The sequence below is a fragment of the Cololabis saira genome, chromosome 1 (assembly GCF_033807715.1).
Source record: "Cololabis saira isolate AMF1-May2022 chromosome 1, fColSai1.1, whole genome shotgun sequence".
Taxonomy (NCBI): domain Eukaryota; kingdom Metazoa; phylum Chordata; class Actinopteri; order Beloniformes; family Belonidae; genus Cololabis; species Cololabis saira.
In genome coordinates this window covers 21,440,787-21,511,822 of record NC_084587.1, presented here as the reverse complement: position 1 = coordinate 21,511,822, position 71,036 = coordinate 21,440,787, and the positions used below count along the sequence as shown (strand labels likewise).

The 71,036-nt window shown below is 38.5% G+C and overlaps 4 protein-coding genes across 13 annotated transcripts in view; 3 read left to right on the top strand and 1 right to left on the bottom strand.

Moving 5' to 3' along the window:
• Positions 1-4,768, top strand: part of abcg2d (ATP binding cassette subfamily G member 2 (JR blood group)) — a 14,988-nt gene extending 10,220 nt beyond the window's left edge. Inside the window, exons 10-16 of the mRNA XM_061717982.1 lie at positions 1,234-1,316; positions 2,279-2,368; positions 2,474-2,595; positions 2,692-2,846; positions 3,457-3,546; positions 4,101-4,213; positions 4,304-4,768. Of these exons, the coding sequence (XP_061573966.1) occupies positions 1,234-1,316; positions 2,279-2,368; positions 2,474-2,595; positions 2,692-2,846; positions 3,457-3,546; positions 4,101-4,213; positions 4,304-4,451 (801 nt within the window). The 3' untranslated portion in view covers positions 4,452-4,768. The remainder of the gene's footprint in view (positions 1-1,233; positions 1,317-2,278; positions 2,369-2,473; positions 2,596-2,691; positions 2,847-3,456; positions 3,547-4,100; positions 4,214-4,303) is intronic.
• Positions 4,769-5,677: 909 nt separating this feature from the next.
• pkd2 (polycystic kidney disease 2) lies at positions 5,678-16,847 on the bottom strand. Of its 2 annotated transcripts, none has more exons than XM_061717973.1 (15): positions 16,132-16,847; positions 13,548-13,661; positions 12,261-12,394; positions 11,747-11,997; positions 11,397-11,621; positions 10,345-10,573; positions 10,080-10,250; positions 9,803-9,984; positions 9,573-9,693; positions 9,371-9,469; positions 8,404-8,525; positions 8,151-8,268; positions 7,874-8,034; positions 7,170-7,317; positions 5,678-6,659 (listed from the first exon to the last, which is right to left on the bottom strand). In XM_061717973.1, the coding sequence occupies exons 1-15, from the start codon at positions 16,529-16,531 to the stop codon at positions 6,450-6,452; spliced, it is 2,685 nt and encodes an 894-aa protein (XP_061573957.1). In that variant the 5' UTR covers positions 16,532-16,847; the 3' UTR covers positions 5,678-6,449. The 2 variants fall into 2 exon arrangements, with proteins under 2 accessions (XP_061573957.1, XP_061573950.1); XM_061717966.1 differs by having other exon boundaries at positions 7,874-8,037; positions 16,132-16,845.
• A 6,495-nt stretch (positions 16,848-23,342) lies between these two features.
• Positions 23,343-37,054, top strand: g3bp2a (G3BP stress granule assembly factor 2a). Of its 4 annotated transcripts, none has more exons than XM_061717939.1 (13): positions 23,343-23,502; positions 25,355-25,473; positions 25,554-25,635; positions 28,528-28,701; positions 28,995-29,085; positions 29,170-29,272; positions 30,487-30,667; positions 31,067-31,168; positions 31,844-31,946; positions 32,031-32,090; positions 32,214-32,342; positions 32,431-32,549; positions 33,971-37,054. In XM_061717939.1, exons 2-13 carry the CDS (start codon positions 25,379-25,381, stop codon positions 34,247-34,249), a joined length of 1,518 nt encoding a protein of 505 aa, XP_061573923.1. In that variant the 5' UTR covers positions 23,343-23,502; positions 25,355-25,378; the 3' UTR covers positions 34,250-37,054. The 4 variants fall into 4 exon arrangements, with proteins under 4 accessions (XP_061573923.1, XP_061573918.1, XP_061573939.1 ...); XM_061717934.1 differs by having other exon boundaries at positions 32,431-32,558; XM_061717955.1 differs by lacking the exon at positions 31,067-31,168.
• A 7,653-nt stretch (positions 37,055-44,707) lies between these two features.
• On the top strand, positions 44,708-70,788 carry uso1 (USO1 vesicle transport factor). 6 transcript variants are annotated; one of them, XM_061717889.1, is made up of 26 exons: positions 44,708-44,924; positions 46,230-46,316; positions 47,502-47,566; positions 47,717-47,793; positions 48,420-48,473; positions 49,162-49,262; positions 49,340-49,442; positions 49,616-49,671; positions 49,768-49,888; positions 49,987-50,165; positions 50,557-50,697; positions 50,821-50,909; positions 51,000-51,154; positions 51,244-51,449; positions 51,607-51,627; positions 57,395-57,505; positions 58,564-58,682; positions 58,862-59,043; positions 59,133-59,254; positions 59,367-59,505; positions 62,092-62,252; positions 65,489-65,551; positions 67,395-67,493; positions 67,590-67,694; positions 67,877-68,071; positions 69,845-70,788. In XM_061717889.1, exons 1-26 carry the CDS (start codon positions 44,856-44,858, stop codon positions 69,935-69,937), a joined length of 2,913 nt encoding a protein of 970 aa, XP_061573873.1. In that variant the 5' UTR covers positions 44,708-44,855; the 3' UTR covers positions 69,938-70,788. The 6 variants fall into 6 exon arrangements, with proteins under 6 accessions (XP_061573873.1, XP_061573881.1, XP_061573894.1 ...); XM_061717897.1 differs by having other exon boundaries at positions 44,709-44,924; positions 69,866-70,788; XM_061717910.1 differs by lacking the exon at positions 48,420-48,473 and having other exon boundaries at positions 44,709-44,924.
• Positions 70,789-71,036: the final 248 nt, after the last annotated feature.

Below are 71,036 nucleotides of genomic sequence, written 5' to 3'. Positions count from 1 at the left end.
ATTTAAAAAACGTTTAGTCTAATTTAATGTCAGACAATGATAAAAAATGGATTATGTATATTTTTATAGTGTATGAAAATGTCAGGTTTAAGCTGTTCATAACGCAGTAATTTATTAAATACACTGACTGACCTTTTGAGAGTTTTTAGATGCCAGTTTGCAAACTTTGTCTGTATAAAACCTGTTGATATTAGTAGCAGCTTAAAAAGTAAGTCTACATAAAAAAAAACTGCAACAATCCCAGTTCCAACAATGTTGGGGCACAGTGTATAATGTATGAAAACAAAACAAAAAACAATGATTTGCAAAACTTGCAAAGCTTATAAAATGTTCATAGTGAGGAAATGTAAAATCTTAATAAAAAAAAGAAAGGTAATGTTGAATTTGATGGGAGCAACACATGTAAAACAAAGTTGAGACAGAACAATGTTTACCACCATGCAGCACCCTCTCTTGCAGTGCATCTGGAAACTGAGGAGATCTTTTGCTGGATTATAATGCCTCATTCCTGCTGGTACAAGAGTCAAACAGCCAACAGACCTGGGTCTTCTCACATATTTGTTTCATGTTGCACCAGATGTTTTCAACTTTGGTCAAATGTCTGAACTGTAGAACTGCCAGTTCAGGACTGTTGTACCAAAAAGCCGTCCTTCTGTTATGGATGCACAATGCAGTTCAGCATTGTCTTGCTGAAAGATGCAAGGCCTTCCCGAACAAAATCTGCCCATCCCTTGGGAAATAATCCATCCCAAAAATGTTGGATGTGGATTTTAATACAAACTTTAAAAAAAGACTCTTAAGGCAGAAATTAGATGTCTTCTTTAATTGCTTATTTAGCTCATATATGCTGACAGTGATGAAATAGATATGGACACACTAAATGATTAAGAGGATTTCTACCTTATTTCTTCTTCTGTTTGTCATTTTCAGCAGTTCTTAGCGTGCAAACACAAACATAGTAGTACTTAAGATACTGCCTATGTTTTTTTTGTTTTTGGTTTTTTGTTTTGCTGAAACTAAGCCTACTTCCAAATTATATGAAGAAGGACAACATTTCAAAGATTTCAAAACACTTCTGAGAACTGAAAACAACTTTACACTGGCTTGTTTCACCTCACCAGAACTGCACCAGTTATAGGGATGTCCCTTCTAGTTCAGTGCAGAAGAGCATTTATTGAGAAAGATGTCCACCCTGCTTGAGTTGTCTAAAATTGGTTTGTTTCACCCGTGCAGGTAGGAGTCAACATTTTCCTCGCTCTCATCGTAGGAGCCATTTTCTTTGGGGTCAAAGACGACCAGAGTGGCATCCAGAACCGGTGGGTGCTACCTTTGTCCTTCGAACTGAAACAATTTATTAAATAAGTAAATATTGTCAACATCTCCTTCCAAACTTTCCTTGTCCCTGGTTTTAACTTCAAATATAAGTGCCTATTAGAACACGATTACTGTCATGCAATTAAGTTGACTGTTACATTAACACGGACAAACTGATAAAGGGATGTTTTGTAAAAACTTTGCATGGACTTTAGTTTAAATATCTCACTTCATGTACAGCCTTGCACAAAAGCAAATGCTGTGGAACCACGGAGCACTGAGCATCAGAAATGTCTGATGAACGTGATCAAGAAGGGCTTAAGACTACATATCTGATTAAATATTGTGACAGTTGTGCTGTGGGCAATCTTTCATGACTTTTTTTCTAATAAACATTGTTCTTTTGTCGAGCAGCCATCTGTTGAGTTTAAATTGGTGGCTGCTTCATAAGTAGTGTCAAAAGTAGACTAATTCCTGCACTGCTAATCCTCTTACTTCATGTTATCGGGCACAACCTGGTACTCAGAAGTCAAGTGAGACACATCAGATAACTTAGTGGTCTTTCTTTGTTTCTTGGCATCGCTCAGTGAAATATTAAGACCTAATGCTCTTATATTCGAGGTCAACGCATAGAGTGCATGGAGGACTGCACTGCATGCGGCTTAATGGTCTCAAGTTATTGCTCTTTCTTTTATCTCTCGGTGCAGGGTCAGATTTTTGAACCACACATGAGTCGGCCCATTTTTTATGCATGGACTGTCTGCATGATAGTTGAAGCCCAAGTTTATGAAGCCCATATTTATGACCAGGATACTCGTTTTCTTTGTTTTCATTTTCTCTGCGTAATACTACCTCAAATTAAAATTGTTCTTGAATTAGAGTTACTCTGTTTGTATCTTTGCTCTAGAAAATATGTGTTTTTTTTTCAAATAGAGAATAACAATTGGTTTGTTGCTCCCTGCAGGATGGGAGCCCTCTTTTTCATCACCACCAACCAGTGTTTCAGTACTGTGTCTGCAGCTGAGCTCTTCATCGCTGAGAGGAAGCTGTTTGTGTATGTACTCTGGCTGGAAGTCGTCTGCAATACTGCAACATCTTTGTGCATAGTGTAGCGATTTTGAAGGCACAAGTTAAGACATGCTGTGTAATCTTGTGACAGGCATGAGTACATCAGCGGCTACTACAGGGTATCAGTCTACTTCCTCTCTAAAATCCTATCTGACATCACTATGCGCACCGTCACCTCTGTTATCTTCAGTTTCATTGTATATTTTTTGATCGGTAAGCAATATAGATTTATGAAATCTTTCCTTTTTTTTTTTAAATCTATATAAATGATCTCATTGTGCAGTCGCTTATACTTGTGTGTCCACTCAGGGCTGAAGTCCACAGTCGCAGGCTTTCTTATCTTCACACTGACCGTGACTCTTGTGGCCTACACAGCCACGGCCCTGACCATGGCCATCTCAGCCGACCAGAGCGTCGTCGGTCTCGCCAACATCTTCATGACCATCACCTTTGTATTCATGATGGTGAGAGACGCATCCGTTTAGAAAAACATGTTGGAGATGCACAAGTATGAGTTTGAGGGCAGAGGTTCCTCATGTCTGATTGATATTAAATTCCTCTTTAACAATCTTTTCTTGGATTTTGGTCAGTCTAGTAAATTCTGTAATGAAAAATAAATAAGAATTTGTCAAAATAAATATGGAAAAAGGGAATCCCAACAGGGCCCAGATGGAAGTTCATTTTAAATAGCTCAGACACATAATAATGTCAAGTGTCAAACCTTCTTGCAGTCACTTTAAATATCTACAATTAAACTTTATGGATTTGAAAAATATTGGAACTGAGTGGTCAAACACTGACAACTGTAATAAATGTTATTAAATTATAATTATGCATAAAATATAATGTCTCTTAAAACTATGCGCAGCACCTCAAGAAACCAAAATACATGACACTAACACATAAAAATGTCTATTGAAATTTTAAATCTGCAGCGCTTTTTAATGAACCAAGTGACTATTTTACGACAACAAATTAAAAAAAAAACACAAGTTGTAATAAAGTCTTTACCCCATATAAGTGTGTCTGTGAGTCATGTCAGTCCTCCGCCCGTTGAAGCAAGTTTTGTTTCAGATTTTTTCAGGTCTCCTGGTGAACCTCCCCAGCATCATGGACTGGCTGGCTTGGCTGAAGTACCTCAGTATTCCTCGCTATGGTCTCGCAGTAAGTCAAAAAAGACTTTTGAAGAAAAACATCAATGAGCTGAAATAATGTTGCTTTGAAGTTTTATTTATTGCTGTTAACAACAGCATTTTTCATATTGGTCACATGTAACATATACAGTAATTCTAGTGTTATATTATATTGTGTCAAGCACAGCAGAGGAGCAATACGTACTTTGTACACTAGAGTATGAATGAATGCCCTAAAACCTCAATGAATCAGAGTAAAGGTCTGTAACAAATGTGCCAGAAATCCCTCCCCCTGATAAAACCACTACTTCACAATGTTGCTGCTGAATTTTAATCTAAAAGCTTATGATCTTATGGATGCTAAATACTGCCCAATAGATTTTTTTCTTTTTTTTTTTGGCTTTGTGTCTATTGAATGAATTAAGGCAAAATGAGAAAAATTATACTAAGACCCATTAAAATCTGATGATTTTTATTCTGTTTTTGAGCGCACAAACAAAACAGCATTGAAGGAGGAGGTGATCACTTTCGCACATGACTGTGTTTAGCATATTCATCTCTTCTTTGTGTGGTGTGTACATTTAGGCTTTGAAGATCAATGAGTTTGTAGGTTTGAAGTTCTGCGAGGCGAGTGTAATCCAGCATCCTACTGCATCAGCGGTAATGACCAACTGCACTGTGAGCACAGCTGGACAGATGTGAGTTCACTTGCACACAAGTTACAGCAACATTTTGATGATCCTCAACATCCTCTAACAGCTGACCAGTTTGGATGCGATTCATTTCAGATGTACAGGCGAGCAGTATCTGGAATACTTGGGAATAAACTACAGCTCCTGGGGATTGTGGGAGAATCACATGGCTTTGACGGTTATGATGATCATATTCCTCGTCATTGCCTATCTGAAGCTCCGCTACATCAAGAAGTTTACATAATGTCTTACTCTTAATTCCTCTTCTTGTTTGGTTTTAATGGTCTCCAAAAGTGTCTCTTCATATTCGTAAATAGAAATGTTTTTGAATACACATTTACCTGCCTTCATATAAAATCGCAAAAGAGACTACTGTCGTATCTATAGCATCTATAACATTAAATAAATAAATGAAAGACTGGAAGGTAAACAAACAGTTTCAAAAGTTCATGCACCATTTATCAAGTTCCTTTTCTGAAGTGTGTCATTTAACTATTTATAATCAAAATGTATAAATTACAAAAACCAAAAAAATTATTGATTTGTGGGACTTATTAACAGTAATGACCAAAAAAAAACAAAAGTTTTTTCATTTTTAATCTTAAATTCATCTTTAGAGCACATTTCTTCAGTGATGAAGAATGATGTATCATGTATCATGTTCACAAACTGGTCAGTTAGAATTCAGTTTCATCATCTTTATATGGTAAAATGTGTCTATGTCTATGGAAGTGCAATCTTTTCACACTTACATTCATATAAGACTAACCCAAGACAGAATACCTGCTCAGAGATTCATTCACCACAACATATGGTTACTATATGGTTACAGTAAATTAGAGGGTTCAGCTCATCAAAGATTTAAGTTTTAGTGAAGTAAAATGTATTTATCCTTTTTATTATAAGCCCAGATTTGATTGTATGACAGTATAGGTTTTAATATAATTATGTTACAGTAATTTGAAGTGTTTTATGGTTCATGTTTTAATCAGCAGTAACTCATACCAATGTAAAGCAAGATTAACAATTATCTGTATTTGTCTTACACTATATACCAGATAATATGATTTTGGAATTACATACATAATCATTCTTAACAATTTATGTTAGGATTATTAACCAGAAAGATTCAGACGTGTTTTTGTTCCCGTCTCCCCCTGCATACTGCAATGTTTTTTTGTTCTAGTCATATACTGTACTAAAATATTGAAGTTGCAGCTCTTGTGCTTGGGCTTTACGTGAAAACGTTCAGTTGAGGGTATTCACATCCACACCTTTTTTTGGGAGGGGGTGGGGGGTATTTAGCAGCAGGTGCTTGATAACTGTGCCATGGACACGCCAGATCTAACTATTCCACTCATGCTCCAGTTTAAATGCGAATACGTTCAAATTAAAGTTGAGTCTGCACTGGATATTACAGTTTTTTCCCTTTCTCAAGTCAGAAACCCCGAACCAAAATAAATCACAGTGTACTTCATAACATTTTATTTGGCACAACAGATTAAAAAAAAGATTGCAAAGACTGTAAAAAATTAAGTACAGGGGAAAAATATAATAATAGATGCATGGGTTTCCCATGAACACTAAATGCACTCCAAATCGAAGTTTGTTTCAAGTTACAATATGTATCAATAAATCATAAGCTAATTAATCTCAAGCTTAATTGATGTATGGAAGCTGAGTAAATATGACAGAAGTATGTACCATGCATGTACCTACTGTTTATTAAAAGGATGATAAAAAGTAATCAGCAAAATTAATGTTGATTAAAATGCCTCAAGTATTCCTGTAAATGATAGGATGTGTGGATGCACTTAACAAGCAGGTGAGCGTTTTCACTTTTTTCTTGTATAGAGTAAAATTTGTACACTGGATTCTTTATAAAACATTGAATGTGCTTGCTGGTATACGTGTTTCTTATTGTGATGTAGTAAAAGTCTGTTATTCTTCATTTTATACATATTCTTCTGTTTAAAATCAAACATATTTCTTGGATGGGAAAGAATAAAAAAATGATTTACCCTTATTTCCACTCACTTTCGGCGCATTAAAGTAATCAAAACAAGATGATGAATTTTGTCTTTTCCTTTCTAATATGGCAAGTAGTGTGGACATCTTCAAAAAGGTTTTTTTTGTTTGTTTTGCTTTATGTAAAAAATTCCAACATCTCAAGTTTCCTGTCCTGTCCAGTCCTGTCCGGCTGAGGTGAATTTTCCAAAAGTTTCTTTACAGAGTGGACTCTTCACACGTGGCTTCCTCCATTTGTGGTTGTGTCGAGGCCGTCGGTGGAGAGAGAGGAGGGGGGGCGGGGCCGCGGGCCGACGGGAGTGGTCGGCTGAGGATGGCTGACCTGCGAGACCATGTCATCAGACTCCCAGCGCTCCAGCTCCTCCCTCACAAGCCTCTCCATCTGCTCCCTGTGGACGTCCGGGTCCCGTCCCATACGCTCATCCTGACAAACACATACATACGGTTACCATGCAAACAAGACACACTCACATTCATTTGCATGCACATTTTCATATTTAACCTTTGTTTAATCAGGAATTTAATCCCATTAAGAGTCAAAATCTCCTTTTCAAGGGAACCCTGGCCAAAGCAGGCAGTAGCAAGTGCAAAAGACATTTTCTAAATGACACCGTTAAAACACAAGCAAGACTATCAAAAACAAAAGAATCAATTTACAAGCATGTTTGCTGTCAATGGACAGTATAGACAGAAAACAAAAGTGAATTTAGCTGATATAAAACAGAAAAACGTTGATCTGCTTAACCAAGTTAGCCAATAATCATCCAGAGGACGGCACTGTGAAGTAAAATGAATTAATCCAGATAGTAATGTAACCACATTTTTGTCTGCTTTTTGAGTAAATAAGAGCCAGACAGATGATCCATTGATAATAAAGCCACAGACTTGAACATCCCTGTATGGATGCACTGAATGTGTGTTTGATGCGTCTTACCTCCATGACTCCGTCCAGCAGCCGGACCAGCACGTCTCTCCTTTTAAGTTTTGCTCTCTCCATGCCTTCCAGCTTCACAATCACTGCGTCTATTTTGGACACAATACTGCCGATAGAGTGCTCCATCCTGTCCACACGCCTCACCAGGCTGGTAAAGAGAAAACAATAAAACCTCACGTCGCGTTACGAGTCAAATGTGGCGTACCAGAATGCCTAAAGTAATAAAAATAAGACACAGCTGAATGATATTGTCCTGTAAATGCCGAAACTTGGCATCTGATGCTTTACCCAAGCTGAAAATTGGGTTTTGGAAAAGAGGATTTAGATTACTCTGCCACTTTCAGACATATTTTTTTCATATTTTAGTTTGAATCAATATCATGGCAATTAATAGAGGATATAGATCACTTGGCTGCATGTTGTAAGCAACTTGACTCTTTTATAATATTTAATTGCTGGCTGAATGTGTTGATTCAACATTGAATAAACATCTCATACAAACAGAAATTAGCTTATATAAATGTTTACTATGACTAAAACATTCAGAGTAAAAAAAAAATAAATAAGTAATATGTAAGCTGAATGATAAATAAAACATACATATATAAAATATACATATATATATATATATATATAACTTGGCTGACTAATAAAATAGTTTTAATTGAAGAGATATCGTGACATTAGGCTTAAAAGGTGCATACACTTGAAACTCCTCATATGAGACACCCCCTGAGCTGCTGCCACGGCGTCGGGAACTATGACCGGAATCCTCATCATCATCCTCTTCCGAGTCGTCCTGCGTACGAGGAAAGCTTCGCCCGCTGTTGGGTCGAGTCAGCGAATTGCGTTCCAGATCCAAGTCCTCCTAGCATACGAGGAGAAAGACACTGAGTGCCTGCAAGTGTTGCGTTCGTGCGCGCTTCCACATCCTAGCATTTGTTGGACAAATCAAACAAGCGTTTGGCTTCTTTCACTCACTCTTTCTCTTTCTAGGTCGTCTCGCATTTGCTGGTGCTCATGCTCTGTCAGTTCTGGATCGCCATCTTGATCGTACTTGGCAAAGATGGCCTGAATCTCTGCATCCGTGTGGCCCTTTCTGAGAAAAGACAGAAACAGAAATACTGAAGAGCCGCTGTATGATCTAAATCTGTTTCCTCAAATCAAGCACAAAATCTGAATGTGCATCTGAAAGAAATGCATGGCTTTTAGTATGATCTTAGGTTTTAGTCACCCTTTGAGATCCTGACGGAGTTCATCAAAGTTCATTTTCCCTCCTGCTTGACGCAAACTGTCTGAGATGTCATCTACTGCCGTTTTCTTCAGTCTTAACTTCATTAAAGCTTTGTTACAACCCTGAGGGATTGAAATAAAAGAAAAACATTTGCTCTTATCCAACAGCCTCTGTTATATTAGTAAGGACAGACTGTAACAACAGATCCCTCAAACCTAATAACGCCCTGATATTTCTTCTCAATTAAAAAAACAAAAAGTTTATTGTCTCAAAAAAAATGGAAAACACATTACACAGGACACCAGTTGAGGTTAAGATTTAGAAAACACCATGTGTTTTTGTAAATATTAAAAAGCAGTTTTTGGGGGGTTATTCCATACAGTATACTCATACTGTATCTAAATCCCCTGCAACAGATATGTATTTAAGAGTCTGAAACTAAAACGTGATGGCATATTATGACATGTAAAGGTTATACATGAACTGTAAACGGGAAAAATAAACTATCAAGGATATTATGAGACGCATGTTCTACACTTCCTCTGTCATTAAGATGAACTATACACCTTACAGTATTTTGAAACAAAAATACTTTTTAATCACAATGATAACATAATTAACATATTTTCTGAAGAAAACATCATTTTTTAAATATTGTTTTTAAATGTGGTTCACGTGTCAGATTTCAAAAGTTTGTATCCTTAAGTGGAGTTAATCACATCCTGATTCAGGGGTACACGTGGATACAGATATACTTCTTTCACTTGTTATTTCAGCAGATAGATTGAATTAAATGTCTTGTGTACAATGGGGTGACAGGTGGCAGGATGAACTGCAATTTGAAATCCCACTGCCTTATTTTTGCATGACTCTGTAAATTGAAATGCAGTTACAGATGTTATCTTCCAACCTGACAATAGATCACCAGAAATATTATGGACTGTGACTTTACAATGCAGTTTCATACCTTCTTAATAAGATCGGTCATTTCCATCTCAGATCTGTGCTGGGACATGTCAGCCTTCACCTCGGAGTACGTGTCATTGATGATAGCCAGGAACATGTTCTAGAAAGACAAAGACATATTGTATTACTGTTTTAGCGAAGAGCATTTTGAGCAACAGGAGCAAACATACTTCTGTGGCATAAAACATGAATCCCCTACTCACCATAAGAATAAAGAAAATGAAGAATACAAATGTAGTAAAGTAAATAGGTCCAAGCACTGGATTCGCTTCCTCGATCTCTGAGAAGTTAAAGTCTCCCAAGATGATACGGAACTGGGTAAATCTACAGAAACAACAGAGCATTTAAGGGTTGGTTTTTCTTTTCCACACAACAAAAAATGCTATTTGTCAAAAGTATAACTAAATGTGTGTTACAAGCTCACGGGTCTTACATGCTGGCTTGGAAAGTGCTGAAATCGTTAACTTGCGTTCCAAATACCAAGTAGGCCAGCTGAGCATATGCCAGGAAGATGATGAAGAACATGATGGCAAAACCCACAAGGTCCTTGGCACAGCGAGACATAGTGCTGGACAACTGACTCATGGTTTTATTGAAATTGATAAACTTGAAAAGCTGGTGGAAGAGAGAAATCATAGTATTATCCAACTGCTCATTCCTATAAGGGTCCGCTGTGGGGTAATTGTGGACCACAGATGAAGGAATCATACCTTGACCCAGGAAAAGAAGACAATAACCGCAGCCATGTTGTTAAACTGGACCTGCAGGTTGGCCAAAGGCTCAAAACTAGGGTGGGAAGTGTAGTTCTCCAACAGTCCTGAGAGCAAGTTTCTGGCCATGGCTGTTCTGGCTATGCTCATGATAATGGCAACGATACTCAACTGTTAAAAAGATTTTTTTTTTTTAAAAGAAATATCATTAAAATATAGTTTAAATAAACTAACCTAAGCAGGACCCTTTATTTTGTATACCTACCACAAGGATGAGAACATCAAGGCAGTTCCACAAGCTCTTGAAGTAGTGCAGTCGGTGGACGTGGATTTCCAGCACCTCCTCCACCACGTAGTAGAGGATGAAGAGGCAGAAGGCCACTTCACACACGGCAACAAAGTAGTCCCAGCTGGACACATATCTGATCAGGCGCACCGTTTGGAACTGCCAAGAAGTTACCACCCCACCAGTAGCGGGGAATTCCACCAACAACCTGACAAATCCATTAGATTATACTAATTAGAACATTTATACAATAGCATCAAAAAAACTGGTACTAATATTTTGCCTAAACATACTGCAATAAAGTGTATAAATCTGGAATCCTAATATTATGGAAGGGTTTCCACTTTTACATGTCATTTTACATTCTTGACTTTTTGTGTTAAAGGGGACCTATTATGGCATCTAATATCTATTTTAAACAGGCCTTGAATGTCTTAAAAACAAGCTTTGATTGTCTTTCCTAAATAAATTAGAAATTCAGCCTATGAGCCATGTCTTTATCGTCCCATCCTCTAACCTCATTCTCCATGTGGATTCTGAGTGGGCGGGGAGGCTATGATAATGAGGCACTGTGCTGATTGGCTGCCTGAATGACGCGATACACCGCTACGAAAAAATGGCGGAAGCTCCGGCCGGCGGAGTTAGTTGTGGGCGTGGTTTCACGCATCGGAGGCCAACCTATGTAAATTGAATCAGAATCTGAACGGCTCGTAGAAGCCACATCACACTGGACGGCTCATCCGGGCGGCTGTACAGACACTGCAGAATTTGGTTGCTTTCCTCCTTCTCTGAGTTGGCAGGGTGAGGGGAGACCACTTTATATATGTTAAAGCAAGAAAAAATGTGTTTTTCATAATAGGTCCCCTTTAAGTGCCATATCAAACACGGTGGTCTTCGATATACATGGATGCCAGTGTTCTGTAGTGACAATGACAACAAGTTTTTGTACTCTGCATGATCCCACATTAAAATATGTGTTTGCTGCTGCTCCAAGTAATACAAATGGACATAAGGAAACTGATCGTTCTTACCTGGCGATGCAGAAAAGATTTATGTTTCCATTGTACACAGAGAAGTCGAGGAAAACTGCTCGCGTGCCTCTGTCCAGCCACAAGTGATCTTTGAGAAACTGCAATTGGAAGGCTGATTCCTCCTTGGTACGAGATAAGTCTTGGTAGTATCCCCCACCTCCATATTTTGACACCTGACCCCAGTGACTGCTGCCGTTCATCTCACTCTCTGTGGTGTACATCCACCTGTCAAACATCAAAAGAAAAGGGTTTACTATGAAACTATGTAATAAAAGATCTCAACAATCCTACATTCTCAACAAACAAAAAAAAGTTCATGTAATGCAGCTGCTTCAAAAGCAATAACTTACGCTGTTCTATTCTTTGGGCCAAAGGAGGTGGTATCCTCGTTGCTTGGCGTGTATATGTTATAGCAGTCCTGGACCTCATCCCTTAAATCCTCGTGGATGGAGCAGGACTCATTGCGGACTTTTATTTGCCGGAGCCGTGGCACACCGAGTAGGAGGTTTTCATAGTAGATGAAACTCTGATTCTCTGGCAGGCTCTTATTGTTGTACCACACCTCCCAGTACATGCCACTGAGAAAGGGCCCTTGTGTAAACTGAAAGTGTAAAATAGTTGAATTGTAGCACAAAGAGAAAAATCCAAAAACTGATAAATATGAAATGGGTCAATTATTCCGATATATAAATCTGTTTGCTTGCTGTTTTCTGTTTCCAGTCTTGATAAGTGAATATTCACAGTTTTCAGCATAGACAGCAAGCCAGCACAGATGCAAAAGTTCTTCTCACAAGATGTAAAGCCATTTAATACAAACTGCAAAAAAACGAATAAATAAATTAAATAAGAGATGAATGATTTTACCTTCCAGAAATCCTCCATGGTTGACAGGCTCCTGAAAGTAGTGGGGTCCCCAGCAGATAGCGGTGTGTCGAGGAAAAGCTGAGACATGACTTTGGTGTAGTAGTACATATTGGTACTCACCATCCCATAAGTCACTGCAGAGGAGATCACAGGATATGAAAGTTATTACCGAAAAATATGTTGAAAATAAAGCAAGGATCCCACGTGACCCAGCGGCAAGGGGTCTGACTGATTGATGCATCAATAAATATTTGGTATACATCTACCGTGATAAGCTTAAACTCTAATCTCATAGCCAAATTGAAATAACTTATGGTTTCACCTATGCATTATAAGTATCTCTTGCTTTCGCAGCAGTTTTCACAGTGAAGGGAAACTTCATCATAGTAAAACTGTGCCTGGCAAAATATGCCTTAATTGTGCCTGGCAGAAAACTCATGTCCTGACCCACCCTAAACCACAGCATGGCATTTTGCATTGCAGTTAGAAAAAACTGAAAAGAAGAGAAATGTATTACACTTACACTTTGAGTGTGGAAACTAAATTTCCAGCAACAGGGCCACATTTTAAAAGGCTTTCTCCAACTCGCTTAGATCAACTGTTCCTTCAGTTCAGCCCAAGACTACTTTATTTTCCTTAGACCATATAACCATCCACTCGCTAAGAGCATGCTTACATCACATTTCCATGCTCGTAAATGGGTGCAGTTTCAGGAGGTGGTCGTACCTCCTGTGCTTTGTTTGTGTGCTATAAAGTGATATAGAACATATATTTTGTACAATAATAGTTACGAGTGCCTTTCACTGTGTTGAATTAGTCAAATAATAAGAACTAAGCAGATAACAATTGATAATGACTTTAGAATACCACAGACAACTAAATTTGAAAGAAAGCTATTTATTCAATTTGTTGATTTATTAATTGGTTGCTTTACACAATAACAGGTCACTCAGAATTCTGATTAAATACTCACAATCCTTTTTCCAAGTGTAAATGCACTACTAACTTCAAAACTTATTAGTTAGTATCACCAAACTACAACCTAATTCATACCGTTAAATGAGCTCAGTAGTAGCATAATACTGTTGTAATACTTAGGTATTACTCATTTGGTATGTGTGTAGTCCTCCAATTGTCATTATTCCCACAACATGAAAATGATTTTGAAGTAATTCTACTACTTCAGGTTTACCTGACAATGCCAAGGCAACAAAGCAATATATTGGAGATGTTTTCTATTAAAAAAAGAAAACAAAATGTCACTGTGTTTTGTGTGCACTCACTTACAGATACTAATGGTGATGAGAAAGGCAATATACGTGAGCATCTCTCTCAGGATGTTCCTGAGGTACATTTCTCGGCTGCTGTCGCCATCCTCCATCAGCTCTGTGCCCCACAGAACTGCGAGAGACAGTTCAAAAGGGCATGAATATATTTAATTCAAAGTTATTTAATTCAGTAAAACTCTTAGTACATTCTGCTTTATTTAGATTATATAACTATAAACAGTAAACCAACATTTAAAGTTCCCAAACAGCCATTCACAAATAAAGTATACACTGTTTTTATGATTTTTGCTTAATACACCATCACAAGAGATTTGAAATAAAACAATCAACATATGATCAGTGCAGATTTTCAGCTTTACTATATTTCACTAAAAACATTTAATATTTAGAAATTTCAAGCATTTTATGCAAAGTATCTCCATTTTCAGAGGCTCAGGGGTCTCTGGACAATTGGCTCAAAAGACATTGCTTGGATAGATGTGCTCCATTCCCTTATTACTTCAAGACATATTACGCAAACAAAAGATCTGGAATTGATATCTTATTTTGGCAGCTGTTTGACTAGAGCTACGAATATGAAAGCAGTGACATCTGTCAAACATGGTGGAGGCAGTGTTATTGTATGAGTATGTCCATAAAGCTGTAAATAGACAATTATTCACAATACAGATGAATAATGACTTCAAGCAAAGTGAGAAAGCAATTCAAGATTTTTTTGAAGGTAAAGAAATAGAACATTCCTAAACTGCCTAATCTCAACCCAATAGACTATGCTTTTTACAAACACCAGGAAACTGGACCATATTACACCGGTCATGAAATCACTACACTGGCTTCCAGTGAGTCAAAGGATAGAGTTTCAAATCTTACTGCTGGTCTAAAAAGCACTGAATGGTCTTGGACCAAAATACATGGTTGATCTGTTAGTTCCTATGAAGCTCCCAGACCCCTGAGGTTCATCTGGATCTGGTTTGTTGTGTGTCCCAAGAACAAGAACCAAGCAAGGTGAGGCAGCGTTCAGTTATTCTGCTCCTCACCGGTGGAACAAACTTCCTGTAGACCTGAGGTCTGCTCCAACTGTCAGCTCCTTTAAATCAGGCCTAAAAACATTACTGTTTACTGAAGCGTACTCCTAAATTAAATACTTACCTGCTGTACTCTACTGCCCTTACTTTTTAACAACTTGTGCTTTTTATTATTTTACCTCTTTTCTTATCATTTTATTTCATTTTATTTGTTATTTAGGGTTTAATTGTGTCTTGCAGCTTTTAATGTTGATGTAAAGCACTTTGAATTACCTTGTGTTGAATTGTGCTATACAAATAAACTTGTCTTGCCTTTCCTTGCCTTTCAGAAGACAACTGAAGGCAAAACTGAAGAAAGAAATGCCCACAAACAAGCAGCAACAGAAGGTGGCTGCAGAGAAAGTCCAGATAGGAAACTCACAATCTGATTAAATCCATGGGCTCCAGACTCCAGGAAGTCATTGGCTGCAAAGGAAGTACTTTGCGCTAAAGGGTTCTAATTCCTAAATAGCAAATGGCATTTTTTTTTTTTGGGGAACTTAATTTTTATTGAGTTTTCAACAACAATACATCATATACATTTTCTTCTTTCTTTTTCCTTTTTCAGCTGCATACATTTGTACACATTATACTTAAGTATTAAGCAAATAAAACAAGAGAAAACAACAACATAATTATTCACTCCAAAATATACGTATATAATAACAAACCCATAAATTTAAAAAAATATATAGTAAAATCAATAATAATAATTGTCCACTCCAAGGTACAACGGTGTGTATAAAAATGCAGGCACCATATTTACTCTAGGAAAGATTGGCATGTGTATAAAATATGTGCATAGAGGGAATACAGTAAGAATTAGGCAGGTGGGCTGAGCCACATTGTGTAATAGACCTCATTGTATTAATAAAGCTATAACAGGGCTCCACCGCTTAATAAAGGTGGATTTTTGGAGCCTTAATGAGTAAGTGACTTGTTCCATATGATAGAGATCCCATACTTTTCGGATCCATATACAGGACTGTCTCAGAAAATTAGAATATTGTGATTTTCTGTAATGCTATTACAAAAACAAAAATGTCATACATTCTGGATTCATTACAAATCAACTGAAATATTGCAAGCCTTTTATTATTTTAATATTGCTGATCATGGCTTACAGCTTAAGAAAACTCAAATATCCTATCTCAAAAAAATTGAATATTCTGGGAATCTTAATCTTAAACTGTAAACCATAATCAGCAATATTAAAATAATAAAAGGCTTGCAATATTTCAGTTGATTTGTAATGAATCCAGAATGTATGACATTTTTGTTTTTTTAATTGCATTACAGAAAATAAAGAACTTTATCACAATATTCAACTTTTCTGAGACAGTCCTGTATATTGTATGTGGGAGAGTCTGGTTTCAGCCATCTGATATTTATGCACTTCAAGGCTGCTGTAAATAATGCAAGATGGCATATTTTTGAAGAAACTCTGATTATCTAACTTTTCTTCCATCATGACTGTGAAAACTAAAATGCATGCATAAAAGTATTCGTATGCCATACCTCTGATTTTGTGCAGAATGAGCTTCATGCAGCCGGGCTGCTCCTGCCTGCCCTGCTGCTGCTGGTCTGCAGGCGGGGTCGGGTACAGTCCTGCCCGGGACATGTGGGCGCTGCTGCCCCGGTGGTGGTAGCTGCCCAGGCCGCTGCTGCAGCTGCTGCTGGAGGCCGTGGACACCGACCTCCGCCCGGGGCTCGCCTGGGGCCAGTCCGCCTCCATGATCTCCTCCTCCGGCTCAAAGCCCGGGTTGTCCCGGCTCCACGCCTGCCTGGACGGAGGGGACGGGGTGGCTCCCCCGACACCCAGGTCCTGGTGCTGGATGATGTTCTCCATCTCTATCCCCTCGCCGGGGCCGGGCTGGCTCTGCGGCAGCTGCTGGGGTCGCACTCGAGATGAGCTCATGGTGCAATCAGCTGTTTATAGAGAGCCAGTCATCAGAAACATGAAGCCTCTACAGCCCGAAAGAATGAAAAACTTTAGAGCTGCTGAAGCGCTCTCATCAAAACCTTTACAACTTCTCCTCGAGCGACTCAAAAACTGCCCTTTTGTTATAAACTGGTGACTTGTAGGCTACGAGCGTTGTTTTTAAAGCAACATTAAACGGAGCGTCGCATAAAAATGCCGTCTTTAAGTGATAAAACTAAAATATTTTCCTGGTCCCGTAACAGCCATCTTGTTCTTCCACTGTTCCCCCAAAAAAAGTCTTCATCCTCCTTTCGGGACTCAGGTTACACAAGAAGTTATGGCGTCACACAGTAAAGGATGGAAAAAACACCACGGGCATAACGTTTTTCTTCATTAAATCACTCAAGTTATTGATTTGAACAGGTTTTTTGAATGTCATTTAAATTTCCAGTTTGTTGACTGGGTTGAGACGGGTTTTTTTCTCTGTACTCTGGCCCTTTAAAATCAACATGTACATCTTTTCTTTTTACTTTATATTTTGTATCTCACTTAATATTATTTGTTCTTTTGTATTGCACCAAATCACCACAGCAAATTCCTTGTGTGTGTTAAAAAACTACTTGGCAATAAACTTCTTTGTGATTCTGATTCTGATTCTGAGAATCAAAGCTGAATTTCCAGTGCATATTATTATATTGTAAATATTTTATCAATCTTTTTTGAATAATTTTAAATCTCAGTTAAATTCCCTTTTCCTTAATGTAAAAGTTTATGGCTATCCATTTAAAATGACGTAATATGTAGTTGTTTGGGTATGTAGTTGCTATGACAACAAGGCACTTGTCTTGAGGAGCAAGACATGCAAACGGAAAATGTATCAGGTTTCAAATTATCAAAAACTTACTCTATTATACTTATGGTGAAAAAGAATATATTTACGTAATCTGGTTTTGAATAGGGGGTGGGGGTCTGTTGTTCAAAATACATGACAAACAAGTTAATAAAGTTAACTAAGCATATAAAGAGGTAATGTGAACTTTATCCGTAAATGTTGTTTTTCTGCTATTTTCTTTTGATTACTATTGTTTTATTTTTTTATTTTTCTTTAAACAGGTAAAAAGAGATCGTCTGCTTTACCCACCACTGGGTGGTGCTTCATGTCCACTTTCTGTAAAGAACGTGCACAAAACAGCTATGGGCCTAAAGTGGCCCCTGGACCTTCTCTGGCCCTTAATATAAATTGTAAAAAAGAAACAAAGGAAACAAAATACAAAAGGTGATAAAAATTACAAAGTATTAATGACTCTGAAGATGAGCGAAAACATAGTCTCAAATATACTATAATATCATTCTGATTTACCAAAGGATACTATCAAAGTCTACAATAGACTGAAAAGTGACAGGTCAACAGTTGTGTTGGTAGAAGAATTAATGAAAGAAAAAAAAGACATTTTGACTCAGAATGACAAGATTCTAGCCACATTTTGTCAGGGCTATCAAATCAATGTCAATATGTTTGACTAAGTTGAGAATTTCGCTGTGTTGACTGTGTACATTCGGATGGTTCTCAAACTAACTATACAACAAATTTGTCATTGATGTTGGAAAAAAATAAGACTCAGCTAAAAGAACTGGATAAGTACTTAAATATCCACCCATCCATTTTCCATAACCTTATTGATCGTGTACAGGGTCACAGGCCAGTACTTAAATATTTATGACAAAATAGCAAGTACAGGAAATTAACTCTTGTCCACATGAGTCTGTTAAATGTAGTTTGCATGATATTCAGTAATGCACTTGCACAGACTTATGACAAGGTGGAAGTAAACAGGAAGACATGTCTATACAAAGCAAGCTTTATATACACTTTCTGTACACTTATAACTTGGAAACAACTTTGGTTTGTCTTCAGGGAGCTTATTCAAACCATGACTTTAGTGGAATGTCATGATTAAGTGTTGTCAGAGGCTTAAAACAGCAATTTATATTAAAATTGGTCAGTAACCCCAAGAATACCGGTACATTAAATCCCAGTTGCAAACATAAATTTAATTCTCACTCAAAACTGTTAAGATTCACATTATTTTGGTTCCTAACAAAAGTTTACCCTCTTTCACATCAAATAAAAGAGGATAAAGGATAAAGAGTTAAAGAATAAAAAGAGTAAACGGGTTATTTTACTCTATATTGTTGCTTTAATTAAAATTATTTGTACAATCTCATGGAACAGAGTAAACTCTCTTCTACTGGTGATGGTGATTTTAAAGTGCACAGAAAAACGTTTGCCATTTTTAGGTCCATCTATAAGGGCTTTTACAACATTCCAAGATTTACTCCTCTTCTGTCTCCTGCTTTACCTCTCCCTCATTTTCTGTTCCATCAATACTCTCTGGAGTCTCAAGGTCACCTCTGTCATGATGGCCACTGTAGCTCTGTGAGCTGGTTTTATCGTTGTTGATGTGTGAGTAAAGTGACGTAAAGCAGTATATAATTGTCCCAAGAGATGACCGCAATCCGAATCCAAGGTATTGGTGTTTCTTGATCATAGGGATGAGAGAAACACTTCATAAGAATGAATGGTATTATAAGTTCCTCACAGAAAGTGTTTATTTTGTTCTTCAAGTCCCTGTTCACTCTCTATGTGACAGGTGGGGATGTTATTTTTGACAAGAAGGCGTTTTCTTTTTACTAGCTACCTGTCCAGGGTGTAACTGCCTTTCACCAGAAGAGAGCTGGGATAGGCTCCAGCAGTTCCAAGTGGATGGATGGTTTTCTTTTTGTTCTCTAGTTAGTTATTGTTCAGTGCCCTCTGATGGCTGAATTTTATGGAGGGTAACAATCTCTATGACTTTAGTTTCGTGAGATCCAAACCTTATGAAGCCAGTTTTAAAACCTTTACCACTGTGATGAATTTCAGTGCCTTTTTATTGAGGGTTTAGTAATCAACTTTTTATTTTCACCATGAATATAATTTCCTTAAATAAAGCAAAGTGTATATCACAAGGTTCTGATCTTATTGACTGAAAACACTTGACTCTGAGTCATCTTTAAACTTTTCATAAATTCTAATTGTTTATATATTGTACATCTGTCACTCAATTATTTTTTAATGTTGGATCACATCAATGTTTTAATAATTTACATTATACTTAATTTTGGCTCATGTGTGACATTGGGTTGTCAGGCGGAGTATGATTCTCTGTTGATGTTTTAGGGCATACACAAGAACTATGAAAATGGATTTACATACATTTCAGCAGCAGTTTTTTTCTTAATATACAGAATATTTATGTTAAAGTTTAAAATATTATATAGTACACATTTTAAAAAGAATGCAGGAGGAGCTATATGCTACGTACCGCCAGTTTGTTTGTGTCTCTACAGGAGAATCGTGATAGATATGCAAATGCATGCAAACTTAAAAAGAAGGAGCAAAGTCTCCTATGTTATTGTACAGAAGGGTTGGAGTTAATTGAGATTTTAATAAAAGGAACCAAATTATATAGATAAATTCAGTGCAAGGCATATTTCTCAGTGTGTTACACCTTTTGTTTCATTTCGTTTTTCTCAATGTCAAAATGCAAAATTATTTTTTTTGTTGTGTGCATTGAAATGTCTTTACAATACAAATACAAAAAGTTTGAACCCAAGGTCAGGGGCACAATCAATATCGCATTGTGGTTTTAACAGGTTTTGGATTTGTGCAGAACTTCAAAATGAAAGATCCTTGTGTTTGTTTGTCTGGCGCACTGTCTGGCGCACTGTAAGAAAACGAAAAAGTGAACAGAATCAAATGTTAATAGAAGCTTTTATTATATCATGCACAATGTATTCCAGCCGGAGGTACACTTTTCTCAAACCACATAGGTAGGAGAGAAATGCACGCTGTGGTCATCAATCCAGTCATATTTATCCTGAAAAGGAAGGTGTTTTGTACGTTATAGGAGCAGAACCTTATCTGGGAGGTCAACTGCAGGGAAAGAAACCTAAATATGCCTCACTTTCAGCCATATATTTTCTGTTGTCTATCTCTAATCCAACATTAGACATGCCATAAACACATGCCAACACAGCAAAGATCCACGACAACCAAATCCCAGCGAAAAACAGGATGGGACCCTAGGCCGGATTATCCATATAATGAAGCGGGCGAGCGCTCAGGGGAACCAGCCAATGAAGGGGCATCAAATCAAATGACTAACTGGACCATATATGTCATATTTTGTTATTTTCTCTATATATTTACTGGAAGAGGAACAAACAGTAGCAGTAACCAATGATACAATAAAAATACATGAAAATAATAATGATAATAATAAAATAAAAAGAATTGTGTTTGAGTGAGTGCATTAACAACTTAACAATCTTAAATCTAACAGCCTACACATTGCTATTTTATTAATTTGGTGTTCCCTACCTTCACATCGGCTCATTCAGTGGACCTGTTTGATTGTTTAGTCATATGCTGTAATAGTTTTGCATGTAGTCTTCAGACAGGCCATATATGATGGAAATATTGATAGTTAACATGTGGTGTTACATTGGCATGTGAGCTGCATCCTGATTGGAGCATCAGTGTAGTATGGCGTTTGTATAGGGGTGTTACTCTTAGTTGGTTGCTTGTCTTACATTTATTTGTAAAATGAGTGTTGAGCTTGTACTTCAGCAATACGTTCATGTAAATCTATGTTCTTTATAACCATAGTAAATTTCCCTTTTTTACGGTAAAATGTGGGAGGAGGGGGGCACTTCAAGTGTGGTCACCCTGGGGCACCACACTGAGTTAATCCAGGTCTGGTTGAACCTTATCTGGGAGGTAACTACAGGGAAAGAAACATGTCACACTTTCAGCCATATATTTTCTGTTGTCTATCTCTAATCTGACATGCCAACCCAGCAAAGATCTACGACAACCAAAACTCAGAGAAAAACAGGATGGGACCCATCAATCTTAAACATCCGTTCCTCTTCACCGTCCTCACCTAAAAAATAACTAGCCAGCTAATCAGTCCACAAGTGGAGATTTGTCTTTTGTCTCATAATACAAAAACAACAGTAACATGACACAGCAACAAACACTTAACATAAACGCAAAACATCTTAGTGGCAAAAAAGGAGGAACAACAAGGGCATGTACATAAAAGACAAGTCTACCGAGACGTGCCCTCATTCAGAGCCTTAATGGCGTTGGGAATTAATGAGTTTTTAAATATGTTATGGTTAGCCTTTGGTACACTGTACTGTCTACCTGAGGGAAGTAATTTCAACTCGCTGCAGAGTGGGTGAGGAGGATCATTTGCTATCATAGCAGCTTTTTTTCCCAATCACTTCCTTATAAATACCACTTAAGTTTCTCTGTCTTCCCTATTATTTTTGAGGCTAGATTCACTGTTCTTTGTAGCTTGCATTTATTTATTTGTGTTAAAGTTGCCGTACCACATTGCCATGTTAAAGGTTAAGATTCCCTCTATGAGGTTCTTATAGACGGTCTCCATAATCTGCTTGCTCACACTAAAAGAGTTGAGCTTGCGTAGTAAATGTAGCCGTTGATTACAAGATTTAAAGATGACCACCAGTGTTGTTACTAAAGTTAAGATTACTGTCAATAAAGGTACCTAAATATTTAAAGTCTCCTACTACCTCTACAGTGTGATCCTTGATTGTAAGGGGCTGCACAGGATCTTTTTCCAACATGACCAGTTCCAGAGGTGGGTAGTAACGAGTTACATTTACTCCGTTACATTTACGTGAGTACGTTTTGGGAAATGTTGTACTTTTAGGAGTAGTTTTGAATCACTATACTTTTTACTTTTACTTGAGTAGATTTGTGAAGAAGAAACTGTTACTCTTACTCCGCTACATTAGGCTACATTGAGCTGTTACTTTTCTTTTATCCCTTTTATCCAGGTACGTGTCAATCTCATGACATCACTGAGTGATTCTTTGGGAAAAATGTTTGTTTTTGCGTGTTTTGTCACATATACACAGACTCAAACACACACAGAGTTTATATGAGTTCATGGGCTTGTTCTAGTTCTGCCTGCGGAGCCTGGTTAAAAAAGAAAAGTACAAAGGCTTGAAATTTTGTGCTACTTGTGCTTAATTAATTTTTTTATTCTGTTATTATTTTATTATTTATTAAAGTACTTTAATTTACTTAAAGATTATTTTAATTTAAGCTATTTTTTATTAATTATAATTTATTGTATTATTTTATTGATTTAATTTGCCTGAAGATGATTATTTTGTACTTTTGTCTGTTTGAATGGTTGTGTTAAAAAAATTAATCAGACGTTACTCAACAGTTACTCAGTACTTGAGTACTTTTTTCACCAGGTACTTTTTTACTTTTACTCAAGTAATTATTTGGATGACTACTTTTTACTTCTACTTGAGTCATATTATTCTGAAGTAACAGTACTTTTACTTGAGTACAATTTTTGGCTACTCTACCCACCTCTGACCAGTTCCTTTGTACTTAAACTTTGAACAATTTCATACAATCCTAACAAAAGACTTCAGGCATTGACACAACATATATAGATAGATAGATTTGGCTTCTTGCTTAGTAAATATGGTTGAATATCCCTGAAATATCGCCAGTAGAGTAAAAAGATTAACAATATATTCAATTTTGTGGAGGACGCGAAAGAGAAAGTTTGGGACGAGAGCGTGGTATTTGTCTGACGTCATCTTCAACATGGTCTAGTGGAAGCTGCTGATTGGCTGATTCGCTGTGACGGGGGTTCCCAGCCCCAGATTGCAGGGGTAAAAAAATAAAGCGCAGCTCTGGTTTAACTCTTCTATCTCTGGCACAGCAGAGATCACACACTAGAAGTTAGTGGAGAGTGGCAAATATAACCTTTCTCCTGGAGTACTCTGTATTTCAGAAACAGTTTCCAGCTGGGATTAGTCGTAGCCACTTATTTCATTGATTCTGTCTACATAGATAGGTCCTTCATAAGGTGAGTTAAACCAACATAAAAGGAGAGACGACCGGAGAGGCTAACGCTACTCTTTAGCTTAGCTTTTAGCGGCATTGTCTGTCCTAAACCACTAACTACTTGATTACATTGTTATAATTAAAAAGTTACATGCTTAACGTTTCCGCAGTTCTCACGGGATGGCAATTGGTCATTGGAGCAAATGTTAGTATTAGTGTGTGAATGTGTCAGAGTGGTTTTGTGTGAAGAGTCGATGCTAGGAAGGCGCTGCTTCAGTCATAAAAGCCTCGACGCCTGGCTCAAGTTTGGGGCTAGTTTACATTTTTAAACTTCGATAACATTTCATAAAACATACCCTTAACGCAATTGCGTTAAAACATTAGGGGGACAGAGTGGTGGTTCGTTTTTAAACGTCCTTTTTGGGGTTAAATTGATTTCAAACGGCTGCTATCAGCGTGCAAGTTGTGTGCGTTAATGTATGGCGGAGTAACCGTTTCTTTCTTTTCTTTTGCATCCGTTTCTCGGTGTGTGTTTGTAACGGCAGCATGTTTATTGACTATTAGGGCGGTCGTCGACTGCAGCATTTCCAGGTTGGGGGGAAATAACGACGACGCCACAAGTGAGGCAGCGCTAGTGTTTGGTAGGAGCCATTTCTGCTGGCAGCATGCTGCTATAAAACCAGTCTCTACTTACTTTTTTACCCCTTTTTGTTAGTGTTTCGTGTGATCCAATTGACTGACAGCGCAGGCATGACTGTGCCCCCTGTAATTTATGACATTTTATAATGCCATCAGCAATACATTACGCTTGATCGTCTCTCAACAAGCCAACAAATGCGAGAGATGGTTAAATGTTGTTAGCACAGACATGAAAGGCCCCGTGTTAGTAGGCCTTTATCAACAAAAGAGTTGCGCAGTTCTGGGCAACACATGCATGTGGTTTTATAAATCCCAAGTCGTATTCTTTTGTCGTATGGCTCTTTTTTTCCCCACTTTTTAACTTGAACGCCTGCATCGGTAGCTTCCCTTTTTCACCTACAGTCAGTTTCCCCCTTTGTCTCATTGGATGAATGTGATGGCGCAGTTGAATGTTGCCTTCTGTGTTAGTCATTTTGAAAATAGTTTCTGTGACCAGATAAAGATCAGCAGAAAATGCGCTTCTATCACAAATTTGCTTTACCTTTTTGGTAAAATGTTTTCAATCCGATTATCATTACATTTGCACAATAAATGTCATGAAATGTTGCTGGTCTAGTAAGTGGTTGGCATATTACAGACAGCAGTGTACACTAAAGTTTCTGCATGGACTTGCATGGATTACTATTATGGAGGGGGGGGCTGTGTTTTAAGGCAACACTAATGTAATAAAGCATATGAAAATCTAACATTTAAATTGGAATTGGTGTTAAAACTGAGAGGTTGTTTTCTGAAAAGGCCAATCTGTAAATTGGCTTGTCTATGATGCAGTCTGGCTCAAAGTTGAACGTTTAGAACCCCCTTTATCCCGTGCTGAGCTGCAGTAGAGCCACTATTGGGTGTGCCTAGCTAAACTTACTGCAGGTTTGCAGTATTCGACTGCATGAAGTTAAATCTTAGTGCAAGCTGCAGTTTTAAGTATTTTGTGTAAACTGGAGAATTACTTCAACTCTATAATTGGTTTTGAGGTTGGTTTCTGGTGCTTGTGAATAGTTATGAGTTCTACACTAAAATTCCTACTACACAAGTCACATCTCAAAATAAACAGTCCCATATTGTCTTGTGCTTTATAGCTAACTCGATAAACGTATGGCTCTCACACGCAAGGTAAAACTCTTCTAAATTGCAAAATGGGCACTAAATCTGTTTGGGTTTTTTTTTTCTCTCTTCTTTTTCAGCACTTGATACTGTTTACCAAAGAAATGGTGATGGAGAAGCCAAGTCCCCTGCTTGTAGGGCGGGAGTTTGTGAGGCAGTATTACACACTCTTAAACAAAGCCCCAGATTTTCTGCACAGGTAAGAATGGAAATGTAATTGCTTACTCTGTTTGGAAATAAGTACAAATGTATGAGTAATAATAACTGCTGTGCAATCAGGTTTTATGGGAGGAATTCTTCCTATGTTCATGGAGGACTTGACCCAAGTGGGAAGCTGGCAGAAGCAGTATACGGGCAAGCGGTAAGTGGCAGTCAAGATTCACACTAAGAGTATACATACTGTGAGAGAGAGATATATAAATATATATTTTTATTTATTTGGTGGAAGGTATTTCTTCAATTAATCTGACCATTGTATAAAGTTCATTTCTGGAAGAAAGTAAAAAGAGGAAATAATTTTGATTTATATACACAGTTTCTTGAGGTCTTTATGAAATGTTTGACAAATCTTCTCTCTATTATCCAGTGATCTTTTTATTCAGTGCCCTCTGATGGCTGATTTTTTTTTTTTTTTTTGGAGGGTAACAATCTCTACAACTTTAGTTTCGTGAGATCCAAACCTTATGAAGCCAGTTTTAAAACCCTACTAATGTGATGATTTTCAGTGCCTTTTTGTTGAGGGGGTTAGTGGTCCTTACATTTTATTTTTGCCATAAATAAGGCACTTTGCTTTATTTAAAGCAAAGTGCATATTACAAGGTTCTGATCTGATTTACTGAAAACATTTGACTCTGGATCACCTTTTAAACTATCCACTAATTCTAGATGTTTATATATTGTACGTCTGTCACTCAAAAAAAATGTTTGATCATATCAATGTTCAAATAAATGACGGTGTACATAATTTTGGCTCATGTGTTACATGAGGTTCTCAGGTGGACTTGTATGAATCTCTGATGTTTTAGGGCAAACACAAGAACTATGAAAATTGATTCACAAACATTTTAGCAGCTGTTTTTATTGAATATACAGAATATTTATGTCAAAGTTTAACATTATATAGTACACGTTTAAAAAAAGAATGCAGGAGGAAACATACACCAAGTTGGGCCATGGTTAGTTTGTTTTTCTACATGAAAATTGTGATAGATATGCAAATTCAGGTAAAGAGGTATGGCACAAAAGAGCACACATATTTAGAGCTCTCTTTTATAACATGTTTTAGAGGGTGTAAATACGCCACCCAACTCTGCTCAACCCCCTAAGTATTAAAGTTGTATCTGTTTTGAGATCCTACAGGTTTGAGCTATCACCTTGAGAGTTAGGATCACCATCATCTTTAAAAAAAAAAAAAAAAGGAATGAACTTCAGGTGTCACGATTCGTTTGTCTGTTTATGATGATAATATTTGGGAAATTCTTATGGTCTCCACCCGAAAAATGGTAGGAAGTTGAGTCTTCTGTGACATCATACAGATTTGTTGTGTGTTCTGATATTTTGGTGTGACTTGGAATTTGAGGCTTTTAATCCATTATGAGAATCTGAAACTATTCTAATATAACACTAATTGTCCATGTGTTGTAAATCTTAATATATTACCAGTATTGGCGTTTTTACAATCTTTGGGTAAAATAACCCACTGATTGCAGCATATAATATCCAGTCATACTGACTTCTGTGACTTTCTGCTCCCTCAGTGAGGTGAGTTCAAGGATGTATCATTGTGGAATGTAAGATGACTGCCTTGTCCAAAGCTGACAAACAGCCTTTTTTCTTTACCAGCAACTTTTGCAATCTGCAGTGGAGAACCCACAATACCTTTTCCTCTATTCAAAGCAGCTACTCTATTTGCTATCACCAGGGGCATGACACATTACCTTGTAAATATGAACTGCTCACGAGTTACACATGTTTATACTGTGGTCACCCCAAACAAAGTTACATGGTTGTGTTTTCATTTGTACTCATTATAGACACCCAAATCTATCTTCTCAAGCACAACTTGATTTTATTGGTTTGTTCATATGTTCGTTTAGATGGGAATCCCTGCATACAATGCCATTTTCACACCTAACTGTGTCCACTGCTAGTTAGTCTGCCAACTTCATTGCTCTTGTGAGCTCTGTTCCGTTTAAAGTGGACCAAATGGGGGCGGTGTGAAAGCACCCTTACGTCATGTATCATTAATTTTGTTTAAATCGTGAAGCTTAAAGGCTTAATAAAAGCATATGTTTAGTGTCTGGTGGTTTAAACTAAATATAATTTCTCTTTTTATGGTACATTTTATAGATTACTGGTCCCTTCAGTACTGCTAAGGTACTGGATGTCTTTTGCAGCTGTAGATTATGTATTCTAATGGGTAACTAACTAGATGTCATCTTTCCGCTGCATCAAGTGTATTTTGTCCACTTGTATCCAATATGAGGAGACATGGTAGGGGATCTTTTGTCGCTGCTGGTTCTTGACATCTGTGTGGTTTATTTAAAAACATGTTAGAATTGGCCTAGTTTATAGTTCAGCAGTGTTTTGTAAGGATGTCAATTGGCATCATATATATATATATATATATATATATATATATATATATATATATATATATATATATATATATATATATATATATATATATATATATATTTTTTTTTTTTCCCTCAATATTTTTATCGCCGATTTATTATTTTTTTTTTTTTTCTTCTCTTCCCCCATTTTTACCACCCCGTGCTCCTATCCAAGTCTGTCCTGGGCATTGCCATCCTCTGCCAACCCCGGGAGGGCCCTGCACTGAGCTCAGGTCTCCTCCTTAACCTGAGGAGTGAGCAGGCCGCTTCTTTTCACCAGACAGGGTGGGGCCTCTCTGGCCGGACGAAGCGCGTGGAAGGATCACGTTATTCCGGCCAGATCCTCCCCACCTCATCTGGCGCCTCGGCTGGCCATAGGGGGCATGTATAGCCCAGGACTGTTGCATGTTTTTGTAGGGCAGCTCACATTAGCTACCAAGGGAACACGGGGAGAACATGCAAACTCCACAAATTGGCATTAATATTTTAAAAACAATTTGTTGTACCCATAACTTATACAGTTACCAGGCAACAGGAAATGCTTTCCTGATTTTAATTTATTTTAGTTCTTTCCTTTCTCTTTTTAAATCTAATTGCTCCTGTCTTCTTTTTTGGGGGGGGTCTGCATCTCTTAGGAAATCCACAAGAAGGTCATGTCTCTGCAGTTCAGTGAATGCCACACAAAGATCAGGCATGTGGATGCTCATGCCACGCTGAGTGATGGCGTGGTGGTGCAAGTCCTTGGAGAACTGTCAAACAATGGCCAACCTATGAGGAAATTTATGCAAACGTTTGTGCTTGCTCCTGAGGTTAGTAGCCCCACCTTTTTTTTTTTTTTTAAAAAGACTATGAAGACCTCAATGTTGAGTGGTTGCAAATAATTATTTCTGAGAGTTGTATTAACCCTACTTACAAATAACAGTTTGTGACCAAATTGGTCATAAAGGCATAACATTCTCTTGAACACCCTCATAATAAAAGCATTCTGTCATTGTTATGCTTTTCAACATAAAACGGCAATAGTATAATGCAAGGCTCTCGCTGATTTGCTTCTGTTGAAAAGATTTTGAGTTGGTTTCTGTTTTTTGCGACTTTTCCACAGGGTTCAGTGGCAAACAAATTCTACGTCCACAATGACATCTTCCGTTATGAGGACGAGGTCTTTGGCGACTCTGAAGCTGAGCTTGATGAAGGTAAGATACTCTTGCATGACACATCCACATATTTTAGCTCATTTTAACCTGTGAGCGTGCTAATGTCATTTCTTTTTCAACTAGAATCGGAGGAGGAAGTTGAGGAAGAGCCGGAGGAGAGGCAGCCATCCCCAGAACCCATTCAAGAAAGCCCAAACAGCAGCTACTATGAAGCTCACCCTGTCACGTACGTAAAATTCCCCTTTAGACTTCAGCAAAAGTATGCTTTTAGACGACATAACTTTGATAGTTGGTTGACTACTGTGCTGTACAGTCTACACAACTCGACGTCTTCTAATCGCGATTCTTGATGTTGTGGTGTTGACACCATGTGACTGACTGACTGCAAATGGGTCACAAACGACATGATCAGACGGCGACTTTGGCATCCAGCTGGTCTCCAAACCTTACAAATGCGCATAATTAGACATAATCAAGTGTAAACACGTTATTTGAAGATGGACCGAGAGAAGTAGTGAAAGTTGTGCTATGATTTGTTCAGAACACAAATGAAAAATATGTATGAATAATATTGATAGATGGATTCTTTCTTCATTGTTAGCTTTACCTTATATAGGGATTTTCCAGACAACTCTTGCTATTTTGCTCGGCAAGTATCCATTATTTGTTGGTAATCGCGGAGCGACGCTCCAGCGAGCTTCTCTGATGAGACTTTGAGTAGGTCATGCATAACAATCATACATATGGAGCAACCACTGACACCCAACCTATGTACCATTGGGCAGTCCAGGGTGAAGGGAGCTGAAAGTTGTTGGGAAATCTTGCACTATGTAGGGAATTAGCCAAAATTCAAAAACATTGATTCATGCCAGTACAATTTACAGATGTTATACATTGTATCAAAGTATATAAAACATGCAACACAGCAGACTGATTTAGTGGTACATTTACCAAATGACTGTTGGCACTAGTGGACCTGTCTTTTAAAAGATTATACTGAAATGATAACATTTGATACAACCTTGCAGCATTTTGAAGAAAACCTTCCAGATTCAGTAGCATATTGAGCTCTTAATGAGTATCAAGTTCTTCAGTGTTTTTGTTTTCCTGTCTCTTATCCACCCAGTGGTGTTCAGAAAAGTATTTTTATAGAGCTTGCAATTTTCTATCGACCCCTTGTGATTGACAAGATTTTGTTTAACGCCTGCCTATAACATTGAAACTCCGTTTAACGTTGAATCAGCACATAATTAGGTTTTTTTTTTTTCGGATTGAACCCACAGTGGTCCGGCCTGTAACACCAAGTCTTATATGTATTATGTAGTGAATGCTGTATAGAACTTGAGTAGACAGTCTGCACACAGCCCTAAATCTGCCATGAGCTTCCAACACCAACTGAATTTATATATGGAATTGAAAACTCTTCTGTGTGCTCTGCAGGAATGGAGTAGAAGAGCCCATGGAGGAGCCAGCTCCAGAACCAGAGCCGGAGCCTGAACCAGAGCCTAAAGTAGAGGAGATAAAACCTGAAGTAGATGAGAAGGGTATGGATGAAATGGAGGAGAAGGCACCATCTCCAGCACCTGTGGAGTCACCACCACACACCCAGGAGCCTCCCAAGGTGGGCTTATTTTAAAAGGTTTGATTGTCAGTAGTTTCATTGAGTAGGCAGAGCCCATCTGTGTTTACTGAATCTGTAGCGTAGTGATGGCTCTCCTTAAGTTTAATCCAATGTTTGATGCCTTCCTATACTACTTATACAACAAAAGAAAATTCAAAGGTCAGTATGAAAAGTTTGTTTTAGACTTTGCAGGAGAAAAAAAGCATATGTATTGAATTTTTACTGTGACGATGATGAAATGTGGTCCTGAAATTTGCCAGTCTATGTATAGACCTAGTAAGATATTGCCAAAATTGGAGAATTCTATAATACTTGCTCAAAGGTGCACCTTTTTAATCAAAATATGGCAGTTAAGCATAACTGGTGTAGCCCTAATGGTGCTTACTGCATTCCTCACAGCCTTTCTCCTGGGCTTTGGTAACGAGTAAAAACCTGCCTCCTACTGGCACAGTCACCTCTTCTGGAATATCACCACATGTTGTTAAAGCTCCAAGTTCACAGGTAATTCCTTAGTTACAATGTTTGTTTATGATGAAGAAAACATCAGTGAAGGTTATTGTTGAAGAGCAGCAGTAGAATTTTTGTGTTCTCTCTATATTTTTATTTTGAGAAGAAAACCTTTCTCTAAGTCTTTGCTGCTTTATTTAGTGCCTCCTTTTAATTTACAGTGTTTAAATTTGTTCTTTATCCCATGGCTATCTGAGCAAGTCTTTTCTTAAGCACCTGGGGTAATACAGGTGAAGCTTTGTTAACTTTTATAATCATTACTTGTCTCAATATAATTTCTACGGAACGTCATATTTGAAACAGATGAACAGACATGCTTAACAGGACTACAGACGTGTGATTTTAACGATCTGTAGATTTAAGGTATAATTATCATTACTCCTGTTAATCGAGTGGAAGGCAGAGGCACTTTGTAGTAATAAAAAAAAGGCCATAATTTACAACTTGTAGTTGCAAAAATGTAGTAGAGAACAAACTGCTAAGTGATGTTACACAAATACTTTGTAAATGACAATTGAAATGGTCACTTCTGTAGTTATTTTCAGAATGGCTACAGAAATGAAACACAAAATGCAAAGGTCAACGTATGCTACCAGCTCTAACTGTAAGCTGATCTTATATGAAGCTTTGAACGTGTCATTAATTTTTCATGCAACATCCTTCATGTAGCCCAGAGTTGAAGCCAAGTCGGACACACAGACAGCACCTCTTCGCCCCAGAGACCAACGCACACGTGATAGACCCACCTTTACTCAGCGTGGTCCAAGACCTGGTAATGTAAAACCTCCCCCGTCTAATTTCACTAGACTTTTGTTTTGGTTTATTCTCACTATCTGCATGTCTCTGTCACTGTTAGATGGTGTTGCATCTTCAGATACACAATCGGGGAAACCACACTTGAGCTTTGTTAACAAAGGTATAAATGTCACCTCGGGTCACAAACCTTTATTCTTTGATCTCTCAGTGAGAACATTACTCTCTTGATGCTGTAATGAAAGTAATATGTAACGGATCTGCGGTGATTGTTTTTGACCTGCAGGTGGCAGAGACTCAGAGACTGGTGATATTGACAGCAGACGGATTGTTCGGTACCCTGACAGCCATCAGCTTTTTGTTGGCAACCTCCCACATGACATTGATGAGATAGAGCTCAAAGAGTTCTTTATGAGTATGTTTCTTCATTTCGAGGTCAATATTTTGTTTGGTAAATGTCTGTATAAATCCCACTTATAAACATGTTTTTTTTTTTTTTGCAGCGTATGGAAATGTGGTGGAGCTGCGAATCAACACCAAGGGAGTTGGCGGAAAGCTGCCAAACTTCGGATTTGTGGTCTTTGACGACTCTGATCCTGTGCAAAAAATCCTGGGGGCCAAGGTAGAAGGGGCATGTATCAACGATTCATTATTCAATTTCTCACTTGGTGGTGGTTGGGTGATACACATTTGTTCCCGTTTTTTGAGGCTAAATATTTACCTGGCATATCGCGTGTGGTGTAACAGAAATGTGATCAAAGAAACTCCATTTCCTTTTTTTCAAATAGTCACGGAAAGGAGGGGGGAAAACATTTTACAATCTTTTTATACTACTTTATTAGTCTTACTTTTTTTGAGATGTTATCAGAAGCCTTCAAGTTGTGTGACTGTCACTCTTATAGACATGCTAAATTAGATAACAGGTTTTGCACTACTGTATCACCACTTATAATAGTAGCAGGAACATCCTCTATTTGTCAGGACGCTCATATGCAGGAATGTGACTTTGCATTCAGGCCATCTATGTTCACACAAGTAGCATTTGGTCTAAGTTGCATTCCTAGCCTGTAAATCACGGCCACCTGTCTCATGCAATCTGCTAAACATGTTGCTAAGTATGTAGATTATTCAGTCTGCAGATAATCAACCAGAATGGCAAGCAGTATTTGCCTGTTTTTACACTGCCTGCTTGGAGTGACCTTGATCAGAAGTTTTGCAAGTCTATAAAATACAAAGATTTTGTGCTGTTAGAGAATGAAGGCTTATGTTCTTGAACAGTCTGTTTTAGAACATTTGGGTTGTTTTACATTCCTGCAATGACATTTAAATGTCCAGTAGTTCTTCCTTTTGCTGTGCATGTTCCCATGGTGAGAGGCTCGCACTCTTGGACAGGCGTTAATACCTCTGCAGGAAAAGTTGATTCTCTTGCTCTTTTAATATATAAATATTTTTTTAATATATATATATATATATATATCTTTTCCCTTCTTTGGAAGGGAAATGCCACCACTTAAAGCTGCTATTGCCTCCATTCTGACCCATTTTCTGTCATGGTCAACCCTCCCCGAACTACAGGGTCTCACAAATATGCTCTGTGTTTGATACAAATGACACGTTCACAGGTGTCTGATCCAGTTTCGTGGCATTTCAGAGGTCCTTCACGCAAAATGCAGTTATGAATGTGAATCATTAAATAAGATCAGAAATCAGAATTGTGTCAAAATGTGGCTTTTAGTGTAAGCCTTTTTTTTTTTTTTTTTTTTATAAATCTTCCAGCACTATAGTTGACTTGTTTGCACCTTTCATCTTTCTGCAAACAAATCTATCCATAACAAAATCGTTATGGATAATGAAGCTGCAGTTTTGTGAATGCAGCCTCAATGCAGCTTGAGTTCTTTCAGAAGCTAGTTTTTGGGACAGAATAGAATTATGCAGAGTAAAGATTATGTAGTGTTCAGGACAAATGTGTTTTACAAGCAGATCATGTCTGTAAATTGTGGGGCCATATGTTCCTTGTAGTGACCTTGGTGTTTCTCCCTGCAGCCCATCATGTTTCGAGGCGAGGTGCGTCTGAATGTCGAGGAGAAAAAAACCAGGGCAGTGCGTGAGCGAGAGACCCGTGGAGGAGATGACCGCCGGGACATGAGGCGCAACGACCGGGGTCCCGGAGGTTCGCGAGGTCTCGCGGGAAGCGGCATGATGCGTGAACGCGACGGGAGAGGACCCCCACCTCGCGGCGGCATGGCGCCTAAACCCGGCATGGGTTCTGGGAGAGGCTCTGGTGGCCAAGCTGATGGCCGCTTCACAACCCAGCGTCGCTGAGGAGCACCACCTGAAGTGTGGAAGTAGTACCGTGTTCTTCATCTTCAACCGTTCTCGTTAACAAAAAGAAATCTTCATGTATAAAGTATATATTTGTTTTCTCTTTTTTTTTTTTTTTTTCGTTTTTGTTCCCTCTAAGTTTTGGAATGTGACACAGCCTGTCAACTATTTGTGAAATAGACAAACCAAAATAAGCAAATGAAAAAAATTTCGCTTATTAGTTGTGAGACGAGCATCCTTCTCTGGTATCTCAAGAATTCACAAACTTTAATTTGTAAATTTGTGAGAAAAGGCAAACCAGTCTGGAGTAATCTGCCACATTAGGAGGGACTGACAAGACTTGAAGCTACAACAATACAGCCCATCATTTTGAAAAGAGATTATATGCCTTGACTTAACTGAGGTGTTGCTTCACAGAATCCCTCAATTGCACATTTTATATCGTAGTTTTCTGCCAGTTACTGTTGAAGGAGAGTGAGATGCAAAATCTGTGCAGTTCCAGAGGAAAGGCTTGCCTTCTACATTTCCCTTTTTGAGAGACCACTGCTTCAAAATTGCATAATGCACTCATCAATATGCACTAATGGGTACTTTTGTCATGTTACATTGACATCCATGCTTGGACCACAGCTGGAGAGAGCTGTTAATCTCAAAGCGACACAACTTAGTGGGACAGGCCTCTTTCACAGCTGGACTGCTGTGACCAATGTATTTCTCACTTTTGACCCAAAACTACGCTTCATTTACTGCTGGATGGACAAAATGACGAGCAAATCTACATTATATAATTTTTTTTTCGTCTTCATTTGTAAATTTAAATAATACTTCAAAGCCTGGACTTTCACCAAATGAGTGGAGGATGGAGGATGAACAATAGAGGAATGGTATGACAGCAGCTCGCTCTGTTTTTTTCTTCTGATTCCAAGTTTTAGTTTTTTTTTTGTTTGTTTTTTTTCCTGCCAGCTTGACTGCGAAACTGGGACGAGCGAAAGCTTCCTCCCTCTTCCCTCCCTTCCTGTTTCGAGTGCGGAGTAATCGAATAAATGTACAGCAGAAATCAGTTTACTGTATGTTTTGATTTTTCTGTGTTTACTTTCATGTCTCTTGACTTGATTAAAAAGCATGATGGTGCCTTCTGTTTCACCTTTTCCAGTATTACTGAAGTGTGAAGCGGTTCGGGGCTTGTCGCCTTTTGGTATACAGAGCTGCTTATTTTGGAATATATTCTGCTGGGAACTGATTAAAAAAAAAAAAAAAAAAGAAAAGAAATCCCAGCATTCACAAGACTTAGGTTTTTCAGGTGCATATTTCATTTTCCCATACTGTCTTACTACCTAAGATGATCTGCTGTGAGTTTTGTACATTGTTTTGTTGTAATTGTCTGTTTTTGGTTTTGTAAAGACAATTGGTGCCTCATCTGAAGAACACCCCCACAAACACCAAAAGAAGAAAAAAACATGATGGTACATTTAGAAATGAGGATATACTTTCTGTCTTGGTAGATTACAGCTCTCTATGGTTATAATTGCATCGAACTAAGTTTTTAAAAGGTGTAAACGTCTTATGTGATTCAGAGCTTTTTTTTTCTTTTCTTTTATTCTTGTGCCTCTTGGCAGAACTTGGATTAATCCATGATTTCAGAAGGTTTCTTTTTTTTTCTCTTCCTCTTCTCTCTCCTAAAGGTTTTGTAATCTGGGGTGGGATGGAATGGAGCTAACCGTTTAGTAAATAACTGTGCTCAGTTTTCTATTGTCAATGCATTTGTATTTCCATATGATTATTCCACTTTCTTTTTTTTTTTCATTCAAAGGAGGTTTGGTTGGGAGGGGAGGCCCTTGGTTACAGCTGGGAAGGAAAACATTTTTTTTTTGGTCTTGCACTGAAATGGGAAGTAAAATGATGTAGCATTTTTCTTGACAAATATACCACGGTCTTCCTTGTCTGGTGGTATTGCACTATTTCCAATATTGGATAATCTGTTGGTCTGAACAAAGCCTTTAAAAAATTCTCACCTGGTAATGAAAAACAAAAAACTAATCAACAAATCAGCATGAAATGTTGGCTCTCCTACAGTAAATAATGAAAAGAAGTAGATGTACAGACATAGCCTATTTGTGACAGCTGCTCTCCCTTGTGGATGAAAAGTATTTTCAGATTAGATTTGGGACATAATTTACCATAAACTTGTGACCTAATATAACAGAAATAAATGCTCTTAGTCCTTGGGTGTCTAAATATTTCTCATGGGTGCCTCGACTTTATTTTTCAGTTAATTGTTTACCATGAAATCTTGACAGCAGGCATGCTTTTTTTTTTTTAAGACATTACAGCAGTGGTCAGCGAGGAGTGGTGAAGAAGAGCCATCATGCTTTCAGACCAATTTTTTTTTTTTTTTTTTTTTTTTTTCATGTTATTGGTAAACTGTTTAAACATAAAAAAAAAAAATAATGATCAGCTAATTGTTTTAAGTCTGAGCTCTTGCAAAGACTTCCCTTCCCAAACTGTAAAGGATCCTCACAAGAAACTAAGAAGCTGTAAATTTGTTCTGTTATTAAAAATACGGTTAGTGGATCCTCATCGTGAATCATTCCAGTTCTGAGTGGAAATAGAAATACATTCTCAGCTTTAGCAGGTGTGGTAAACAACTGGTGGCCATCTTAAATTTACTGTTTACCCTTTAACTTGTTAGTACAAAACTGTTGCAGGTGGAAAATCATTCTTTTTCTTTGTTTTTTTTCCCCCTTAACATTCTGAATGTGTTGAATTAAACATACAATAAACTACTGATAACAGCAGCACTCATAACGTGACTCATGTTTGCAGGTAATTAACATGTTGCAGGTGTATGAACCTCCAGAATGTGACATCAATAATGTTCTCTGTGAAAGATTTCTTTTAATGCTTCTAAACTTTTTCATCTTGTCCTAAACTTGGGAGCTATTTTGCATTAGCTGAGATAACATGGCTTTTGACATGCATGCATGTGTATTCATTATTTGAACGTAAAAGACAAATTCCCTCGTGCTAAAAGTCAAGCACTCTGAAACTAAAACCCATCATCACAACATTCCTGCAGTTTCATGTCTGACCTCTGATCAACTTTCCCAACCTTTGTCCTGTTCTCTTATCTCCATGACTGCAAGTAATAACTGTGGGAGGAGTGCACTTTCTGAGAAACGGGAGACATGGGAGACATGTCTTTGCACTCTTTCAACTGTCCTGAATCTGAATGTTGTGTGTGTATATATATATATATATATATATGCATATGTATATGTATATGCATATGTATATGTATATGCATGTATGTATATATTGCATATGCATATATATATATATATATATATATATATATATATGCATATATATATATATATATATATATATATATATATATATGCATATATATATATATATATATATATATATATATATATATATATATATGCATATATATATATATATATATATATATATATATATATATATGCATATATATATATATATATATATATATATATATATATATATATATATGCATATATATATATATATATATGCATATATATATATATATATATATATATATATATATATATATGCATATATATATATATATATATATATATATATATATATATATATATATATATATATATATATATATGCATGCATATATATATATATATATATATATATATATATATATATATATATGCATATATATATATATATATATATATATATATATATATATATATATATATATGCATATATATATATATATATATATATATATATATATATATATATATGCATATATATATATATATATATATATATATATATATATACAGTACAGAGCAAAGGTTTGTACACACATCCCCTTTTGTTTGAATGAGAAGGTGTGTCCAAACTTTTGGTCTGTACTGTATATACATACTGTAGTTTAAAACAATCGCAAAAAAGAACAAACATCTAACTGTTTTGTTGAAAGAAATGACTGTATCGCCTTGTTACTGTAGCCAATATGGCATATATTCATATTGAGATAATCTAGCTTCTAAATTACACATGGAGATGCAAAAGGTGTCTAATTGTTAGTCAACTAGGTTTTGAATGTCTGTGTATAAAGCCAAATATTGGGTGACAAGAAAAGTGAAAACTATAAATCAGGATGTCCAATTCTGGTCCTAGAGGGCTGCTGTCTTGTCTGCTTTAGGCGTTTCCCTGCTTCAATACATGTAATGCGGATGAATGGTCACCATCATCTTGTTATAAAGGTCTTTGCAAGTCTGTTAATGACACATTTGAACCAGGTGTATTAAAGCAGGGAAACGTCTCACCACGCAGGACTGGAATTTGAGAAGCCAGCTGTAGATAATTGTAGCCTGGCCAGCCGTACCCATTCACTTCGTAAAAATCCTTACCTATGAAATAGGTTTAGAACTTCCTCTATTCCCAGCCATTTCTGTCGGTACAGAAAATACCAAACCAATCGCTAAGAGGGGATGCGGGTTTTATATGATTCCTTACTGAGGAGCATCCAAGAAGCACAACCAGGATGGCTGCAGAATTACTAATAACACCTTGGATCAACATGTTTTTACTGCAGAACCACCAGCGTTTCTACACCACTGCACATCCATTATTGTACCTTTATTAGTCTGGTTGTAGTTCTGACTATTCACTGGCATCAAGAGGCAGTTTCTTCTGTGTCCCTTTGTACTGCTTCCTGGAAATCCAAATCCAATCCAGAAGAACCAGACAAGTTATATAGGGCATTGCATGAGCATGTTGATGGTTTTATTTTTGTTAGTTTTTTTAATGATTCGTATTATACTGGACTGTTACCAAGTGGGATTATATATAGGCTGTTTGTCAGTAAGAAAAACCTTTAAAATGACAGATTGGACAGAAGGCAGAGTTGTAGATTAAATATAAAGTTTTAATGTGTTCCAGCCTCGATAATATAAGGTGAAAACAACTAAATGAAAAACAACTCCAACAAAAAAACTCAACATAACTTATGAGAGGTGGTGAAGTCAACTGACTTTTGAAGGCCGTAGCGCCGTTTTTAAATAAACCAAATCAAACACTTGGATTATATGCACAGGTTATACATGTTCTTACTTACTTCGGCACCGATCTGGTTACCGCACTGGCCAGCATGAAGATGCACGATTTCCCTCATATTTGCTTGACGACGTCTAGTCACCTGTAACAGCCGAGTTTCTCCTGCAAGTGTTCAACGGTCGACTCTTCCTGCCGGTGGGAAGGGGAGTTGTTACCATGGTAACAACTCCTGTCACAGCAGCAGTATGAATGAATGAATGAATGAATTGTCTTTATTTCGGTCTTGTACAAGTTATTTACAAATCAAAATAAAAAAAGTAAAATAAACATTGCTTTTGCCGAAAAGGTGTAGGCTGAACGAAGCCGTTGCTTATAGTGCCTACCCTTTTTCTCTTGTGATCAGCTTAAATCTGAAACATTAGCATTAATCCGTGGAAACAAACAATGCATAAAGAAGACAAAAAATAAATAAGACAAGTATTAAATTTACGTTTCACATTCTAGAATGTTTTTGATAATATACTTTATAGTTATAGTGTTTTATATTTATTTACAATATTTTCCATATTTCTCTTGCCTTAATTGATGTACATCTCTTTTTAATATTTGTTCTTACTGTCGTCATCTCAAACATGAGTTTCCCCCTCAGGTCATAGCGGGTTTCTTTTATTTGGAACAATTCCTGAATGACGTTTGGAAGCAGTTTCTGCTGGGCTTTAAAGGCAAATAAAACAGTTTTACTATATCATGGAATTTTAGAGTATTATATTTAATAAAGAGATTATTTGTTGGTTCATAATAATCAGATCTATTAATTATCCTTAAAGCTCTTTTCTGTAATAAGAAAATAGGGTTTGTATTTGTTTTATAGGTGTTACCCCATACCTCCACACAATAAGTAATGTATGGAACTATGAGTGAGTGATACATCAAAAACTGTGCTCTTTGACAGAAGATATAATTTGTTTTACTTAATATTGCTAGGGTTTTAGACATTTTTGATTTTACACTATTTATATGTGATTTCCAGCAAAGTTTATCATCAATTATTATCAGTAGCAGCGCACCGCTCCGCTCTTTCCTGTTTATCCTGGCCTGAAACAAGACATTTTCATTTGTGTTTGTGAGAGAATTTCACCAGTGTGTGTATGAGGGAAACATTTTCAACTGTATATATGAGCAGATTTCACTAGTTTGTGTAAGAGTGTTTCAGTAGTATCTGTGAGCACATTTCAGTTGTATATGTGAGTGGATACATTTCCAGTTGTATGTATAAGAGCATTTCACCTGTGTGTATGAGAGATTTCACAAGTGAGCGTGAGAGGTTTTCAGTATAGTGTGTAAAAGAGTTGGATTTCATATGTGTTTATGAACGCTAATTCAGAATTATGTCCCTCACGGCACCTCATAGAAGTCATGTTTTAGCCAGAGCAGTGGATAAAACAGAGTGGCGACAACTTTTGATCTCGCCGCCAGAGCGGTCACGTGGTTCATGTAAGCCTCGAAAGTTCCAAAACAAAGCTGCGCTGTCATGTTAGTCTATGGGACAGACAGCAGTGAGCTTGCTTTTGAACGGTAAATATTAAAATAAGCAGCCTCAAGAGAGATGCCCAGACTTCTTTCACCCCAGACACTTCCTCCAGCTCTGATCAGAAAAATGATCAAAGCATGTACAAAAAGATGTAAAAGACAGGTTAGGAAGTAACTTAAAATAATAGAGTAGGAAGTTCTCTTTTCCGATTTGCAGGAGCACACCGACACCAATGTCATATCTGTAACAAAAGTGTAAAATTGGTGTCAGTGCTCGGGAAAATTCATCTTAAATCCTTGAGCCAACGTTTTGCCAAAGAAAATAGCATGCCTTGAAAAAGGTCTATGACCGAAACGTTGGCTAAATAAACACGAGTACTGTGAGAAGAAGGTGTGCGGGAGTTCTCTTTTTAAAATTGGCTGCAGCTTTCCTCCCAAAAGCGAGCTCACTGCTGTCTGTCCCATAGACTAACATGACAGCGCGGCTTTGTTTAGGAACTTTCGAGGCTTCCATGAACCACGTGACCGCTCTGACGGCGAGATCAAAAATTGACGCCACTATGTTTTATCCACTGCTCTGGCTAAAACATGACGAGACTTGTGTGAATTTTCGGTTGACGAGACGAGAATGCACGCAAATGTTCGTGTGATGTGTTCAATTATAATCGTAAAGAATTGTTAAATACAAAAAATATGCAGTGTGTGTTTGAGAAGATGTGTGGGCCCCTATATCAATCCTTACGTTAAGACTGTCCGTGAATGCCAGCGCTGATCGGCTGTGCGGCATTAACTTGATTTGAATCTTTTGTAAGGTGACCTTGGGTGACATGAAAGGCGCCTCGCCGCCTCTAAATGAATGAATTATTATTATTATTATTATAATTATTATTATTATTATTATTATTATTATTATTATTATTATTATTATTATTATTATTATTATAACAGCTGTCATTTGTCTATTTACTGTACAGTAAATAGACACTGTACAGTAGGAGGACAGAAGCTCCCTCCCATCAGAGCTTATATGGATGACATGACCATACTTACCACTACTAAAGCATGTGCCAGACGATTGCTGAACAAGCTGCAGGAGAACATCCAGTGGGCCCGGATGGAAATAAAGCCGAGCAAGTCCAGGAGCATTTCAGTTGTCAAGGGGAAGTTGTCAGAACGCCGGTTCTACGTCGGCGAGGAACCCATACCAACAGTGTCAGAGAAGCCAGTCAAGAGTCTTGGACGTTGGTACAATGCCACCCTCAGGGACACAGAACAAGTGGACCACCTTAGGCTGGACACCATAAGTGGCCTTGAGAGTATAAATAAGTCCATGCTCCCAGGCAGGCTGAAGCTTTGGTGCCTCCAGTTTGGGCTGTTACCCAGGCTGATGTGGCCTCTTACCATCTACGAGGTCCCAATCTCAAAGGTTGAAAAACTGGAGAGATTGGTCAGCTCATTTGCCAAAAAGTGACTGGGACTCCCCAGATGCTTTAGCAACATCGGGCTGTACGGAAGAGGCATTCTGGAACTTCCTGTTTCCAGCCTTGCAGAGGAGTTCAAATCTTCCAAAGTAAGGTTGGAAATGACACTGTCGGAATCCCGTGACCCTTGTGTAGCCCAAACAGCTCCTACCCTGGTGGCTGAAAGGAAATGGACCCCAACTGCAGCTACTCAGCAGGCGAAGTCAGACCTCAGGCACAGATACATTGTTGGCCTCGTGCAACAAGGGAGAGGAAGCTTTGGCCTTGGAGAGAGTAGGCCAACCTGGCAGAGGGCAGCTCCAGCTCAGTGCCGACGTCTGGTCGTCGATGAGGTGCGTCGGCAAGAGCAGGCAACAAGGTGTGCAAAAGCTGTCTCACAAGCCAAGCAAGGACAGTAGATGAGATTGGAGGGAGTTGAGAGGAGAAAGTTCTCTTGGAGGGAGCTGTTGGGCATGGAAACATTTCACACCAGCTTCATCGTACGTGCAACGTATGATGTCCTTCCTTCCCCCTCTAACCTCAACCAATGGTACGGAGAAGACCCTACATGCCCCCTCTGTCCATCTCCCCCAAACCTCAAACACATTCTGGTTGGCTGCAAGACAAGCCTGTCACAAGGCCGTTACACCTGGCGGCACAACCACATCCTCAAGTACCTGGCAGCTACTCTGGATACCAAACGGACAAAGATCAATGCCCTTCCCCCTCCATCAGGCCAGCCAAAGTTCACACAACATCGGACATCGGCCAGCTCGGAGGGGCACGAGACTGGAAGTTGGTAGCAGATCTGAACCACAGGCTATGCTTCCCACCTGAGATCGCCAAAACAAACCTCAGACCAGACCTTGTGCTCTGGACCTCACTTCACACGGTCTATATCATAGAGCTCACTGTTCCCTGGGAGGCTGCTGTTGAGGAGGCCTTTGAACGCAAGAGTCTTAAGTACAGCGAGCTTGCAGCTGATGCAGAGCAACGTGGTTAGAAAGCCAAGGTTTGCCCAGTGGAAATTGGCTGCAGAGGCTTCTTGGGCAAGTCCACCATCAGGCTGCTTAAGGACTTGGGGATTCGAGGCCAAGCCCAACGCCAGACCATAAAAGCCTTCTCAGGTGCAGCAGAAGAAGCAAGTCGGTGGCTCTGGGTGAAGAGGCGAGACTCCACCTGGGCCCGAAAGTAATGACACAGGGGGTTGAAAGCAGAGGGGGGCACACCTGGGACGCCAGGTGTTGCCGATGAGCCCTCTGGAGGTGTTGTGGGCCTATCATCGAAACACCGGGGAAAGAGGGTGCCCACCTGATGACCCCAATGAGGCTTACAACCTACTGATATTTGAGTAAATATCAGTAGTGTTCATTAATTTGGACGTACTACTCAGAGCGCACACGTCACTTCCTGCCGTTGGGAGGAAGTGACGTGTCACAGCAGCAGTAGCAGCGCACCGGTCCACTATTTCCCGTTTATCCTGGCCGAAACAAGATGACATTATATAGTATTATTGTATACGAATATTATAATATTAATATTATTATATAATAATATTATTATACTTAATATTATACTTATGATATACGTATCACTTAGCAACCAAACACCGCTGCATTGCGCTGTGGGAAGTTTGTAGCTAATAGCTACATAGCTAATGTCCATCAATCCACACTAATACATTTCTCCAGAATGACTAATGATAGCGCATACTATTGAGTACGTAGGCTACTAATGTTTTGGACGCACTAAAAAATCTCACATACTGTTTTTGCATACTCATTAAGGCTGAATTAAGGTTCTGCGTCAAACCAACGCAGAGCACACGCCGTCGCCGTGACGCCGTCATGAACCCTTCGGACTTCTCCGTCACTCCATTTCGTCGCGGTGCAGTACCCCCCGCGACCGCTAGTTAGCGATCTTTTTCTGAATTGTTTATCTGACTTTTTCCGGTCACAGTGAATCAAAAAGATAAGGACAACTATTGTGCAAAAAAACAAAACAAAAAAAAATCACACATAAACGAAGAAAAGAGCCCTGAAAGTTCACTATTGCTTCAAACCGGAAACCGGAAATGCATTGCTTCCAAGTGAACCAATCACAGCCCTCTCCGTTTGCGTGTGGTCTGCGTCGCTGGACGCGTAGTTACAATTTTCGGGAGGTGCATGTCAGTGACGGCGCAGGTGGTCTGCGTCGACCCAAACCACACGCCGTAGGCACGGCGTCGTTTTGACGCAGAACCATATTTCAGCCTTTAGGGTGGAAGTATGCAATTTCGGACGTAGCCTAATCGCGAATCTGAAGCGTCGAATCGAAAAACCGACTTGAGTGTCCTGTCCCTTTAAGAGAACAGCTCCTCCGCTCAGCGGCCACGTACGTATCGCCACGTTTTCGCGCATGCGCGGTGTTCTCGCATCCGGGGTCAGTTAGTGTACGTAGTGTAAGAAAATCACAATTGTCCTTTTTCGGACACCGGAGGCACCGGTTAGCTATTGTTTAAACCCAGACGCGATTCGAATACTGCCCCAAAAGACGTCTGAATGAGTAGCTTCATCAAAGGAGTAATAGGATGGCAGGCTGCCGGGCCGCAGCCTACCGGAGCGGAGACGGTAGGAAGAGAGAGCGGCTAGCCGCGGCTAGCTGCTGCTCCTGCACAGTTCAGTCAAAACTAAAGCACACGTCACCTGAATGACAAGAACAAATGCATTTCTCCTTTTTCTGCTCACGCTATTAGCGACAAGTAGGCCTCTTTGGATGAATTAGGTGTGTTGATTAAATGGTGGATGTAGCAAATGTGTCAGCTACTCTCCCCGACCTGTCATCGAGATAAATGGATAAACACATAAAAATAAAAAAAGGAAACTAAGAATCCTTACAAAGCTGTGGTCAGTATTGATGATTCATCTGATCCTTTAATAATTGATTCCAGTACTTTTGATCTCAGCCACTTTGTAGATAAACAGGTTGGACCACTATACAGGACTGTCTCAGAAAATTTGAATATTGTGATAAAGTTCTTTATTTTATGTAATGCAATTTAAAAAAATAAAATAAAATAAATAAAAATGTCATACATTCTGGATTCAATACAAATCAACTGAAATATTGCAAGCCTTTTATTATTTTAATATTGCTGATTATGGTTTACAGTTTAAGATAAAGATTCCCAGAATATTCTATTTTTTTTTAGATAGGATATTTGAGTTTTCTTAAGCTGTAAGCCATGATCAGCAATATTAAAATAATAAAAGGCTTGCAATATTTCAGTTGATTTGTAATGAATCCAGAATGTATGACATTTTTGTTTTTGTAATTGCACTACAGAAAATCACAATATTCTAATTTTCTGAGACAGTCCTGTAATGTCTCAGTTTAAGATGAGGTGAAGGATTTCAACGATCACCACCACATGCAAAACATAAATGTAGGTTCTGTCATATTTTTGTAATCAATAAAAGACCTGTATTAAATATTATATTTGGCCAATCAGATGGAACCTGTCTGGGACGCCAATTTAGATGTTTTACATAAATTGGCTTGATGTTGGCACAATTGCTGCAAGGTCCATTTTTGTGTTTTATTTAATTTTATTTTCAAAACCACCATGTTGCCGAAATAGAAAAAAAATCCATTACAACTTTTTTTTTTTGTTTTTTTTTACATGTCTGCATTGGCTATTTATTGTCAGGTGTTTATTTTAGCTGGGAAGCTTAAAGAAATGTACATCATACACTGAAGTACTGGTTTATATATTGCAGATCACATCATCACAGCAGTACTCAACCATGATATTATATGTTGCATTTTGTCCTAACATCATGCAGCCTTGCTGTATATAAAACATTGAGGTGCTGTAGAGGACAAAGAAGGGATTCTAGAATAAAATTAATAAATAAAGGTGTCTCTATGAACAGATCCAGAGGTTGTGTGACAGAGTCGCCTCATCAACACTTCTAGAAGACCGTAGAGATGCTGTCCGGGCTCTCAAGTCCCTGTCGAAGGTAAAGTATGAAGACAACTTTACAAATAAAGGAAGTGTAGATAAACATACTCAGTGGCTTGTTTGATAGATATCTAAACAAACTTTTTTTACAAACTTGATCCAGACGCTGGTGATGGGATTTGTTCTTGGACGAGTACAGAGTTGGTTCAAGTGAAGAACTTTTTAAGAACAGTATTACATTTTCATAACCAGCGAGCGACAACAGGGCTACATTATTGCAATCATTTATTATACTGCAATCTTTCCTTTTATTAGCTCCCCATTCTGTATGCTGCACCATATTGGAGGAATACATACGATTCTCAAAAGATTCCTGCAATCCAGTCTCCAAAAATGACTAGTCTGTCTCTATGAATGCTCATGCAAACATTAGTTGGATTTTTTTATAAATAATAATAATACTTAATTATTATAAATAATACATAGTTTTATTAGACATGATTTTTAAATTATGTTTTGAGTATGAGCCTAAAAAAAAAACAGCTGACATTATGAAAGCCCCCAGCATCATTTATGAACTTTAGTAACAAAATCAGCTTATAAATTGAGTTGAAAAATGCATTGATTGACTGTGTGGAACTTTGGCAGGTGTTTAGCAACTCTGACTAGTTATATTAAAAAAATAAATGGCAGTAAAATGAAAGAAACAATGGGCTCATGTTTTTTCAATTCTTTCACTTTCAGTCCGTGTTTTTTGTTGTTCTCATTTGGAATAAGCAGACTAGACCAATCACTGGTATGTTATGGGATCTGTTGTCATGAGTTGGAAAACATTTAAAGCACAATTTTCTGTTTAGTAGTAGTTATAAAGGTGAACATAATGTTCTCATTGCTTTTTGTCTCAGTCGTAGGCGAAGGTCTTGTTTATTAAATTCCACTGATAAAAGTGAACTAATCATTGACTTAGAACATCACCAAATCTCTTTTCACTTCCGTTCATGGGCATTTTTGTTAGAAGCTGCTCCTCAACCATGAGTAATGAGTTTATCAGGCTTGAATAAGGGGTTTTAGGGGCAAAGCCCTGCGGATAAATACACGACGGTCAGTGCAAGTCGCACAGACTTCCTGTGTGTAATTAAAAAATACCAGAGTTCAGAACTAATTTCATTGATTTATTTATTTATTTGTATCATCTGGCCACAATATCTCACCAGTTTTATGGAAATTATTACCCTTTTTGTAGAAATATCGCATGGAAGTCGGCACGCAGGCGATGGAGCACTTGGTTAACATATTGCAAACTGACAGGTATGTTGATACCTCTACTTGTAAACAAAATATTTCTAATTCTGATTTTAGAACCATGGCAATCTTGAAATCTTGTTATTTTGTCACAGCTTTGTAAATTATGAAAAAACGCATTTTGCAAATATTCTGATTCTAACTCCAAATTCTCAGGTCTGACTCTGAAATCCTCGGATATGCTTTGGACACACTTTACAACATCATCTCCAATGATGAGGAGGAAGAGCAAGGTACTATGCTTTTATTTCTTATTAAAAACAACAGACTATGCACATTACACTATGCACATATGAGCATTACTATTAGAAAACGGGAATCTAATAGTATCTAAAACTGTTGTGAAGAAATTAGCTTCTAATTCTGTTCAGCTTATAGACGCCTCCACTGACTAAAGACCCATGTTAAGTTTGCATGTGTATATCAGTTGATTTCATGTCAGTTGGACAGCATTCAATTTGCATTCCCTCCTCCTGTTTACTGATAATGACTGCGTTATGTGAAGACTCTTGTCTCTCTTTTCTCTTCCATGTTTTAACCCTACAGATGAATCAGAAGGTAAAACTTTTTGACTGTGCATGATGCCAGCCCTATTAACCACCAGGAGCACTTGCCAATCATATTTGGCATAAAAAAAAAGAGCACATTTATGCTTTTTTTTCTCTTCTTTTTTTAGTTAATCCCGCAGTGGCCTAATGGTGAAAAGCTGATACATTTCTAGCTTCTTTTTTTTTTTTTTTGTTTTGTGGCATGTCTTCAGAAGAATCAGTCAGCTGATGTTTAATTTCAGACTAGTTGAATGAATGCTAGCTTGTGGGTGAGGCTTTTACGTTTTCTCTTCCACCTACTTCCCTCGCAGACGCAGTAATCTCTCTCCCTGTTTCAGGGAAGAGTAAGAATGTGTCCATGCCTGGTCAGTACTGAAACTAAGCCAAATGTGCAGTAGCTGTAGTACTACACAATGACTAACTTCACTAAAAAAACAATGGGCATATAAGTGACTAGAGGGAGTTTTTGGGAAGTAACAGGAATGCTCTACTAATACCACAATTATTGCTTTGTTTTCTTATTTTCTTTCAATATGTCACAAAACTTACATCATATAATGTTTTCCTAAGTATATTTTTCAATTAACTACATAAGTTTAAGGGAAGATGTTTAGAGAAATTGACAAGGAATTAGCGAAAGACAACCACGCTTGATGCTGAGCTGTGATGTGGGGTCCAGGAAAACCCCAAATTTCAAGTTTTTTTTTACCATGACTTCAAAACCACCAGAACCCATTCATTGTTAATCTAATGAAATCCATTCTTCATTAACTCTTGACCACTAAAGATCCCTCTGCTAAAACGTGTGTTCCCTCATCTGTGTGTAGCCTCCTCTTCCCCTTCCTATGGTGGTTTGATCACAGTGCTCACCCTGAACATTAGCACATGTATTTGTCCCATGTGCCAATTACTGTGATTTCTACAGAAAGTTATCATCTCATATTCTGTTGCAGTATTTTAACAAGTTAAAGATCCCTATACATTTCTTCTAATTTTAATTTAGTCAAAGAGCCATTTATGTCAAGAGCCGTTTTTTTCCACCTACTTTCCCAGATGAGAATGCCCAGAAGCAGCCAGATGACGTCGGTGCCCAGTTTACCGAAAAGTTTATCCAGGACCCTGAGCATATCACTCTCCTTCTCACTCTCTTGGAGGTACCAGCAGCAAAACGCCTGTCTTCATGTATTTGATAAAAGCGTTTCCTGTGTATTTATGAATGATGTCATTTCAGGAGTTTGACTTCCACGTACGTTGGCCTGGGGTGAAGTTGCTGACTGCTCTCCTGAAGAGCCAGGGCGTCACGTTGCAGGGTATCATTCTTGTCAGCCCCATGGGTGAGTTTTCTATCATCACTTAAGTTACAACATGATTTTTTTTTGCATGTTATTTTAACATCCCTGCCTCATTTTTACATCTGCTTTCTTGAGCTTCCTAAAGAGATGATAAGTCATATTGGGGATATAAGTTTCATTATACATATTCAAAATGCTTTTTCTGTTCCCTTTAGGTGTTTCCAGATTGATGGATCTTTTAGCAGATTCTAGAGAAGTAATTCGCAATGATGTAAGTTCATTCATCATCCAGCCTTTAACGCCTGTGAAATGAAGTGCTGGATACTGGGCTTTGAGTGTGTGACGTCCTGTTTTCGGCTTTCGACAGGGCTTGCTGTTGCTGCAACAGCTGACCAAAGGCAACGCAGCCATTCAGAAGATTGTGGCCTTTGAGAACGCGTTTGAGCGTCTTCTAGATATCATAACAGAAGAAGGGAGTAGTGATGGAGGTGAGGAGATTTTGATAGCTGAATTATCAATTAACATTTATAATTATGCGTCCCATACATATCTTTTTTCTCCTCATCCATTCTTGTCCTGTGTCCAGGCATTGTGGTGGAGGACTGTTTGCTGTTGCTGCTTAACTTGCTGAAGAACAACAGCTCCAACCAGAACTTCTTCAAGGAGGGCTCGTACATCCAGAGGATGAAGCCCTGGTTTGAGGTTGGTGATGATAACTCTGGCTGGTCTGCTCAGAAGGTCACTAATCTCCACCTCATGCTGCAGGTAACCCACAACAGCCAAGTCTAACTGTTGATTTAGGGTGCGCTCACACTTTTAGTTTGCCACTTTTGGTTCAGATCACAGCAGAATCTGAAACATTTTTATTTGGTTTCCCACTAGAAAGTTCTGCTTTGTTTGGTGTTCACGCTGGTGTTTTAAAGCATAAAACTGACCAAAGGATACAATAGGAGACACGTGTAAAAGATCACAACTTGGTTGGACATTAGCTTGCTTTATTTTGATGTCCACCAAGGTTTGAGTCGTTAACTGTACCATTTAATTAAACTAAACATGGCAAGTGTGAACACAACCTTAATCTAATTACGTATTTAAAATGTAAAACAGTGGGACTTGACATTTTTACCAAAACATTTGAACAACTTTACAATTCCAGCTGGTGCGAGTGATGGTGTCACCCGTGAACTCGCCTGGAGCTACTGCCAGCTGTCAGAAGTGCATGTACCAGTGTGGCCTGTTGCAGCAGCTGTGCACCATCCTCATGGCTACTGGCGTACCTGCTGATATCCTCACAGAGGTAAGCACTTTGTTGATCGTCAACCAGCCAGAATGACTGACGCCGAGAGAAAAATCAGCTACTTTGACTGTCTAATATGACTGTCTTTTTTTGTTCTTTTTGTTTTTTTCTTTTAATTTGCAGACCATAAACACCGTTTCAGAGGTTATCAGGGGATCACAGATCAACCAGGACTACTTTGCTTCTGTCAATGCACCTTCAAACCCTCCAAGGTAAAGTAATCAGTCCACCAAAATATAGATTCTTCCATGCTGAACTGGAATGAAGTTGATGAGTGATCTCTCCTTCTCGTGCCTCTGTAGACCCGCCATTGTTGTGCTCCTCATGTCCATGGTAAACGAGAGACAACCGTTTGTACTTCGGTGTGCAGTCCTTTACTGTTTCCAGTGTTTTCTATACAAAAACCAGAAGGGCCAGGGGGAGATAGTGGCTACACTGCTTCCCTCCACCATTGATGGTAAGTAATAATCAGGTTCTATTACAAGTTTTTTTGATCCCCCCCCCCCCTTTGAGGAAAAAAAAAAAATCTCACTTTTTTCCCCCCAGCCAATTCCATTTCAGCAGGCCAGTTGCTGTGCGGAGGCCTCTTCTCCGCGGACTCTCTTTCCAACTGGTGTGCTGCGGTGGCCTTGGCTCATGCCCTGCAGGACAACCTCACTCAGAAGGAGCAGCTGCTGAGGGTCCAGCTTGCCACCAGCCTGGGCAAGCCCCCCGTCTCCCTGCTGCAGCAGTGCACCAACATCCTGTCTCAGGTAAGACATGACACTTATACTGATGGTTTCACTCATATGTTTTGTATGTCTCGGTAGCATAAATTTATGTCAAAACAGGAGGATTTTTTTACAAAAATGAATACTAACTTGTAAACCACAGTGAAGAGAACAGTGTCACATTATTGTGGTTTTGCAGGGTGATAAGATCGTCCGGCGGGTGAGTAAAGCGTATGCAGTGTGTGTCTGTTTGGGTGGCACCCGTACTGGTTGTTTTGGCTTGGCAAGCATAGCAAGGAACTTGGTGGTCCACAGGACAGTGGGCGTTCTTCCCTTTAACCCTTTTAGTACCCTTCCTTGTCCTTAACGTCAGACTACAACCCGTTCTTCCTAATAACAGTAGCAAACAGGTGACAACCTCACAGATCTGGAAGCTCTGGTTGTTCTTTATTGTGTTCGCAAGGGGAATGTGTAAAGAACACAAGTGGGCACTAAAGAGAGGTTCAGAGAAGAGGGACAGCTGTTTTTTTGTTCTTCTGTCTTAGCTGAAGTCATCCTAACACCTGCTTGTAAGCTTTGATCTTGGACGGTTGCTGTGCTGTAGCTAATTTTGTGTCTTTCCCCTGCTGTTTGTCTTTCTCAGTCTTTCACAGTCCTGTGTGTATATATATATATATATATATATATATATATATATATATATATATATATATATATATATATATATATACACACACACAGGACTGTCTCAGAAAATTGGAATATTGTTTTTTTTATGTAATGCAATTACAAAAACAAAAATGTCATACATTCTGGATTCATTACAAATAAGAAAAACTCAAATATCCTATCTCAAAAAATTTGAATATTCTGGGAATCTTAATCTTAAGCTGTAAGCCATAATCAGAAATATTAAAATAATAAAAGGCTTGCAATATTTCAGTTGATTTGTAATGAATCCAGAATGTATGACATTTTTGTTTTTTTAATTGCATTACAGAAAATAAAGAACTTTATCACAATATTCAAATTTTCTGAGACAGTCCTGTATATATCCACCTCAGCAAGTGGCTGAAGGTTTTGTCTCTTTTTTTTTTTTTTTTGAATGTGAATGACCATCTTCAAGCTTAATGGAAGGATTTAGTTACTCCTTGACAGTCTGTCACTGTCATTTGATGGTGTCCTGTCCTTCAGTGTCTGGCAGGGTAATGCTGGCATCAGATCCTTTTGGAGTTGTATCATGGGGTGGGGTATTTCCGCATTAGGCTTGCTTTGCACATATCCCATGAGATCCTATTAGATGGGTACCTAGGGAGTTTGGAGTGTAGGTGAACACCTCAGCATCTTTTACTACGTTCACTCCGTCTGCACCATTATCTTGTGCATGCAACTAGGGCTGGGCGATTATACGATCTCGATTTGTGATCGTGATCAAATTAAGTTCGATCACGGTGATCAGCTGTGGGTCTACTTTCTCGATCACGTGCAAAACATGCTGCAGCAAAGTGCACGACAACCAATCACAACCCGCTTTCCTGGCACCGCGCTGTCTGCATTAATTGATCATGGCATGACATGCCGCGGCAAGTTGCATGACCATAGGCAGTAAAGTAGTCACATCTGCCTCCCCTGCACTGGTGGGAGCAAGCGTGACCAGAGAGAATAAAACTACAAGACAACAACCGCAGGCTAGCGTTAGCTTAGCTTCGAGCCGACCGGGACTCACGGTTAGCGGTTATTTATTTATTTATTTCGCCGGACAACTTCTTCCGAGCGTACAGGAGGAGGGTGTGATGGATTCACAAAATGCCCTTCGTGATGGATGTATTGTGTATTCGAACCGCACTCATTAAAGTTGTGATTCGCTCTGCTTGTACCACAAATTACTCATCACCGCCGACTTCAGAAACTCCGCGGCCCCGACATGGGTGTGTGTGTGCGTGCGTGCGTGTGTGCGCGCTCAGCGGAGTGAATGTGTCGGAGCGCGGAGACAACAAGCAGAGCTCAGTATGATGACGCCGTAGGCTCTGCGTTGGTGTAACGCTGGACCATAAATCAGCCTTAAGTCCCTTTAGGCTAATACTGTGAGAAATAACCTCTCATAATAGCGGTACTACAGTTAATAAATGTAATAAAACTGCCGTTTCTGCTGGTTACTGAGTCCCGTAAGTGGCGAGTGAGTTTTAACTCCTTAATTACTAACCAGCGTCAGAGTCACGCACAGTAAACAAACAGTGATGTTAGAGAGCCACCTGTTGGTCAATTTAAGCAACCGCATCGCCAGCTGCTTGACAGTGGCTCAAATCATATTAGTTTACTGTTTTTGTTTTTAATAATGTCATTGCAATTTTATCTATGCAATTGTGAAAAAATGGCAAAATAAATGAAAAACTGAACAACCGCATTCCGTAGGCTATTCAGTACTCAGTATTCAAGTCTTTAAATTTTATTCCGCTTCAGTTTCGGCCTCAAATTTTCATTTTGGTGCATCCCTAGTTTTTTCGGTGGGTACCACTGGTAGCATTCTGGATTCTTGTTAAAACATGCTATTTGCTTTATTTGTTAATAAAAAAAAAACTAATCTCTGGTTTCTTTCTATTTTATTCCAGAAGGGAGGGGGGGATCTTCTGATTTAAAAAAATCGTGATTTAAAATCGAGATCGTTCAATATGGGAAAAAAAATCGTGATCACTTTTTTTGCCATATCGCCCAGCCCTACATGCAACCCACTTTCTCTGCTCTTATGGGAACACGCACAGCTAAAAAGAAGACCAGCAGATGTTGAAACTTCCGTCCGAGTGTCCAAAACCATTATCTTTATAAAGTCTTTATTTTCATCAATGTCTCTAAATGCAGTAAACTATCAAATTCCAGTTCTTTATCATCTTCATAAAAAAATGTTGAAGAAATCTTCCATTATTACTGTAGCTTTAAAGGATGAGTGCAAGCGTGTGGATAAAAGTTGCAGTATGAATTCAGATATATCTCCAACTCTGACAAAAAAAATCAGATATGAGTCACATCAATTGGGAAAAAAATGGATGTAGTCAGATGGTGAGGCCAGGTTGTTGTGTTCGTTAAGATCTTCCTGAGCATTTTTTTGTGGGGCTGTTTTGTGTTTCCCCCCCTGCTGTTTTGGTGAGGGATGCTGACTCTTCAGGACAATGCTATTGCTGTGTGGGGGTGTTGTTGTCACTAATCCCGAGGTGCCAAGTGTCAAAATAACATCCATGTCAATGCTGATATGAAGGTGTACTTAGTAGGTTTTTGTATTGTAACAAGATGTTTCTAACTTGCGCCTGTCAGTGTTTTGATATTGTGGCTGTTTGGTTTCATATGAACAAACATAACCTGCTAGTTAACCTTTTCACTTCTCACAAGTTTATCCTTAAGATGTCACTTCCATCTGTGGACAACTCTGAAGTTACTGTTGTGCTAGTGTATTTCTGCTTACATACGGTTACTGCACATATTAATACAAATTCTTCCTCCTTTTATATTGACGTTGAGTTTATACTTCCATTTGCGTTGATCAAAAATATTGCACGCATCTGTGTAGTGTTTAACTTTTATTTATTTTCTCAGTTGCGCAAGCAGCTGGAGTTGGTGTTACTGTATTTGGAGATCATAGTTTTCAGGCTGGGCACAAGTTGCTTTCCCAATTTAGTGATATTCACAGCTCTGAGCCTCCAGAAAAAGCTATCAACATCAATATAAAATGTAACATTAAACTGTGGATGCTAAGAAGTGACTAAAAACATTGAGACTGCAACTGCATTCAGTAGAAATGAGTTTCTGTCCCCATCCACTAAGGAAGACAGGGTGAAGATGGTCAGGCTTCTGATTACGTTGACTTTTGGTCACTTGCACATACCCGGTATAGCTCTGATAAGTGTTTGTGGCTCATGTCAAGTGCATTTCTGCTCCACTTCTGCTGTCAGTATTTGACTGCTTTCCAGCCTCTTATCTACAGTTTATGATCATCAGGGAAAATTATTTATTTTTTTTATTGTTATTATTATATCTTTTAGTAGAACAATCTGTCTTGTCGTCACTGTCTGGTGAAAGTCTGTAAACCACAACAGTATGATGGAGTAGAGTCGTATGTTTGACAACAGTTTCTGATTACACCCCGTGTCTGGGATAGTACGGTTTGTTTATTTTTAATCCGACCACAGACGCCTGTTCCAGATGGTAGGACTTACAGCAATGACAGTTGACCCCGCTCATCAGTTTTTGTCCAGTTGCAGCGCTCAGTTTCAGAGGCTCCTTGAGAGATTTTACTGTTGTGAACAGTAGTTTTTCGAGGAGGAAGAAAATATTCCTACTGTTGGTATATGTTTAAAACTTGGAAACAACCACAAAGTACACATTCTATCTGTCTCGGTTCAATCTTGATTCGATCGAAGCTGATTAATTCCACAAACGTTTCACTCGGCGATGATTGATTAATCACTATCAAGGTAATTTGACGACTTCAGGGCTTTGAACTTTAAAAAAGAAAAAAAAAATCTATTCTTTTTTTTTTTAACCTTATATATCAGATCAAGTTATACAGATGGGGATGTGGTTTATTATGGTTCTCTTACACAATTACATTTCAACGAGTCCAAAGTCTGAGCTCTCTGTCAGCGGTTGTTTACAAACCCCTGACTTTTTGCTCATTTGATACATGTGTTCATTTCCTGTCTTTTGTTTTCCTCCTCATTTTTGCATTGCGTCACATATGGAGACAAAAGCTGAAAAGGTGATTTTTGTAAGTTATAGCAGTAAAATTTGATTATAAGTCCCCCCCCCCAACATTTTTATTGCTCATATTTCCATATTTTCTTGGCATCCATTGTTTGACCACAATCAAGAGGCTCATCCGTCATTTTAAAGCATGTTGTGCATCACATAGTAATGCATCAGCTGATTAGAAGCTTAAATCTGAAGTTTAGACTTCAACTTGCACAAGATCCTCATTGTGCATTGAATTCCAGCTCCATGAAAATCCCTCCTTTTTTCCCTACAACTGATTGAGAGAAATAACCTACATCTACTTGTTGGAAAAACATAAACCTCTCTGTAAATGTTTAATTTATTCTAGAAAGGAAAAAAAATACTGATTATTACAAACATAAAACATCTTTTCTCAAAGTTGTTTTCATGGAAATGTTTTTTTTTAATCTCATATAATTTACATTTCAGTTTCTTTTGTCATTTTCTAAAAAAAAAAGGAAAAAAAGCACAATGGATTTTGCTGTGCATGCGCTGAAATCTGGAAGTATTTCACTTCTATCATGCTTTTGATTTGAAAGTTGTCAGTCACTTGGAGAATAAAGATTATAAACCACAAAACACTTAGTGAACTTCTGGCATGATAATGCCAAGGGAACAGAGAAGAATGTCCTTTTATTGCACGCTCTTTTCAGTCTTTGTCATGATTTAATTACCAGGACTTTATTACCTACCTATTGATGTCACTTCAAGTCTTAATTTCATTTGGGAGAATAATCTGAAATTGTCTTTGGTCTGATCTGTATTCATACCTTGTAAATAGGTAAATTATCATACTTTTGTCTTCACATTTTGTCATTTCCATGCTTTGAAAATCAAGAATCTTTATTCTTAAGCCTCAAGTGTCTGAATAAATTGTTAGAAATACAGCCAAGTCTTTAAAAAGTTAATGCTTCTTTATAAACCAAATAGTATTTAAATTAAGTTTTATTGCCATTTCTTAATCTGATTTTCCCATTTAGGAGTTTATTTTGTTTCACCACTTTGAAGAATTTGTTTTGAACTTCTTTCTTATCAAAGTGTTTGCTGTCTGGCCTTGACTGAAATGTGAATAGGATTCTTTCTGTTATTAACATTAATATCATCACATGCAAATCTTAAGGGTCTAAAGTGTTTTTTTTCCCTGCTCACAGCATTTAAAGGTTTGTTTATTTTTAACTCTCATAAAGCATGTTTTTAACATTTCTCTTATGCGTTTGTCTCCATAGGGCAGTAAAGTTCAGACCAGGGTGGGCCTCCTCATGCTGCTGTGTACGTGGATCAGTAACTGTCCGATTGCAGTCACACACTTTCTGCACAATCAGGATAATGTTCCCTTTGTATCCTTCAAGCTGCCCCCCAACAGCCTGCCAGTTTCTTTACAGTAGATGTCTGTACCTACATTCTAGCTTCACTTTTCACTTTGCTTCCGTCCTTGTATTTTAAGTTTTAATTCTTCAAGCCACTCTACGATGCAATACCATTTCTGACCACATGGGGACTCTGTATTTGACAAGTACGAGTTGGAAGAATGTACTTTTAAGGACACATCTCTCTCTTTCTACAACTGTGAGGGCAGGGTACTTGCGTTCTTGATGACGTCAAAGCTCAGCTAACAGGCTTACGTATATTGCACTGTACACGTAACATCTACACTTTAATTGGTTACAAAAACAAACACCTTAAACACTAAAACAACTGAGAATAGGTCATATATTGCTCTCAAAAAAATCTGGTAGAAGTCAAAAGAAAAAGAAATCCAAAAACGTTGGCGGAAATTTCAAAGTAGCCTCCATCTTGATAACTTTTCCACAAATACAAAGTTGTAATAACTATATTCTGGCAAAAAAACATGTTAAAAATACATTCTGTCAAACGAGAATAAAGTTCTAACTTTATATTTAGTCCTCTTCCTTCTATTATTTTTTGCTTGTTGGTGCGAAATGCATACTGGGATATTGTGCAGTCTTAAGTCTACACAAGCTTCCACTGGATCCATCCTCAATAAAATGGGCAGAGCGAGAACATATTTGGGTATTTCTTCTGTTCTCGCTCAGATGGGATCTGGAGAATTGGAACAGTACTTCGTCTACAGATGATGATGTTTCACAAGTACGCATATTGAGAAACGCCTGAAGTGTTGGTACAAGACGTGCCGCATGTCCCTATTAGCACAGTTTTGTAAGCATATCAGAGCTGTACGCCCCCAAGTGGTCAGAAGTTGTATTGCTAAATGGAGTGGCTTTAAACCTTTATAAATGAATGCAAACCTCTACATTCGTAATAAAAATTGTGTACTTTGCATAAAATAGATACCCAGTGAGAGTGGTAACATACATACTGCGCTCTGAGGTTTGAAAGACTGTTGATTGAGTCCTTGACCCTGTGACTTTTGTAGCTGACCGCTCAGATCTCTGAAAATTTGGGTGAAGATGAAAGGCTGGTGCAGGGCCTGTGCGCGCTGCTGCTCGGTATCTGCATCTATTATAATGACAACTCACTGGAAAACTACACCAAGTAAGTGCCCTTGAGTCAGTTCAGTATGTCCGGGGAGCTAACGTGGTCTACTTTTAACATTGGGGACAAAAGTTAAAAGTAGTATTTAAGCATGCCAGAAATAGGTGGTTCAGTTGTGTATTTGTGGCTGTGACAGTCCAGTGTGTTTGGTTGCTGGATCGTTTCCATGTCCTCTACAGAGAGAAACTAAAACAACTGATTGAGAAACGCATTGGAAAGGAAAACTTCGTAGAGAAGCTCGGCTTTATAACCAAGCATGAACTCTACTCACGGGCGGCCCTAAAGCCACAACCTGTCTTCCCGTCTCCAGAGCAGATGCTCTTCGACCACGAGTTCACCAAGCTGGTCAAAGAACTGGAGGGTCAGACGAGGAGTCCTGAAATTCTCTCTTCAGCTAACATTTCTTAGGCTGGCTTTTAAACGTGGCAGTACTCTCTCTGCTGTACACAGGTGTGATAACCAAAACAATTCACAAATCCAGTGAGGAAGACCAGAAGGAAGAGGAGGTGAAGAAGACATTGGAGAACCATGACAATATCGTAACTCAGTACAAAGACCTGATCAGAGAGCAGGTACATTGATTCTGCATGCTGATACACTACATACCAACCATTTTAAGCTCATTAAACATTATTGAGTACATTTTGTATTTTAAGATGTGTTGTTACTATGTGTGATCCTCAGGATACTCAGATCCAGGAGCTGAAAGAGAAAGTAGAATCGATGACCACTCAGAACGAACAGATGACGACTACAGTCACCCAGCAGCTGTCCCAGATCCAGCAGCACAAAGACCAGTACAACATATTAAAGTTGAGATTAGGTGAGTTCTCTGGACCAACACATATTTTCTATGTTAAATACATATTAGAGGTAATTTTTAAATGTATTAATCATGCTTTTTTTTTTTTTTTTTATTATTATTTATTAACATACAGTGCAAACGATGACAAAAGACAGCATCAGTATGTGTGTGTGTGTGTGTGTGTGTGTGTGTGCGTGCGTGCCGTGTTTGAGTGTAAATAAGGTGATGAAAATAGGTACATAAATTGAGAATATTGATTCGAGAGTGAACAAATAAACAATTTTCATATAGAGTGGTGTAGCATGATATCATATAAATATAGCATAATAAATATAGTAATATCCTAATATAACATAATTTGTATAAAATATTATAACATATAACCAAATTATATCACCATACTATTATATATTACAATATAATACTATAGTTTAACATGCCAAGAGATTTCATAACTTTAATATAATAATATGAAACAATATATCATGATAATGCCAGTAATAATTAATAGAGTTAGAATTGGTCATTTATGTTTTGCAATGAGGGGTGAGGTCAGCCCGGGGTGTCAGGGAAGTGTATTATGTATTAATCATGCTTGATATTTTTCAAGTCCCAAAAGCCTTTACTAGGAAGCAGAATTAATGGACTGGCAATGTTCAACTCTGAATTTCATGAAGCTGCTTAAAGCTGCTCTACATAGCAGTACCAATTCTGACCACATGGGGGCATATAGATGTGCTGTGTTGACAGAAGAACCTCTGGCAATATTGTGCCAAGGAAATGGGGTCAGTCTAGCAGTCTAATGATACAAGTTTGTTGCACTAGAGGTGCATTTTGCTGGACCTTATGCCAGGGAGGTGACACATGAGCAAGCTTGTGATATGCTGCCCCCATACGGTCAGAACTAATATTTCCACACAGAGTGGCTTTAAAGCCTGAATTATGGTTCTGCGTTAAATCGATGCAGAGCCTACACTGTAGGGTACGTGGTGACGTTCACCCTATGGCGTAGCCTGACGTGCAGCTCCCAAAAATGGTTTCAGTTTCAGTTTCATCGCTCTTTTCTTCGTGTGTGTGTGGGATTTTTTTTTTTTTGGGGGGGGTTGTTTTGTTTTTTACACAATAGTTGTCCTTATCTCTTTGATTAACTCTGACTGGAAAAAAGCGGAAGCTAAACAAAGTATCAACTAGTGCTCTCGGGGGGTACTGCACCACGGCAAAATGGACTGACGGAGAAGTCCGTCAGGAAATGTTCACGACGGCATCACGGCAACGGCGTATGCCCTGCGTTGGTGTAACGCAGAACCTTAATTCAGCCTTAACACCTTACCAGGGTGTGTGGCAGTTTACCTTGGAAAGCAAATAAGAAGTTGATACATGCAGAAACACAATCCTGACAATTTGGTTATGATGAGAAATGTAATCAATTGTAAACATAATTTACGAGTTTGGGTTTGAACAGAACTGTGTGTGTGTAAGAGTGAGCTAGTGCTGCAGAACATGTTACTCTTACTCGTCCTCCTGTCACTCAGGTGATTGCCACCAGCCCACATGCTGTGTGAATCCACACACTGAAATTCACTGTGAACTTTCAAAGGGCAACACCAGTGGTTTTAATGAGGGAAGACTTGTGTATGTAGCTAGAGCTGCTAACAGCATTGCAGCAAATTACACATGGCAAATTGCATGAAAATATGATAATGTACTGTGTATTACATCCATCTAATATACAGTATATCTTCAACTTTCAGCCATATTTATGTTATAAAATGGTTTTAAAGCCAAATGAAACGACTGGAAAGTTGTAACCTTTTTTTCTATGCAGCTTTAAACTGGTTAAATGACAGATAAGGAAGTTGGACATTTGCACAAGCCTATTGACAGTTTTTTTTTTTTGGTATGTTATCTTTTTATTTGTCCATCATGCATTGTTCTTCATGCAAATGCCTTTTAAAACAGCGAAGGTTGCATATGACAGACCTCAAACAAAGTTTTCTTTCATCCATCAAGAGTACATTACATTTAAATCGTCAAATCAGCTCTTTTCTTTTTTTATTCTTTCTTTGAATACAATTGCTGCATTGCTAGAGCCAGTCTGCTATAAACATTTCAATTCTCATTTGATAATAGTTACAGGTTTGTGGTGTTCACACATCTTTCAGTGCAAAAAATGTCGAAGTGTTGTTGTCAAACCTGAATCTACATTGATTTTCCCAATGAGAAGCTATTTTGTTAAACATTATTGTCATTTGCTTCTTTAAGAGGAAATAAGTATTATATAACTATTTTAGATTATTACTGTGTAATCAAACTGGAAACATTTAAATGATAAGTAAATCATTAATGTGGCAGGTCAGGATTATGAAATGGAATTGGTAAAAGCAAAAAAAAAAAAAATCATAAAAATACATCTTTTGTCTGATATGACTTATTTAATCGGCTTTATGTATTTATGTCATTATAGACCGTTAGAGTAGATTGCAATCATTCCTCACTGCTGCTGAGGGAACATGAACTCCCTTGTAGATTTGGGACAACATCCGCTTCTATGTTACTGTAGTTGTGAAATTTAAACTGATCTCATATGTTTGTTTGTGTATACAGGTAAGGAGAGCCAGTCTAACAACCAGGGAGACGCCGCTCAGGTGAATGGGCTGCAGACGGAAGAGCTCTCCCAGCTCAGAGAGGAGTTGGAGGAGCTTCACAAGCAGCACACTCTACTTCAGACACAACTCACGGACAAAGATGCACAGATCAACACCTTGGTAAGTAAATATGGAAGTGTGTGAGTGACATTCTGCTGGTTGATTGTTTCAGGGACTATCTCCAGAGAAATTATATTTACCGGTATTTATTTTTGACCTGGTCTTACAATGCATCCGGAAAGTATTCACAGCGCTTCACTTTTTCCACATTTTTCTATGTTACATCCTTATTCTTAATTGAATTAAATTCATTTTTTCCCTCAAAATTCTACACACAACACCCCATAATGACAACGTGAAACATTTTTTTGTTGAGATTTTTGCAAATTTATTAAAAATAAAAAACAAAGAAACCATATGTACATAAGTATTCACAGCCTTTGCTCGATACATTGTTGATGCACCTTTGGCAGCAATTACAGCCTCAAGTCTTTTTGAATATAACGCCACAAGCTTGGCACACCTATCATTGGGCAGTTTGGCCCATTCCTCTTTGCAGCAGCTCTCAAGGTCCATCAGGTTGGATGGGAAGCGTCGGTGCACAGCCATTTTCAGATCTCTCCAGAAATCGGATTCAAGTCTGGGCTCTGGCTGGGCCACTCAAGGACATTCACAGAGTTGTCCTGAAGCCACTGCCTTGAAATCTTGGCTGTGCTTCGGGTCGCTGCTGAAAGATGAACCGTCGCCCCAGTCTGAGGTGAAGAGCGCTCTGGAGCAGGTTTTCATTCAGGATGTCTCTGCACAGCATCTGCACAGCATGATGCTGCCACCACCATGCTTCACTGTAGGGGTGGTATTGGCCTGGTTATGAGCGGTGCCTGGTTTCCTCCAAACATGACGCCTGCTATTCCGGCCCGGTTCTACGAGGGTGCATAAGCATTGCACCCTCAGTTTATGTGTTTGCATGCTCAGTTGAAAAGACGAAAAAAAAACTGACAAGTGCGCGCGTGTTAAGGCTGATTTATGGTTCCGCGTTACACCAACGCAGAGTCTACGTACGGTGCGCGTGGCCGCGTACCTTACGCCGTACCCTATGCCGTAGGCTCTGCGTCGATTTAACGCAGAACCATAATTCAGGCTTTAGTATACGTCACTCATCTGCGTCCAGCGCGCAGTTACCTGCACCAGCAAGACGCTGCTCTCTGCTGCTATTTATTTTTCTATGTTTTATTTTCTGTTGCTAGATTGTCTGATGGGTGAGGTAGCCGAGACTAAATGTAGCATTTTCTTTGTTCTCCAGCGATATTGCTGCAAAAATTCACTTGAAAGACACTTTAAATATTATTGTTTGACTGGTATCATTCCACTTGAAATGACTGTCATGTTTAGTGATGGTTTTGAGCTGTATAGATAAAATTAGTTTGAATTTCTATGTTTTATTTTCAGGGTAAGAAACAACTGTTGCTAGATTGTCTGATGGGCGAGGTAGCCCAGACTAAATGTAGCATTTTCTTTGTTCTCCAGCAATATTGCTGCAATAAACCATTTGAAATACACTTTAAATATTCTTGTTTTGCTAGTATCATTCCGCTTGAAATTATGGGAAAATGCATAATTTAGTGTTGAATGACGTGCCAGGCATGTCCACCCCCTCTGATCTGAGATGCAGCCCTAGTCATCATTTTCTAGAACCGGGCCTGCTGCTATTCACACCAAACAGTTCAATCTTCGTCTCATCAGACCAGAGAATTTTGTTTCTCATCAAAATCCGAAATAAGTTTATTGCCATGTTTGTTGAACACACACAAGGAATTTGTTGTGGTGATTGGTGCAGTACAAAGAGCAAATATATAATGAAAATAGAGAATGTACAACATGAGATTTTAAAGTGCCGGATATGAGTCTGTGCAAAAGTGACCTAGGATGTGCGTTAATGTAACGCATAAGGTCAGGATTGGAGTCTTGTTAATGTAACGTAGAGTGGGATGGGGGGGACAGTCCGTGGTGGACGGGGGAGAGGGGGGTCTGGGGCCTTCTTGACGAGCTGCAGACGGGAAAAAACTGTTTTTGTGGCGTGAGGTTTTGGTCCTGATGGACCGCAGCCTCGCGCCAGAGGGAAGAGGCTGAAACAGTTTGTGTCCGGGGTGGGAGGGGTCTGCCGCCGTCTTTCCTGCACACTTCAGGGTCCTGGAGGCTGCAGGTCCTGGAGAGATGGGAGATTGCAGCCAATCACCTTCTCTGCAGAGCGGATGATACGCTGCAGCTGCTCCTGTCCTTTACAGTGGCAGCAGCGTACCAGATGGTGATGGAGGAGGTGAGGATGGACTCAATGATGGCCGTGTAGAACTGCACCATCATTTTTCTTTGGCAGGTTGAATGGTCTGGGAGTCCTTCAGGTGCCTTTTGGCAAACTCCAGGCGGGCTGCTATGTGCCTTTTACTAAGGAGTGGCTTCTGTCTGGCCACTCTACCATACAGGCCTGATTGGTGGATTGCTGCAGAGATGGTTGTCCTTCTGGAAGGGTCTCCTCTCTCCACAGAGGAACACTGGAGCTCTGACAGGGTGACCATAGGGTTCTTGGTCACCTCCCTGACTAGGCCCTTCTCCCCCGATCACTCAGTTTAGACGGCAGGCCAGCTCTAGGAAGAGTCCTGGTGGTTTCCCAACTTCTTTATATTTACAGATGATGGAGGCCACTGTGATCATTGGAACCTTCAAAGCAGCAGAAATTTTTCTTTACCCTTCCCCAGATTTGTGCCTCGAGACAATCCTGTCTTGGAGGTCTACAGACAATTCCTTTGACTTCATGCTTGGCTTGTGCTCTGACTGATCAGTGGAAACAGCATGCGCCTTAGCTCAATTTTGAGCTTCATGACAAAGGCTGTGAATACTTATGTGCATGTGATTTCTTAGTTTTTTATTTTTAATAAATTTGCAAAACTTTCAAAAGTTATTTTTTCACATTGTCAGTATGGGGTGTTGTGTGTAGAATTTTGAGGAGAAAATAGAATTTAATCCATTTTTGAATAAGGCTGTAACATAACAAAATTTGGTAAAAGTGAAGCGCTGTGAATACTTTCCGGATGCACTGTACTTTGATAATTAGATAAAACACTAAGTATTGAGTTGTGGTAGCAACAGACAACATTGCAGCAGTAGCTGTTCATCACAGTTTTCAGTCTTACTGGCAATATTTAAATCAACAAAAAAGCTTTAAAAACATTAACTTTTCATTCACACAGGAGTTTTTGTTTTCAACCTGTAAATGCTTGTGTGTAAGATAATCTTAAAGTTGCATCTGTATCTGGAGTTGACTCATTGGCTGATGTTTATGTTTTATTGTGTTGTAACCGCAGAAGTCGGCAGCACAGACAGCAGAGAGTCCTGCAGCTGGATCGGACAACACAGAGCTGGTCCAGGTGAGAAAACCACCAACAGCTCCACACATCTGGCCCTCAGGAGTATTTAGGGAAAATGTTTAACCATCATTAATTTCTACATCGGATGACATCAGTACTTGCATATATACACGTGCATCAGTTTTGGTTCTGATTGACATCAATGATTCTCGTATGTGCACACATTCATTTTCAGATGGTGGATGAACTTGGCTCTACGAGAGTCAGTACATCCTACACTTCCTCACGTAGAAGCTTTGAGGCTGAAATAATACCAGAAAGCAACTACACTGATTCTCTTAGTCCCACCTTCTGAGGTTATTGTCTGGAGCCAAGTCGGAAATAAAAACGACCTTCTCCAACACAACCTGGAGCACACAGAATAATTTCCCTTTGGTGACCAGCAGGAGTTTAGATAGAGAGCCAGTTGTAGTTAATGGACATTACTCTACAAATTCCCTTTTAATTAATAATCAATACACCTCTCAAGTGTGATAATTATATGGTCTGTATTTTCTTAGTCTGATAAAAAGTCTTTAAAGTTTTCCAAGAAAAAGTTATTTCTTAAAATTTCTAACAAATACATACCTTTTATTTTCTGAAAGTGTGTCACTGTGTATTGATAGCATTAGTGACATAAGTATGGACCCCATGACCCTGGATGGATGGATGGATGGATGCTGGTTTGACGTCACCAATGATGTCACCAGAGCTATGTTGTGGTTTTCTGAAGGGTTTTACATGTTTTTGAACAATAATAAGAGGCATGAAAAGCATGTGAACCTCATGTAAGTTGCAGTAATAGGTAGTTTACACTGTAGGTCATAAAATATGACCATTAAATATCCACAGTGCTGCATGCAAAAGTAAGTGACCCCATGGAGTTGATAGCTGATTAAACTCCGGCAACAGTGACTTCAAGAAATCAGATTTGGTAGCCCAGGATTTAACCCGCACAGCGTTTAGGAGCAATTTTTTTTTTTACCATTTCTCATTTACCACTGCAGCTCAGACACATTTGTTTGGTGTGAAAGGCTCCTTGGAGGAAATTACACATCATCTATGTGGGATAAAAGGTCTAGTTTCAAACTAAACATTTTCTAAAGCCATTCAGTCATGTATTTACTTTGATGTTTAGGGTCACTCGTCCCGCATCACCCAACTTCTACTAACTTTTAGCTTGCAGATGGTCAATGTGACAGTATTGTGTAGGATATTTTTGTAAACTCTTTGAGGATGGCAAGTGATTCAGGCCCTGAGGCAGTGAAGAAATGTCAAATCACTCAACAATTGAGATTATATTTTGACGTTTATAAGCTGGGTTCCCTTAAGTGCCGTATAGAGCTGAGCAGTCTTTTCAGACGGTTCACATTTTCATTCAACAGTCCACAAAACATTTTCCCAGATGGCATTTCAGATCTCCAAGGTGCTCTTTGGTAAACATCAGGTGTGAAATCTTTTTCGAGAGCTGTGGCTGCCTGGTATGCTGTTGTATTTGATAGACTCGTGATCAGAGGTTCATGAAACAGCTGACTCCAGTTACCGGTAGTTTCAATTGAAGTAATTCATCTACATTGTGAATGTTTAATGGGCATGTTCAATTAAAGCACAAGAAATTACAATTGTGTACATGCTGTCAGTTTAAACATTAAATGTGATCAGATTTTCATCCAAGCCATAATAGACAAGTAAAATCTGAGAAATATTAACCATGGGGTTTGCAAACTTTATCCTTGCCACAGTAAATCAGGATCTGGTTACATTAATGAATGTGTAATTCTTTATGTTTTGCTTTTGTTTATTTGTCTTTGATTTTTTTCTAAAAAGGGAACGCTTTTTCTTGTGTTTTTGTAATTTGTTGCAGGAGCTGGAGGCTTTAAAAAGTCAGGTTCAGTCACAGTTGGCAGAAATCAGCCAACTGAAGACCGAGAGACAGGAGATGCTCAGAAAAGCTGAAGCTGGGGTAAAAATCATGACCCACAACACTAGTTTGCCATATGTATTCTTAACAATTGATTTAATTAGTTAATCTGGGTTTCTTTTTTTTCTTAAATCTCAGTCCTCTGATACAGTCTCTGCCAGTGACAGCTCAATAGACGCCACGAAAATGGCAGAACTCGAAAAGCGACTTGCAGTACAGACATCTGAGACAGAGAGGCTGAAGGTCGGTTTTACTTTTTTATTTTATTTCATTTTTTTTTTTACATTAGCTTACTTGGACATATCTAAAAAGTTGTGTTTTATGCATGATTGTCATAATTCAGATTCATTTATTCTCATCATCCATACTAATAAACACTGTCTCCTTCCTGTCGTCCGTGTCATCCTTCTTCCCCTGGTCTGAAGGAGGGCCGGGCAGAGCTGGAGCAGCAGCTGGCTTCAGCCACCAGCACAGTGGCCATCCTGCAGAATGAGAAGGCAAAGCTGCAAACTGAGGTCCAAGAGTCCAAGAAGGAGCAGGACGACCTGCTGATGCTGCTGGCCGACCAGGACCAGAAGATCTACAGCCTCAAACAGAGACTCAAAGACCTGGGAGAGACGGTAAAAAAAACTATTTCTGACTTTAGTTTTTTGTCAAGTGATAAACTTCACTTCTGAAAACATGCAGGGAGGGATGGTGACAATATGTAAGGGTTAGCGGGACAATTATATTTTACAGATTTAGCGCTGTATTCCACCACAATAGACTTGGGGATGAAAAAAAAAAAGTTGAATTGCAGTTAAAGTGTGGACTTGAGCATTTAAAAGTTTCCATTTCAATGACCAGGCCATCATTTTTAAGTGTTAAATTCTCTCTTCTCTTCTCTTCTCTTCTCTTCTTTTCTCTTTTCTCTTTTCTCTTTTCTCTTTTCTCTTCTCTCTTCTCTTCTCTTCTCTTCTCTTCTCTTCTCTTCTCTTCTCTTCTCTTCTCTTCTCTTCTCTTCTCTTCTCTTCTCTTCTCTTCTCTTCTCTTCTCTTCTCTTCTCTTCCCTTCCCTTCCCTTCCATTCCATTCCATTCCATTCTCTTCTCTTCTATTCCATTCTCTTCAACTTAATCCAGTCCATCCATCCAATTCAATAGAATACAACTTAATTAGGCAAGGCAAGTTTATTTATATAGTACAATTCAACACAATGTAATTCAAAGTGCTTTACATCGACATTAATTACTAATCTCTGAAGGGAAATACTTTATTTTTGTATTGCAGCTTTGCTGTTAATCATAATGATGATTGAAGCAGACTCAGATGAGCATATCAGGCTTGTTGTTCAGAAAGCTTTCACACATGATGGAGGAAATTAGCTTGTAGCTCCGCACTAATCAGTAATTTCAGTCATTTTTTTTTTTATTATTATTTTTGTTTTATTTATTTATTTAGTTGAATTTGTCTTTTTTACATTTATTATCGTTTTTCTATTTTTGTTCATTGGTTCCTTTAATTTTTTTTGTGTTTTTTAATTTTGCCCTTGTTATAATAAAATATATTTACACATAACAGGTAGAATAACTCATTACATGGCAGCCTCCCTTCCCCTTCCAACATCCCACATAACACATCCGCTACTTGCATAGAGATGCACAAAATAATCTTCTGTATTTTCAGCAGTCCTCAAATGTATTTGAGCCACATCAAATGTTCTCAACTTGATCTCATTTTCTCAAACTCGTCTTTGTTTGTAACTGTGTTGATATCCATATGAACTTCCGCTGAAATAGACCACGTTTTCTGTCATCAATGACGTTGCAACTAAGACATGTGTTTTTTCCCAGAACATTTGCTTCACAACTACGTGGTTATGGTAATTGCTTACATAGTTGGGAATTTAGGTTTTGGGAAACACACCTGATCTGAATGTACCTGTGAATAATAAGGTTTCAGTGTTAAAGCCACTCTATTATTGCTACTTCTGACCACACGTGGGTAACATAACCCAAGGAAGTTCTTACTCAAGAAAGTTAATAGACTGCAAGAAAACTAGATACAATTTATAGCTTCATATAATTTCACATGATGAGGTACATCAAATTTGAATGAATTGGATTATGTATGAATTACAGTGAATAAGACTTAATTTGATTGTTTGATTTAGTAAACCTTGGATTTGTTCCTATGGGTTCAGCAGTAGAGATAATCTAAAGAGACCTTGAGTTGATGACATCAGCACATGCCTTACTGCAGTAGCATTTTGAGATGTTCCTTGTTCATTCATAGTTGTGTTGCTAGGTTAGTTACAAATACGATGAGTGATGAGACTGAGCATAGATGAGTAGCTCCACGACGCGCTCCTTGTCCAGATCACTCAGCTTTGTTTCATGTGTTTGCTCTAGTTAGACTGTGACACTTTCCTTACAGGTGGAAGATGACGATGACATTGACACCAGGGACCAGACAACAGACGACGATGAGGATGAAGATGAGGACTAGCTGACAACACTGGATGGAGAAAAAAAAAGAGAGAAAGATATCTGAATTTGTCTGCCGGGAGGCAAGAAAAGACTGCGGACACACACCTGAGAAACGGAAGAATAGGACTAATATATGTCGAAACAGTTTCTGCTCCCAGTCGCCATGCTGTCTTCATTTTTTGACACTGTCAAATCACTTGTGCGTGTTTAGTTTTTGAACATTTGTTTTTGTTCAAGCTGACGTTCTTTCCAGCAGTTCAGTTGAACTTGTCAGTGCATTCATCTCTGCCAGGTCTCCCATCAGTTTCATGGTAGACTATACCAGTCTTGTGTTTATTGTAACGTCACGTAGACTCTAATCACAAAAGAAAAGCTAGGATGATTTTGACACACGAGTCATCAGAAAAAAATAGAGGGGAAGATTATAAAAAGTAGCATAGCGCAGCTATAAACAGAAGTGGTATAAGTGATATCACCAACGAGCTCCTCGGGCTGTTGCTTTCCCATCCTGCATCACTGCTTGCACCAGTAAGCTGCACCTGCCGCATCACATCCACCTGCAACATGTCACTGTGCTTCACCCCTGATTCGTCTGCCTTCACAGTCAGTATGAGTTGGCTGTACAGTATTTAACACTCAGACTCGACGGCTCAACCCAGCCGCTCTGCAATATGCTGCAAAACACGATAAAAAAACATGTAAAGACAAAAATTACATATTTTTGCAACTTTTGGTCCAGTACTGGCATCCAGCTTCTGTATGATATAGTGTAACTTATCAATTTAAGAACCACCTTGAAATGAATAAAGAATCTATCTGTATGCCGTATGGAGGGATATTTGTTGATAAATTAAATTTTACTAAATCCACTACGAGACTTGTCTGTTTTCTTCCGCTGACACAGCACCGATGAGGAATATTAGCTCATTTTCATTTGTAAGGTGAGTAAAACAGTGTATAAAAATTTAATTATTCAGTATACATTGCATATTACTTTTTTTTGGTTTGTTTTTAAAGCAACTTAGAATTTAAAAAAAAGCCCTTACATAGACATTTGCTGCTAAACAAACTTAAATGACAGAGGACAAGTAGATCCTGCTAAAGAAGACCAAAGAAAA

Excerpts from the sequence above, each read along its gene's own strand:
- pkd2 (XM_061717966.1), bottom strand. The coding sequence starts at position 16,531 with ATGAGCTCATCTCGAGTGCGACCCCAGCAGCTGCCGCAGAGCCAGCCC. Across the intron at positions 11,622-11,746 it reads GGCCCAAAGAATAGAACAGC|GTGGATGTACACCACAGAGA; the intron begins GTAAGTTATTGC and ends GATGTTTGACAG. Across the intron at positions 6,660-7,169 it reads TGCTGGACGGAGTCATGGAG|GATGAGCGTATGGGACGGGA; the intron begins GTAAGACGCATC and ends TGTGTTTGTCAG.
- g3bp2a (XM_061717934.1), top strand. The coding sequence starts at position 25,379 with ATGGTGATGGAGAAGCCAAGTCCCCTGCTTGTAGGGCGGGAGTTTGTG. Across the intron at positions 29,273-30,486 it reads TATGAAGCTCACCCTGTCAC|GAATGGAGTAGAAGAGCCCA; the intron begins GTACGTAAAATT and ends TGTGCTCTGCAG. Across the intron at positions 31,169-31,843 it reads TTAAAGCTCCAAGTTCACAG|CCCAGAGTTGAAGCCAAGTC; the intron begins GTAATTCCTTAG and ends TCCTTCATGTAG.
- uso1 (XM_061717889.1), top strand. The coding sequence starts at position 44,856 with ATGAGTAGCTTCATCAAAGGAGTAATAGGATGGCAGGCTGCCGGGCCG. Across the intron at positions 44,925-46,229 it reads AGCCTACCGGAGCGGAGACG|ATCCAGAGGTTGTGTGACAG; the intron begins GTAGGAAGAGAG and ends CTCTATGAACAG. Across the intron at positions 49,263-49,339 it reads TCCTTCTCACTCTCTTGGAG|GAGTTTGACTTCCACGTACG; the intron begins GTACCAGCAGCA and ends ATGTCATTTCAG.